This window comes from Rhipicephalus microplus, chromosome 5 (assembly GCF_043290135.1).
Source record: "Rhipicephalus microplus isolate Deutch F79 chromosome 5, USDA_Rmic, whole genome shotgun sequence".
In the NCBI taxonomy this organism is placed as follows: domain Eukaryota; kingdom Metazoa; phylum Arthropoda; class Arachnida; order Ixodida; family Ixodidae; genus Rhipicephalus; species Rhipicephalus microplus.
The window spans coordinates 70,002,406-70,074,129 of record NC_134704.1 but is presented as its reverse complement, the minus strand read 5'-3'; the positions used below and the strand labels follow the sequence as shown (position 1 = coordinate 70,074,129).

The window sequence follows — 71,724 nt, the reverse complement described above, 5'->3', positions numbered from 1 at the left end:
AAATGGTGTGGGGTCAAGTTGATTCAAAACCATCCGGAGCTGGCATCGCTGTGTGTCGTAGCAAGCGCAGCTGCACAGGACGTGTTCGATGGTCTCTTCAGCTCCGCAGTAGTCGCATGTAGGAGTGTCTGCCATACCAATGCGAAATGAGTATACCTTTGTAAATGCAACACCCAACCAAAGGCGGCATAACACTGTCGCATCGGAGCGGGAATGTTGTGATGGTAGCCACCCCGCTTATTCGGTGGCTATGCACAACTGGCTCGTGTCGGAGCGCAACAAAATCAATGCCCTAATCAGAAGAGTCTTCAAGCTGGCCCTTGGCATTCCCGTTCGAACGCACACGGAAGACCTCCTGAAGTTGGGAATCCACAACACGTTCGAAGAAATTGTCGAAGCCCAAGAGTTTGCACAGTTTGTCAGACTGTCTGGCACCACAACGGGTAGAGCCATACTCGGCATGCTGGGACGAAACCCCACGGTTGTCGGTCCTGACGCTGTGAAGCTGCCCAACGACGTAAGATCCAAGATCCAGATTGCGCGGATGCCGCGCAATATGCATCCGACCTACAACGAAGCACGAGACGAGCCAGGGGTAAATCTCTGCTCGCCAGTGCCCACTTGGACAAGGATGGAGCCTGCTTCGTCGATGCTGCTTCGTACATTCAAGAAGAAGCCTTCTCCTCAGTGGTCGTCGACTGTGATTGCAGAGTCATCAGCTGCGCTACCATCCGCACTTCTAGTTCCAGCGTTGCAGAGCAGGTTGCCATTGCTCTTGCATTGACGGACGGTGTACATGACACAATTTATTCAGACTCCAAGGCCGCTATCAAGGCCTTCCAGATGGGCATGGTGGCTCCCCAGGTCCTACAGATTATTCAAAAAGTCAAAGACCTCAAAAATCACTCATTGGTCTGGTTTCCTGCGCACCTTGGAACCATTGAGGGTGCCTCGCTCAATCCCAACGAGGAGGCGCACTCGGCTGCACGAGGTTTGACTGACCGTGTGCCGGGTAACGCGTCATCTCCTGGGCGACCTGAGCCTCTCTGCTCGTACAACGAGATATGCAAGCACCACTATCTGTCAAGAAGACTGCTGCCTCTACCACACTCCTCGCTATGCAGGGCCCAAGCTGTTACTCTCCGACTGCTACAAACAAACACTTACCCGAGCCCTGCGGCACTGCACACAATGTACCCTGAACGGTTTCCAAGCCCGGACTGCCCCCTGTGTGGTGGTTATGCGGACTTCGAGCATGTACTGTGGGGCTGCGCCTCTGCCGGTCCCCCTTTCACCCAAGAGGAAATGAAGCGACTCATTAAGGCCTAGGACCAGACCTCTCAAATCCTGGCCGTCCAGAGGGCCCGCGCGAGGGCCGTCAGGTTTAACCTGATGGTCCCCGAGTGGGCCTAGCCAGGTGACGCTGAGTTTACTCGCGTCTATTGTGGACCGAATAAAGTTGTTTCACCCACTCATGGTAGCTTTAGCTTGAGCGAAGGATCCAGTTCACAAAATTGACACCTTTGGGAGCTGGTAGACGACCAGAACGTGCGTGTGAGATCTCGAGCCAGCAGGTAAAGTTGTCTTGCTGCATCATTCCTTGATAGAGGAATCGGGACTACATGGGTTCCTTCATGGGCTGAGCGGGCTGCATCATCGGCTAATTGATATCCGGTAATACCGATATGTCCAGGCAGCCATTGATATATAATATCATGCCCTCGTGCTAGAGCTTCATGATGGCAATGTATTATTTCTTGTACCAATTGTTCATGACTCCTCCTACGCATGGCAGACTGAAAACTCTGAAGCGCTGCCTTCGAATCACAGAATATGACCCATTTTCCTGGACGTTCTTGAACGAGATATTGTAAAGCAGCCATTATAGCAGCAAGCTTTGATGCCGTAGATGTAGTCATATGCGACAACTTAAACTTCATTGTTATTGCTGCAGCCGGAATTACAGCGGCACCTGATGAGCTGCTGGACGAGACGGACCCATCAGTGTATATCTGCGTTCAGTCCAAGTACAACTCATGTAATAATAGCAGTGTTGCTTGCTTCAATGGGGGGGGGGTTAGAATAAGTGGGTAACGATTTTGAGTACTTCAATGCTACTCTGGAGAAATATCAGAGAAAGTAACGGCCAGAATTGTAGTAAAATACAGATATTATAGCCAAGGTGTTAACCTGTCTAAAAGGACCGGTATGCTACCCTACGCTGCGTTCAGGAATGCAAGAGTTTGAAAGATGGAGAGAGAGAGCACATGCCTATGAAGTTGCACTTCATAGTCGTCGCACCACTTTTAGGCTATAACCACCGGTGAAAGTTTGTCGTCCTTGTGAAGTTGAGAACGGCTTTCATCTCATTCACCCGCGATGACCTCTCAGGACGACATTCCAAAACCGTTTCCACCGTCATCGGACTGCGATCTAAGCGAGCTATCATGACTGCAAGTGATTTTGTCTGCGCATTGCATACACCGAGGGCTGTCGCAGAAGATGTGCTGTATCTCCTTGCTACCACAGTTGTCGCAGAAAGGGTTGCAAGTCATTTCGATACGTAATGATAATCTTGGTGAAAGCCACTCTTAGCCATAAACGGCAAAGTAGAGGGGTATCAATTAAGCGTAGTCCAGTGGGTGTCTGTAGACGTAAAGTATTCGGGCTTAATGGTGTTGGCTGTAATTCTCTCTTAGTAATTGCTCTTGCGGCCACTCAAAGTTGGTTGGCAGCATCGGTCCTTGATAGCAGTATTGTCTCAAGCCTGTTGCCTTGAAGCGCTGATCGAGCAGCAATGTCAGCGTGTTCATTGCCTATCACGCCACATAGGCTTGGCAGACACTGAAATGTGACGTGCATGGTGACCTTTCTCAAACGCACTATGGAGGAGATGCCAAACCTGAAAGTTCAGCTGCTCGTATATGGTCCGTGCCGCAGAGCTGATTGTTGATTGATTGGTATGCGAGGATTAACGCCCCAAAACCACCATATGATTATGAGAGACGCCGTAGACAACATTTCCGCCTCCATCGGAAATGCAGCCGGCGCAGCCGGGATTTGATGCCGCGATCTGCGGGTCTGCAGCTGAGTACCTTAAGAGCTGATTGTAAAGATTGCAGAGCTGCCTTTGAAACACTGAAGACTGACCATCGTTGAGGCTGTTCGCAGCTGACTACGTGAAGTGCAGTGCTAATAGCGGCAAGTTCTGCAACCATCGAGGACGTTCGGTGGTCTGTCTTGAAACTGACGGTATTATCTTTCGCTGGGACAACCACTGCTCCAGATGAACACTGTAGAGTGGTTGATCCATCAGTACAAACATGTACGTAACTGGTGTGCTTTTGATGCAACAGCATCGGGGATAGCTGTTTTAGCACTGGTGATGAGAGCTCAGTTTTCTTTTTAATTTCGGGTATGGTGAAGTTGACTTCAAGTCGAACGAAGTGCCACGGTGGTATCGCTGGCTTGGATGCGGGGTCGAAGCCAAATGGAAGGTGGTTGACATTGTTAGAAATCATTGCACAATATGACGCCCGTAGTATCCGTGAAGGCAGTGTTTTAAGGTGATGATAATGAGTCCGGGAAAAATGCCTTAGAAGGGCCCTCAAGGCTTCCACCGTCATGTGCGTATGTACTGTATGGTCCCATGCAATAGAAATAGTCGCTTCAGCCGGCGCGCGTTTCGGCATGCCAAGGCAGACTCTGAGAGCCCGAGTTTGTGCAGAATGCGAGTATTAATCTTGCAAGTATCAGTCAGTACGGGCAGAATATATCTCAAAAAAGAAAACGAGAAAGAGTGATTTCTACAGTTTCAGCAAGGAGTCTACCTACATGTTCCAGGTTTTGCCACATAGGAATTTGAACACCTAAAACATTGCTGCCAGACGCTGTTTCGTGTAATATACATGGATGCTATTTTCACGTCGACATAGGGTACGAGTGCTAAAACAGCTGTAACGTGACTGTCATAGAAATTTTATTAAAAGTATGCATCGTCTAAGAACAATCAATGTTTTCACTGAGTCGCGCAAAGCTCGGAACAGCTATTGGTCGGGGCTCGTCATTGCTCGTATACTTTCCGCCGACTGACAAGTCTAGTTTCAAGATGCGCGGCTTTTTCTTCAATAATGCGTGCTTTCTTAGGACGCCCCACGATTCTTTGAACGCAATCAGGCCCATGGTTGTGAAGGTTGCGAAGGTTGCGCACGATGTCTCCGTCGGTGGGCGCGGCATCTTGCTTGTTCTTTTTTAAGGACGATAGTCTTTCTTGGGGACTTTCGACGCAAAAATTTTTGTCTGTCTGTCTGTACATTTGTCTGTTTGTCTGCCCTTCATCATCATCATTATCATCATCAGCCTGACTACGTTTACTGCAGGACAAAGACCTCTCCCTTGTTCCGCCAGTTAACTCTGTCCTGTGCTTACTGCTGCCAATTTATACCTGCAAACTTCTTAATCTCATCTGCCCACCTAACCTTCTGTCTCCCCCTAACCCGCTTGCCTTCTCTGGGGAGCCAGTCAGTTACCCATAATGACCAGCGGTTATCCTGCCTACATGCTACATGCCCAGCCAATTTCCATTTCCTCTTCTTGATTTCAGCTATGATATCCTTGACCCCCGTTTGTTCCCTAATCCACTCTGCTCTCTTCTTGTCTCTTAAGGTTACATTTACCATTTTTCTTACCATTGCTTGCTGCGTCGTCCTCAACTTAAGCTGAACCCTCTTTGTAAGTCTCCAGGTTTTTGCACCGTAGCTAAGTACCGGCAAGATACAGCTGTTATATACCTTCCTCCTGAGGGATAGTGGCAATCTACCTGTCATAATTTGAGAGTGCTTGCTAAATGTGCTCCACCCCAATCTTATTCTTCTAGTTACTTCAATCTCGTGGTTCGGCTCCGCGGTTATTACCTGCCCTAAGTAGACATAATGTTTTACAACTTGAAGTGGAGTTTGTGTGCGTAGAAAAAGTGGTCAACTATTTAGAGCGCTTAGCACTCTACTATGGGAGAGCATAAAGCGGTCCCGTGGGTGTGAACAGATAGAAGCTTTAGTAAACTCTTAGCTTCGCAGATATGTTAAATTAATTAACCTGTGTTTAGAAAAAGTTGTTTACGATTTAGAGAACTAGGTGCTCTACTATGGGAGAGCGGTCTGGCGTACCTGAATCCAACTTGTTTAGAAGCCATTAACGTTACTCTAAACGACACCAAACGATACTCCAACTGGCGGACTTCATCTGCACCGCCCACAAATATTGCTCAAGTTTTAGTGTTCATATACTTCTGCATTTGTCAATTCTAAAGCAATTATTGCGCATATCTGAGGCACCATAACAACACGTCGATATTTTCTATCTGTGGCTTTATACTAGAGGAGGCACACATAAGTAATTCTAAGGACAGTAGCGTTTATCACGATGCGCTGAAATTGCAACACGATGCTCAAAAAAGCAAGTATTTCTGACGCTTTCCTAAGACGACACGGTGGCGGCACCTACCCGTCACCTTGCGTTATACGCCTTATCGCCTCCAAAACGGCCACGCACGCCGCGAGCTTATGTGCCATATAGCGCCAGATTGCGCTTATGTCTCACGTGTGACGTGACTCGATGCGCTCGTTCCCTTCCACTGCACGCTCGAGGCACTCTGATGGAGCGCCTCCAGAAAACCACTCACCGATTTTCTTGCGCAGAACATCCAAGAAATGTTTTGTTCACTCTCTTCAGACGCAAGACTATCGTCTTTCGACGACATTTGCAGTGAAACATGCAGATACGGGGCCATTTTTTTTCTGTTGTTCCTCTCTTTCTCTTACCTCTTCTCTCGCTTTCCTTGGTCTTTTTTTCTGTCACACTTCCTTTTTCTGCCTGTATTTATTTCTCTCTATTTCTCTCCTTCTCGTTCTTTCTGTGCTACGCTTTACTGACTCTGACACTTCTTTCCCTCCTCTTCATCACCACATCTCTCCTCTTCGAACTAACTTCACTGTCCCGTTCCCTGGCTATATTAAACTATATAAGGGTACTCTATGCTATGCTTGCATTCCCGGATAGCCGAATGGTTATGATGCTCACTTTCGGGTCATGGTGTTCGAATCCCGCATCTGGAAGAATTATGTTCGGAAAAGATATTCCTCTTTCTCTATGTGATTGTAAGAGTCTCTCTGTTCGCTTCTCCCTTTATTTTTTGTGTTCTCTCTCTCATTATTCGTTCTATCATCTATCATGGCTATCACAGGCTCCGTCGAAATGGTGAGTTGTGAGATTTGCCTGAATTCCTTGGTGCATACCCATTCATGATAACGATAGTTTTTTGGCAAGGCCGACACTTTACAGCTGTTGTGAACAGCTTCGCTGTTTAGAACACCCTATTTACAGTAAAGCTCCTATTTGAGCCGGTTGGTGCTGGTGCATACGAGAAAGAGCGTGAACTACAGGACATGAGAAAGATGGAGCAAGCTCTGACTTACAGTCAAAGCTTTATTCAAGCACAGGGGAGCATATATACACTCATGAATAATTGAAGAATGCAGGGCACAGGACATCGGATAAAGTAGCCGGCGTGTAAATAACCACATTAGAGAACACTGCAATCTAATAAAGAGTTGTATTGGTAGCCGCCTAGCCACGCGTATAGCTCCATATATGGTTTTCATGCTATATTTAATCAATGCAAATTACTAAGACCTATGTGTGAGACCTATAAAAAGGTGATATGTGCGTGAGTGTGCCTTTGATAGCGCTCCTCACCGACGAATCGGCATATCTTTTAGACGGATGATGGCTTTTCATTGTTCAGTTTGCCACATAAAATTCTTACATGATAACTTGTCACTGTTGTCCTCTGCTTCACATCTTTCTGCGGTCCCCTGAGTCTCTTGTATTCATAATAAATGTTCGGCTGTAAGTCCACGCTTGTTCTCCCGTGGTTCACGCTGTTTCTCGTTTCGATCAACCCTGTATGTGAAACGGTTTTGTGATTTCCTTCAGATTTGATATATACGAGTTGAAACGTGCTTCTTGACCGCTGATGCTTTGAAAACTCAGGGCTAACTATTGCGACAAAATCAAACTGGCACTATCTTTGCGTATCATTCAGATCCCAAGACACCCTTACATTTCTTACAGCCGGCTGGTATTCTAGTCGTAAGGGCGCATTTCCGCTTTGCCTCCGTCATAATCTGCATTTCCGCCAAGGCGCATCAACAAAGTTGACCGATCGCCGGTATACTCGTTGATTGACTTCAGTATCTCAGGCTCATGACGTTCCTTCGGGCATTGTCAAATTTATTCAGACAGCAACGACGTGCAGCTCGCGCATAAACACAGCCGGGCCAGTCGATTACATCGTCCGCACAGAATCACTCTCGACCCCTCGGTCATCCCCGGCAACCTCCGTTGAGGACGTGCGTCCAAACGTTGCAGCCTACGCATCGGGTCCGTTGCCCCGTTCCATCTCGCTTGCAGCGAGACAGATTCCGTTCTGGCGCGCGCCAACAAATAAAGAAGCGAAGGCATAGGGAAAAGGAATCAACTACGACGAACGTTCGAACGGATGGACAGTGAGCGCACAAGACTATATCCCATCTGCAGCAACAAGACACATGAAGTCAGCCGCCGTCCAAGATCCCCAGTCGGGCGACAGGGTGGGGGCGCCTCCGTTTGACGACGCCGCGGCGTCGATCTCAAGGTTTCACCATAAGATCTCAGCGGGGAGGAACAACGGGCGACGGCTGCCGACAGCGCGCGCTGCTTCGATCACTGACAGAATGCGCACGCGCGCGCACTACACACACACACAAGCGCACAGGCGTTACAGACTCGTGCGCAAGATAACGCGTGTGCTTCGACGCCCAAGAAGGGACGCACGACACAGGCGCTCGTGAACGCGCCCCCGTAGCGTTCTTTTCCGCGTCATCTTCGTTGCGCGTGACTTCAGACGCGCGCTTATATTTTGATCTAAAGCGCCGGTGAAAAGAAAGGTTGACGCAGTTTCAGTATAGTGGACTCTGCGCGAGACTGGAGCGAAGGCGATGCGTTTGAAATCGCCGAAGCTATGTTTGACGTCGACGATTCAACTGACAGGAACTTTGCAGCTGCGATGGGTTATGGCGAGTGATGAAAACGTTTCGTTCCTGAAAGCTCATAAGTGCTTCTCCGTGTCGAGCTTCCGCGTTCTTCAGTTTAAGTTTTGCCTAACAGCTCTCCCGAGGTTTCAGTGTGGTTGGGAGATTATGAGGTTTACTGATTCACTAATTATCTCACAATAGGATATTGACCCAGCCGTATCTCACTGAAAACGGGAGATGGCGGAAAATGCGCTCGTGTTACACCTGTAATCGTAGAAAAATAGCTTTAAAAATCAGACGAGTGCAAAAGGGCAAACGATCTCTGTCGAACGTACATCACTTTAGCGCTATTTTTTTATGATTATGAACAACCAGGTGGCCCGTATTACCGCCCTTGTGAACTTACATCTATGATTGATCTCAACCGGTTTCTCTGCGAATGAGTTCTTGATCAGTTACTACTCGCTTTATCACAGAACGCAAATATTCGCTTACAAACCATTGACGTGTCGTTAAAATACGGGCAAGGGTCGTGCTACGTACTGGTATAAAATGATTGTTTTAAGGCACTGGCGTGGAGTTGCGTATCTTTGTTTTGCGCAGCAGCAATTACCTACAGTGAACTGCCATCTTCGGGTACATGTGCAGCGGAGCACAAGGAGAGGACGAGAAAAGGGCGACATGTTTTTTTTTATTAAAGATGATTGCATACCAACTCGCCCAAATCACCACACTAGTACAGTGAACTGTTTGAGACAACAGGTTCTAACAGTCTTACTCTATTCGCAGATTGCCATCATATGCGGTGATTCATGCCTGCGTAGTCCATCTAAAAAATAAGCTAAATATCTTGCACAACAGTGGGACCCAGCATTTTTCCAAAATAACATTTTCAGAGCGAGTGAGTTGCAATTTGAAGGAGTACACGATTGTTTAATATTTTCAGGTTGTTACTTTTATAAGAAACATGGGGTCTAGAACTTTGCAAATAGTGCTGTGGTGCTTGGAAAGTTACCGAATAGATCTTTCATACCGCTACCTTAAAACAGCAATTTCAGTTTCGGGATCTGACGTCACGCGAGGATTGCAGCTCGTGACATACTAGCAACAACAGCTGGTTTGGTGTCAGTCGCACGTGGTTCACGTTAAACACAATATGTTGATTGCAAACATTATGTGAATTACCGTCCAGATACTCTGACAGCCATCTCTGCAATTTCGGCTGCTCCCAGGACGAAAATTTCTCAAACCCAGTGAACTGTGTTGACTTATCGTGATAATGTCCATTGCAGTGTGGCAGGCTTGACAATTCTGAGCGATGAGCTTTAAAATCATTATAAAATATTTTCTACATGTTGTCTGGTTGCGGTGTGTGCAGAACGATGATAGTGCATACCATAGAAACGAAACATTCTTCTTTGGGGTCTTCGAAATCATGTTAGTATTTTTTTAAGCAAGAATCGCAATCGGCACAACTCTATTTTATTTTTAACCGTTGCAAGCGAAGCTTAAAGTTAAGAAGAAAACGTTTACAATGTTCTCCCAGATATGCGGAGTGAAATGAGTGATTATGTGTGCACGTGCCAGAATATAGTCCGCCTGGCCGCGACGAGTCGTACCGTTTCACAAGCTTCAAAAAACTTGAAAGGTTGCTTGCACACATGACCTCTCTTTCTAAAAACAGTTTCGAGTAGCTTAGCGCCTATTTGCTAGCGAATTGTTGTGCACTATTCATCCACTCCATTTGCTTCCTAATATATTCATCAAATTTAACATCCTTGTTAGTATTTTACGTCATCTAGCTAAACATCTTGGTGTTGGTACTGGTCTGCACTTGTGAGAAGTGTAAGCTAACTGTTCTCAGACTTTTTTAGCATCTTTCTGTCAACTCGATATTTAAATCCGTGTCATATATGCGCGTTCTCTGCAAATTCTAGAACAACAAACTTTTGTTTTTCAAAACTACCTTCAACTACGTCTCACAATGCGAGTTCTCCTTTCTATAGGTGCAGTTACTACTATAGCGCAGCTAATAATAATAATAATAATAATAATAATAATAATAATAATAATAATAATAATAATAATAATAATAATAATAATAATAATAATAATAATAATATTATTATTATTATTATTATTATTATTATTATTATTATTATTATTATTATTGTTATTATTATTATTATTATTATTATTATTATTATTATTATTATTATTATTATTATTAAACTGTTGTGGTTTAGCCTTGTATGATGATCAATTGGATCTACAGAGAACTCACGGTTTACCAGATTTAACGTCCGGAGCAAGCTCCATCATCACCATTCGCTTCGGGGATATGGCGTCACTTTTTGCGCACCGAATAGCATAGGGGAACGTTTCGGGGCTCCAAATGCATTCGCAATGGGCCAGAGAAACGTTTGCTTTAACCATTATACAGCCTTTAGAGCAACAAAACAGACGTATGACAGCCACGCTTCTACAGCTGGCTCACTTTAAATACTGAATATGCTGAATAACTGGTGGATGAGGTAATCACCGCATGCGTCTTAATTGAAGGCAGACATTTCCCAACAAAAACATTGTTCGCGAAGTTTTACCTCTAATGAATGAGGTCGATTTGAACTAAAAGAACGAGAAGACCGACAAATGTATCGTACGGCGTCTTGGCGATTTGTAAAAGCACTAAACGTGCTGTTGCAAAAAAAGAAAAAAATCAAACCCGAAACTGCGAACACGTTCGCCCTTCGTTTCAACGTGTTACGTGTCCTGAACTTGTAAATGCAGACTTTAGAAAACGCTAAAAGAGCCTTCGCGAGTTCTCTCACTGCTATGCTCTGGGCCGGTTTTATGCCCTCCCATAGTAGAGTGCTGTGTACTCTGAATACTTAAACACTCTTTCTAAACCCCAGAATCTCATCACTTTCCGATATGGATTAAAAAAAAAACATGAATGTTAGCGCGCCTTCACTGGTCGTTCAAAATGGCATTTCTAATACCACAACAATTGCTGGGGTTTCGTGAACCACGACCTGATTACTAGGAGCGTCGTAGTGGGGGCTCCGTATTGTTAGGGTTCAAGAATATTAACGACCGCTTAAATCCAGGCACACGGGTCTCAAGCATTTTCACCTCCATCAAACATTTTCACCTCCATCCGCGGCCAGGATCAGAACCACGCCGTTCGGGTCAGTGGCCGAGCACGGCCATCACTGTACCGCCAAGGCGGCTCAAAGGCGAGTTCTAAAGAATATAGACCTTTAACCTGCCTGGAAACGTTTTACAATTGGCTGTTACCCGGTACGGCAACCATGCATGCCAATAGAAAAGTTAGTAGTATTATCTCACCGCGTGTTGTCCGACTACAAAGGGTTCGCGAGAATTTCAATTTTCGTCTGATTCTGTAGCAAAAAAATCTATTTCCGAGCATTCTACGAGCAGTAAAGTTGACGATGCTGCAGTTATGGTTCGGTTTTTTTTTGTTTTTTTTTATTGGTGACTTCATTGTCAGATTCATTGACACATACAGACGTCATCGCAGCCGGCAACTTACCGGCAACCGAGTTAAGCAATTTACGACCAAACCAGCTCTTTCAATTACAAAACCATAGGTTGTCTGCAAACTACTTACCGCTAGCGCATTGTTCGATTACCACAGGCGCTAACGTAAGCTGCTGCAAGTTGATGGCACGGTTGTCAGGAAGATCAACCAGACCAACGTGTAATTATAGTTACAGTGACTAGTTGTAATCTACAGTGGTGTATAGGTGCGAAATTTCTGCGAGGAAGTCTTGACTTTCCAAACGTTTTTATGGCGCTGGAACCTATTGTCAGTTTTTTTTTATGAGAACACACCGCAATCCGTTCTCACGCCACCAGAAGTTGAGAGGTGGCTCGAGAGGTATATAACTCCCATAAAACATAAAAAATCACACAATTATGAAGTAGTAGGTCAAGTTAGAAGTTGTCCAGCTTGTGATATCAGAGCATAAGTTAATTAACTGTCAGAATAATTAATGAAAACTGATCGAATGAGCTCATTGACCAAGTAAATTGTTTTTGTGTGAGACACTGAGAATATAGCGGCCCCTGGTGGAGCAGATCTCAAACACGGGCTTCTTTCTATGTAGCCTCTGGGATCCACTTCATCAGCGTGCGGCGCGTTGCCGGGGTTGATTGCGGAGGGCGCGCAGGGGAACAGATAGAGCGAGAGAGGCGAAGATTCATTATATATCCTCTATGAGGTCAAGGGCGACGGGCTCTGAGAGGCTAGCCTCCACCAGAGGCCCCTATCCTCAGGTGGTGTCCCGGCCTCAAATTCTGGCGGCATCTTCGACCAGAAAGATTACCATGCTCTGGTCATCGGGCATGCGTTGAGCTGCACAGCTGCCCATAGCTCGGCACTGGATTATCGTAAACGTGGGATTGGTGCTGTATAGGACAACATGGAGATTACTACAGACAGCACATTTCCCGCACTGTAGTGAACTAGAACAGTTCGCTGTGTTGCGACCGGGGTTTGCATGCACGGGAGACCCTGGATGAAGTTGTCGAAGCTGGAGGAAGTTGACTTATTAGAGAGGGGGTTTATTTACATTATGTACATGGCGAGAGCTCGTACATGGCGAGCTCTCAAATGTGGCGCTCCTCTACATGGCTCTCCTTCGAGTGAGCCGGGTGGCTCATTATAAAAGGTATGTTCTCCCCAGCTCCCCAGATCTCTAGATGTGGGAACGCGTGCAGATGGCACCGCCCTATCACGGATCACACATAACTGGCGGAGGTGAAGAGTATGCACGGCCCACGGGAACGTCAAATATTTAGGCGTGATCACTGCACTCTATTGTGGCACCAACGTGGCTCTTCCTCGTCGTGTGTGTGCCGCTGTGCCTGGGCAAGGGGTCTCCAGCTTACGGCAACATACATCAAAAGGGCCGCCACAACCAAGCTCAAAAGCGTCCGCTGCGCTGCTCATTCACTTAGCGGTGCGATTTGCGGCTGTCGCCGCTGTCCGTTTCAAGGAAGATGCTGCATTTGTCGTCGTCTCGTGAACGGCTCACGGTGTCGTGGCGGTACGATGCCTCTCCCTCTGGTCAGGAGCGACAATGCCTGGCGGACACAGGCCGCTAGCTGTTCGGGGAGGTGTTTGAGGACCAAAAGAACACCGCTTCCTCGTCAGCTCAGGCGCCAGTCGCAACAACTGTACCCCAAACACTCGCCGTGAAGTCGCATGTACCCGAACGTTTATACACCGCAATGCAAAGCGTGTGGAGTGGCACGTGCCAACATCGACAACATTACCTGGGCATGTGCCACAGTGACACACGAAGGAAGCCTACATGTGCGCGCCTCCGGAGCCGGCACGCACATGAAGGCTCCCTATAGACACACGCAGAGAGAACTGTAGCTCTATTCGTCGTGTTCAAATGAGCTCATTGACCGAGCAGACTGTTTTTCGTACAGCTATATGTCATCAAGATGGCACATACCCACTACACAACAGCCTTAGTTCACTCTAATGTCGGCAGTGAGCCCAAACTCCGCTTAAGGCTGAGAGCTAGAGCTATTGAAGACACTTCCACGGAATATTGAGGTAACGTAAAGAGTTTTTTTCTGGGGGGGGGGGGGGGGGGGGGAGAACACTCAGCAACACGAAAATGTGTCTGAATGCATTATAGTTAGACCAAGTGTCTCAACAAGTCCCTACTGTCGTCATGCAATTCTTTAAAGCACAAACAAGATTGCACATAATCTATCGGAATACCCAACCAATGTGTGACGCTGCACGTCAGCAGGCGCCGCCAAAGGTCCAAAACTCACGGTATTCTTTTCATGCGGCTAAAATGATACGAAGGCTAAAGCCATCTTTCTTTTGTTGTTCTTTATTTCTCATTCGACTACACTGATCCGATGCCCCAGAAAGATTTTCACGTATGGCATTGTTTTGCACTGCCTCATGCATAAGAGTCATTGCAAGCTTACTGCGCCTGACGTGACTCCCGTATCAAATCACCTATGACATGGTGGGCTGTTCCATCGTGGTGGACATGGTGAAGTTGACATTCTAGAGACGTCGTGGTGTCGTCACGAATTTCGGCCGCTCATAGCGTGAGCATTTCACGATGGTCTTTCGCATCGCTCGTGTTGACGCTGATGGTCTCTTTTGTGTGTTTCATGAGGTATCTACAGCCATGTAAGGACAACCTGTTGCCCGCAGAGGTGGGCAACAGCTTGTCTTTAGAGGGCTCTAGACGCTTCTAGGTGTGTCACCGAGTGGTTGGGTATTCCGGTATAATATGTGCAATCTCGTTTGTGCTATACCGGAAGAGGTTGCCCGATGAGGAAGACGATGGCGCGCTTCGCTAACTCATTGCTTACGGAAGAGGGGTGGTTATTTTGTACGTGACAGGCCGGAGAGCTTTTTAAGCCTGTTGGGCGTTTTCCAAAGTCGAACTTTTGTTGGCGCCACGCATGATCGTCACGAGCTTGGCGTTTCCACGTCCGGGTATGCGATATATGTCATCTTTCGAGACAGCTGCACTCAAAGAAACGGCGGCTTTTTCCGCGTCAGATCAGAGGTCGATCACCCGGACCACGCCTACTGGAACGCCTAAAGTTCGATGGCGATCAAAGTCAGCGTGACTGCGCTTGCATTGTCAACCGAACGTGATTGGCAGCATTGTGCGTTTGCCTTTTATTTATTTGTCAACTCTCAATCCCATGAGGTAGTGACCTCCCAGACCAAAACGTGCGTATACGTCGGCCTGGAACGGTCCTCGTAGTTGTTCATGGTTTGTGCGCTATCACACCATGTGACAAATATCTCGATAACTGGCATATGGCCTGTGAATGCATGCCAGATTGAGGCCCACATCACGTTAACACATATTTAGCGGATGTATAGGGATCGTCAACAACCTATGCGCATACATCGTTGTTCGTACAGTTCGGCATATTCGCTGCACCACTTACGGGGCCAGGAACGTGCTTTGCTTATTGAACGCAGGTACTTACTGGTCCAAATACGTGCCTCCACGACTCAGAGTGGTTCATTGGCGTAAGAACAAACGAGCTATCTCTCATTCGCTCTTGTGCCACTGAATGACTCTGAGTCCCCTCTCCTCGCTAGATAGCGATGAAAAGGGACCTCCGCTCCCCAAAACAACGAGAGAGAAGCGTAACTGCACTGATGCCCCGCTGTGCGTAAAGACGTTGCTTTGTCACGCGTACAGCGTTGAGGTGTATACCGGTAGTATAGCGGGTGACTGGTTTACTGGAGAATACCGCATCCACCCGCTACGCGGGTGAGGTCACTGGGTCGAAGGGTTGGCGCTGTTCGCGCGCCTAGGAAGGCGCAGGGGCCACCAACACGAGACGACGGGGGGCCGCATTATATGCACGCGAACGCGCATCGGAAATCTGTGAAATACGGCGTTCTTATTAGGTTGCGGCACCACCGCTGGAACAGTTCTTTTTTGCTCTTATGAACCACCTCACCAAAAGCATGCAGTGGCCCCGTATAGGATAGTCTGCATACGATTGTATACGTGTGGGAGCTCAAAAAGCTACTCGTATTTATCACTTACAGCTAGTCGGCGCCCCATATGACTGACGTCAAAACGCAAATTCTGCAAAGAAACTTGCGGGCTTTTTCCTATCTTGGGCCGCAACCACCATTCGCGAATTTAAGCTTGCCGAAACCTATAGCTTTGGCAGGGAAGGAAAAGTATAGTATGCCGGAGCATACAGCCGCGGAGATGAAGTTAATGAGATGGCACGGGCATGTGTGATGAATGCAATCTAGGCATGCTTCGACGCAAGGTTCCCGACTCTATTGCGGAACAATCCGGGTCGCTAGTTTCGTATACAATCCACGGCAGCAGCGACGCCGGCGGAGCAATGACCCAGTGCGGTGTCACTGTGTCGAGCGCGTTTAGTGCTTGCCGCACTCGCCCACCTCTACGGGGTCGAAGGGCACCGGAGCGCTTAACATGGCGTTCCCAGAATGCCAGCAGCATACGTGCGCAACGCATGGCACTTTCAGTGCGATTGCACTGCATGCGATGGTGATAGCCAAATTCTTTATTCTGATTCGACCGATCATGGGCATGAGCAAAACGTGCGCACGCGTTCTTATAATTCGTCTACAATCAGTTTTGGCGCATCCCATGCGGAATAATTGAACTATCGCCAACTAAAGTCTCATAACAGTCAAGTATCTGCCCCCTCTCAAAAGAGATCCGTCAGCAATACGGTTTGACAGGGGCCCAACGTAATGAATGAAATGCATCGAGGGAGGATACAGAACGCCCAGAAAGTTGTAGACAGGCATATAAAATGAATGCCGTCGCCACCGATTTGGTCATTCTTAGACTGTTCATAACGATAGTGAACGACATTAAGTGTTGTAACCTTTTTGCGATACCATACACCGTTGCATATCAATGAATATCGAAGGTATTAATGTTTGAACAAAATGCGAACAGTCCCGTGTACTGTAATTGTTTGTTGAGACAGTTTCCCCAAAAAAGCAGTGCCCGTCGGATTCCGAAAAAAAGAGGGGAAGAAGGGTTAGCTCTAGGGTTGCTGGTGTGCTTAGAAAAACGGTGTAATTATTTCGAGTGTGTTTAGAGAAATGTATTCTCCCGAATACTGAACATCAATCACAAGCCAACATAACATCGCAACGAAACAGAACATGTACAGAGACACCAAAAATAGTTACAAAAAGATATGTTTACGTGATTGTGTTCAGAAAAACTGTTTATCAATTTAGAGTACTCGCTACTCTACAATGCGAGAGCTTAAAGCCATCCCGTGGGCCTCACTCACACTAGATGAGGCCGCATCGACTAAAATTAGGGCGTAGGAAGTTTACTGGTCCCAAGGCCAGAACCAACAAGGCAGCGTTATCACCTTTTCGAATGTGTGTTTATAAAAAGTGGGTAATGATTTAGAGTACTAAGTACTCTGCTATGGAAGAGCATAAAGGCGTCCCGTAGGCCTCACACTTAAAGAAGCCCTGTTGACAAAAATTACGCCGTCAATCTAGAAATAAACCCCGGGGGTTGGCATCACTGCTTGCCAGCACCAGACGAAAACTATTGTGCGTATAGAAAAAGTGGTTAACGATTTTGTGTACTTCGCACTCAACTATGAAAGAGCAGCGAGCCGTCCGTTTATAGAAGTTTATTCACAGACAGTGGGCATAAATTTTTTTTGTACAGTACAATTCAACATGCACAAACACTCAAAATTGCTACAAAAAAGATTTCTATACACATGTACAATACATGATAAATAAAAGGCACAAATAAAACATGAATATGTACATTTTACGTGCTCACATGACATTTCTGCCGATACTGAACAGACATTAGCCTACCAAAGCCAGGCAGGCTGAAAGACAAGTTTTACGCATCTCCCAGAGACGAACACAAAAGGCCAGGACCAGTGCCGAAAGAATTCCTCGTCACCGAGAAAGAGGAGTTACTCCGACAGACCGGATAGCAGCTGTGTGTACAGTCGCTCCAAGATCGGGAAGAGGGTGCGACGGCGACGCCCTGCTGCAACCACCTCGCTGCGATTGCGCCAAAGACAGTAAGCACCAGTAGCAATGAGAAGACAGGCAAGGCGGCCTAGAAAGCAGCGCCCAGGTGAAACGAAGTGGTTTCTTCGAGACTGCAAAATCCAGCATGCACGACCCTTCAGAAAACACGAGCGATAACGCATTGCCTCAGAACACGCCGATTTCTTTCCCTTCGGGAGCAGATCGCGCATGTTCCTGACTGGACCATTATCCGCTTTTCAAGACGATTAGGGTTATAGGAAGTACACCCTAACCTAGCCCCCACATGAAGTCAAGGAGGTGGCCAGGGAGAAAAGATGCCGTCAGTACGTTCCAAGAAAACTACTGCATCGAGTGCGCTGGGCCGGAGGAACTGAAAGGAGCAACAAAGCAGCTGTTTTGTTAATAATAGGACTGTCCAAAACATCAAACCCAGGACAGGTTGACTGGACATGGCGATAAAATGCGAAAGCTGTTGCATAAAATGCAGTTGAACTTACTGATTGTGGGCCTCTGTTCAGATGTACTTTAGGTAATAAATGCCGAGGGTAAGTGCCTAGAAAATAATATTCGAGAGTTTGCATGCGGGATTCCTCTTCTTTTACGAGGCGCAACAAGAGCCGCGGTGCCAGTAGCCGCGAGCGTATGGAAATTGAAAGGAAAGCAAAGCCTTCCTGCGAACGCTGTTGCCCTAACGCCACACGGCAGTTCAACTCAGTGCCACCGGACCAAAAGAAGGAACACAAAGCAGACTGCAATGATCTGATGATACGTGAAGGTGGTTGACAAAGATACCAAGTACGACTGAAAAACACTGGCTGCGCAAGGTATCTGCGCTAAAGAAGCGGAAGGTTGAAATATCCTGCGTATTGGATTGTTGTTTTACTTCGTCAAAAGCGTTTGACCAAACGGATTCATAAATACCATAGTGATTGTATAAAATACCTAAAATACGAAGGGAAACAGTTGAATAAATAGGGGAAATGGAGCAGAATTTTTAGTTTGGAGAGCCAATGAACAAATACTTGGATTTGGAGAAATTCAGTGCTGCACCTGAAATGTCACCATACTGAATGAATAAACGCAGGCTGTGTGAAAAACTATCCTTATTTGAAAGGTACACAGTTATGTCATCAGTGAAAGCTGTTACTTTCGCTACGCTGCTGCCAGGAAGCGCAAGTCCTCGAACGCGCAAATCCGTGTTTAGAGCACACAAAAATGCCTCAAGGCTGAGCACAAATCGCACAGGAGACAATGGACATCCCTGACGAGCCCACGTGTGATGGAAAAAGCAGAACTGTCCAATCTACCCAGAACTAAATGCTTTTTATATACACGAGTAGATATTTCTAATTAATTCCACAAAAGAACCAGCAAAGCCATAAGCTTTGAGCACATGAAAGGTATACGTGTGCTCCGTCGGTCAAATGCTTTCTCTTGGTTCAAGGACAAAATGAGACCAAGCGCAGACCATGACAAAGTATAGGATAGGATATCACGAATGGTAAAGGTCAAGCTGTGCATTTCTCGTACAAGCACAGATGAAGCCTGATGATTACCCACCAGGGTGTTCAATAAATCCCTCGAACCATGAACGATTACTGTCCCAAATACCTTATATAGTCAGCGTTAAGGAGCGTAATCGGCCTCCAATCTTCAGGACTAACTGAGGGAGCGTCACCTTTTGGAATAAGTACAATGCGGCAATCTCGAAAACTGAATGAAAAAACACAGCTTTTGAAACATTTCCGGATAATCGCGGAAAAAACAGTGGCAATTTCATTACAAAATGTCAAGTAAGACGCAGCTGGAAAACCATGGCCAGGCCTGGTAATTCCACGTTTCACATAATGCAGTGCCACCTTTACCTCTTCGGCCGACGGAGGAATGTGCACACAATCAGCAGCTTGTTGAGGAACACGGGGCAAACCTCTAAGCATTGGCGCTGTTATATCCCAGTTTGTCCGCATGGTCGAACATGACATCACTTCAAAATGCACCAAGAAAACAGATCGATCGCGCATGGTAAGCGGCTGTGAAGGTGGTATTTGTGCCGTCGTAGAGATAGATGGCTGTGATTTCCCAAAAAACGAATGTCTCGCGTATTCGGTCATTCCATTGACGCAGGCGGCGCCATGCAGCCGGGCTCCAAAGCTGAGACACGGTGATAATCTGCGACGCAGTTTGGTCTCTCAGTAGTAATGAGCCAATGAGCGCGTCTTAACGCTCTGCGACGCTGACGTGCACGCTCGCGACCAACGCCTCTCGCGACACCACCGTCTCGTCCGTCATTTTAGCGTATCGTTGCGCCACCTATAGGCGCTGGAATGGTTGACTAGCTGCGAGGACCACAGGATGTGAACAGGGGTTATGTCTACAACGCCACGCAGCCACAGCCTGAGACGGAGTAGCAATCACGCTCTTGAAGCGTTCGCCCAGTTCACATTGCCAAGCTCGCATTAGGGGAAATGGTGTTTCGGCTCATAAGGCGATGCGTAATTTTGTTTCAGTATCGGTCAGCTGCTCAGAAACGTGACGACGAAGCGAACGTCCTTCAACTGAGCAGTGCAGACGCAACTGCGTTTTAAGCGCATCTCAGTCATCTGGACTAGACGCAGTGAGTTATACACGTATTGCATGGGACAAAGCTTACCGTGAGAGCGTGTCCTGGAGGATGCGAACATCGAGGCGTCGTGGTATTTCCGAAAAAAAAATAAAATTTCGAGCTCTAAGATGATTGGACGATGATCAGAGATGTACACAAGAGAAGGTGGGAAAAGCGGAACACGTAAGTCAGATACAAACGCCTCTAAAGCACGTGAAATATAAGCCTGCTTAAGTCTGCTGGCAGATGATCCGCGACGCCATGTCCAAAAAAAATTATTTCCGTGCACGACATTGCGCGCATCCAGCAATGAAAAGTGCCGGAGAAGGTGTCGCAGCTCGCGCGAATTCCAAACAGACCGACCCCAGCCAGGACCTTGTACATCACTTCACTTATTTAGCACACAGTTGAAATCTCCAATTAAAATTACGTGACGACCATCGAGAAAACACCCACATCCAAATTTCTAAAAAATTATTAGAGTGTACAGCTTGTGCAGGTGCATACACACATAGTATACTTATTGGGAAAGAAAAGTAGCTACAAGTTAGAGCCAGAATTCTACCGACACCGTCATAAAAATCATGGTGACCCCTCAACAGAGCCTGGTTATGCCTACTCCCATCAAGCGAGTTGTAGCAAAAGAAAAATAGCATTCTAGGTTAAACTTTCATTTGAAAGCGCCGTACGTCCGATAGAAAAAAGAAATTCATTTCCTGCAGGCACAAAACATCGTAACTTGCAGCACGGGATACGCTGATTACCCCGGCCTGCTTAACCGGACTCCGAAAATCTTGTACATTCAGTGAAATAATGATTAGTAAAGTAGCCATCATAAGCAGTAGACTAACCTGGTTGCTCGACAATCCACAGTTCTAACAGATGCTCGAGCGGGTGCCCCGCGAGCGGCTCAGTCATTTCTTGCAAACAGGTGACCCACCGGAGACACAGGGTTTCCGGGGCCGCGTTCAAGTCCGCAGGGGACTTCTGTCTCCGCTTGGTGCCTCAGAGTCACTCCTTGAAATCCGGCGGCGTTTGGTGCCGGGACCCTTCAGCGACGACGGTACAATCACCTCTAAACTGTCCCGGCTGATATCCTTTGGGTTGCTGTCATCGTCTAAACGCAGGGCCGTCTCACCCATTTTGCTGTTTGAGTCCTTGTAGATGGAGGCATCGTCATCTTGCGTTAGGAGGACTACCACAGGAGTGGTCCGGCGTGTGGTGGTCGTCTGGTAGCAGGTCCATATCGGTGACGCGTTCGTCGAGAGGCGCCTTTTCGTTCGAGGGCTCCACGTGCGGTTCCCTAAGAACCACCACTGGTCACGGGCCACTAGATGAATCCTCCAAGACTGCCTGGTCTGGGCTCGCCGGAGACACTGTTGGCGTTTGGTGCGGCGTCTGGCCCGGCGTGGCAATTTTCCAAGCTTGGTCCTGGCAGATGTCTAAGGCCACGGTGTAAGATATTACATCTGTAAGACCTTACACCATGCCCGGGGCTGAAGTCGAGAAACCTTCGCCCTTGTTCTGCGTTCCTGGCTGAAGAGGAGGGAAATCTTTGGATGCTGCCTCAGAGTACGATTGTCTGATGCTGCAGGACTCAGTGGCATGTAGCTCGCCACAGCGGTGGAACGGCAGTAAACAGTTCTTCCCATAACGACCCTAGACACCACGGTGTCTCCACATAAGTAATTTGTGCAGTTCTAACACAGTGACCTCTCTCACCGCATAGACGGCACACTCGCTGTATTCCTTTGTAGTCGCAGATCACACGGTGGCCAGCGACTTTAAAGTAGTTGGGTACAGGTGACAGTGACTTCATTTCCATGCGGACGTATCGTGTTCCTGTGGTCACGGTTGGGTACGATCCCATGAGTTTTCTGGTCATGTGCAATACCTTCCCGCAGAGGGACAATGCTTGGGCGAGGACTTCGCTGGTGACGCGACACGGCAGGAACAGGATGGTTGCTTGGGTGACTTGGGGTACCATGCAGAGTTACGATGGCGACGCACTCTCCTTGGATGGTGAGGTGTGACACGTCGGCGATTTGTGCCAGGGCGGTCTCACTGTTGAAGTAACTTAGTAGCTCCGGCCTCCAAAAGTGTTGAACACAGTATACGTCTTTGGGACTTGCCCTCTCAGGACCGACGTCATCGAGGGTTAACGCCTTCTTCGGTGTCTGGCTTGCCATGATGGGTGCCCACCAGCCCAACGACGCCCTCAAGCGTACTGCTTAGCCCATCACCAACCTTCTGGTTGTGCATGGATGTTTAAGAGAATTTTATTTCCAGATATATCTTAAATAGCTTATGTGCACACAGAAAGGTAGACGATGATAATCATGCGTGTGTACAGTGCAGGCTGTTATATACAGCGAAATAATTTATTTGCGTATGCAGTGATGTACAATGCAAAAAAATGTACAACAAGGACAGGACATTCACGAACATCGAGATGATGAAACGTGCCCCGCCACGGTGGTCTAGTGGCTAAGGTACTCGGCTGCTGACCCGCAGGTCGCTGGTTCAAATCCGGGCTGCGGCGGCTGCATTTCCGATGGAGGCGGAAATGTTGTAGGCCAATGTGCTCAGATTAGGGTGCACGTTAAAGAACCCCAGGTGGTCGAAATCTCCGGAGCCTTCCACTACGGTGTCTCTCATATTAATATGGTGGTTTTGGGACGTTAAACCACACATATCAATCAATCAATAATAAAACCTATATAAACAGTAAGACTATATGCACAAACTAGCGGATCGTTCACAGTGTAAGGTGATGTTTTTGCATCCACCTGTGAGGACAGTGTGCTCTCGTACTGAAGAGCAATGTTTCACAAAAAAGACATGTAACAAAAGGAGAATTTATACAACGAACATTTATAACTACGCCTAGCGTAGATATTACCACATTTGTAATGTCTAGTCTTAACCACAGATCTTTCGCTGGTTGTCCTCATCAGATGTCTGTCCGTACATACTTATGGAGTCGTTCGTTTCATAACAAGATCCTAAAGAGTATCCTATATTTTTCTGCTATGCTCGGTTGTTAGCAGAGCAACTTCAATTGTCAGAAGTAACCGATACGTTTCGGCGTTTCAGTAAACAAATAGTGCGCATTTTCACGTTTACAATGGTTGTTTGTCCATAGTTGATGCTACGGCTTTGTTTATAATGAACAATGAATTCGATGGCCCTAAATAATCTGCGCGATAGCAAGAATGAACATGAAGAGGAACTTGGGCAGCAACATAGCTTCGATCGCTCGATTATATACATTTTCTGAAAAGCTAAGGCTGATCGAATCTTGCGATAGACATCAGGCACACATTCGTTCGTTTTATTAGTTAAACTTGGAGCTTACCAAGACAAAACGAAGACAATAGAGAGAGCTTGTTGTACGTTGTAACCTAAAAATTTACCACGGCCAAACACTACAACAGGATACAAATAAATATAAAAAAGATAATAAAAAAGTCCAAGCTTGTTATGGGTCTATACAATCTAAGTTAGCGGGACACTAAAGTCAATTAACAATTTACGTCGGAATGAAAGTTCAATGTACGAACGTCTAAAATGACAATATTATAAACAGCAGTGCCCTACCTACGGAGAAATTAAGTTAAATTTACAAGAAAATATACGCCGCAGTAGGAAAATCTCAAAATGATCCCGATGACATCACCCGAACCGCCTACAATTGTTCACTAGTAATCGATCTAGCTGCACTAAATAAATAACTTTCCATGCATCAAGAGACGTAATTTATTGCTGCTCGTTCGTTTCTGTGTTATTCATGGAAAAAGGCACCGCCGGACGTTACAATTGGGAATGACGCGAGTGGTTCAAAAATTCAATTTTCGATAGGTGAAACTATGCAGGTCATGCCATCTAGCGGGGCCCAGTTGATTGATGTACGCCTGCAATTTCGAAGGCCACGCCTGAAAATTGCTCAATGGCCGTTATTGCTTCTGTAGCTCCCGCTACTTTCTCTATGCCGCTACTATAGTGTCGGCGGCCACGCAGTAAATGCGGGCAACGTTGTGCACGTCAGCAGTGACGTCTGACGTTTCGTCGAAGCGGGTAAATTGAGCGCGCTAACCTGAGGCGTACCACTAAAGCGCAGTTGCCATGGATTTCAAAATAAGCCCTTCTTTGGCACAAAAGCAACACTATACAATGTTTCTGGACCACTATTTACGCAATCTACGTCGACTTAATAGTTGCCTTTCGTGTCCCTTCAACAGTGGAGCCAGCAAGTATGCGCCGCAGTGGAGATTTCAGAACAAGATCATTCTTGGTCTTTCTTCATCTCCTTCTTATTCTGACTCCATTATTCTTTATCTTTCTCTACATTGCCTCATCTCCTCTCTAAACTTCGCAAAACTCCCCCTCACCTTCAGTTTTATAATAAGTCCCCTGCTACCCTATACTTTACACGTTTATGTTAATGTTAACCCTATACCACTTCCTCCTTTCCCTTTTGCTCACCTTCACTTTACTTTGTCAATCTCTTGTTATTCTTTACTTTTCATGGTTTTGCTAAGCTAGGAGCTGCTCGAGACAAGTCTACTCTGCATTTTACCCTCTCCAATCATTTCTACCTACCTTTTAGTTCCCTTCCCCGCTATACTATACCATGCAAATCTCTATGCGAGACACATGCGAGACACATACTCGCTTTCTGCCCGGCACGCCCACAGAGTTTTGTGCTTTCATTAACGGGCTTATCTCCAGTTTAAACAGCTCCCTCTTAAACTGAGAGAGTGGTACATAAACAAAAAGAGGGCGATAAGGGACTTCAACTGTACGTCACATCATACGCAGAGCGCGGGCATGAATGTCGAGATGCGAGTTCTGTGGTTGATGAAAATCCCGCAGAATGTTGTGTTCCTAGTGCCTACAAAACTACGCACGACCATTCGCAAACGATAGATCACTCAGTGTTGTTCGAGACGGATTGCTTCGCTGAAATTCACTCAGAAGCCCGCAGCGAGAGCTGCGTGAATTTGCGGATTAAATGCGTAAATGTACGAGAGTTTCACACTGCGTTTACCGGAAGAAAGACGGAAAGGAGCTGGACGGAGGGCCGTGTCGGCGAAGACTTGCGTCACGTTAGGGCATCCGATGTGTCTCAAACTGAGGACCACAGGTCTACGGCAGAGAGCTTCGGTCCCATATACAAAGATTAATGTGTTTAGAAAAATTGTTTAACGATTTAGAGTACTTAGTACTCTACTATGGGAGAGCAGAAAGCCGTCCCGCGGACCAGTTCACGACAATTAAACGCCACGGTAATAGGGTACGACCCGATATGAACACCTTCGGAGCAATGTAAGACTGGTCGAGTTGGTTAAGGTTCACATTTATTGTAACCTCATTTTGAACGACAGCCAATTTTCGTGGTATACCTTTTTTTGTTGTTTAGCGCCACTGAAAGCTTTCTCGTCAAAGGGAAATCGCGAAATGGTAACACTGAAAACGCCCAAAAAAAAACATTTATAATCAAACTATTTGCTCTGCGAAGTATGAAGTCGTACACACGTAGTGGGAGGTGAGCGCTAGAGCGGTTCGTGTTTGTACGTGCTGGTTTGCCGCGCATGCGCTTTGGCTCGACAACTTCCACAACATTTGCCGCGAAGGCAGTTCCGCTTTTCCGCGTGCTACTCTTTTGCCTCGTATGTTGCACAGACTAGAGCAGCGTTGTAAACATTATACGCACTCAATACTTGTTATGGCACGTGAATGCATCATGAGATTAGGTACAGCAAACTGAACGAGTGCAGCTTCAAAACTCTGATTGATTGATTGATATGTGGTGTTTAACGTCCCAAAACCACCATATGATTATGAGAGGCGCTGTAGTAGAGGGCTCCGGAAAGTTCGACCAGCCGGGGTTCTTTACCGTGCGCTCAAATCTGAGCACACGGTCCTACAACATTTCCGCCTCCATTGGAAATGCAGCCGCCGCAGCCGGGATCCGAACCCGCAACCTGCGGATCAGCAGCCGAGTACCTTAGCCACTAGACCACCACGGCGGGGCAGCTTCAAAACTCTTCCAGTGCCTGACATACCCTTCTTTTTTTTTTCTTTTACATGTGGCGTGAAAGCATTAATCACACTCAGACCGTGAAAAGAATGCTACAGTCTGTTACTTCAATTCACGGTCTTTTCATTTCCGCCAGGATATAATCACGCTTTCTATCCAGCTCTCGTTCCGTTTTAAGAAGAGCAAATGACGCTAAACAAGAAAGGCCGCAGCGCATCAGCGCCTTGTTCCGTGGTTTTCTTTGTTTTGTGATACGTTTTTAGCGTTGCATTAAACGTGGACCTTGACCAGCTCACCCAGTACAACATCCTTTAGCATTTTATTTTTTTGTTCAGTGGTTGTTTTGCTTGTCGAGATGGAGAAAAAGTTAATAGAAGCCAGTGAAGTCCTTATCTTCACCAGGCTAAGGCCAGCATCCCTAGTCCAGAACGTTAATAGTTGAAGCCGCCGCCCGAGCCCACTGGAACGTAAACACTTCCAGTGCTGCTAAGCAAGTCCCTTTTTGCCACCTACATAGTTATTTACTTCTTTATTTACAAGATACTGAAGACCCAGTAAGGGTCCAAGCCAGAGGGACAGAGAAGTACAATTCAATCAGATATTAACGAAAATGAAAAAAACAATAATGTCAGACAAATAACACAATTCATTAACAGGATGAAAAAAATATATTGCAGAAATGAACACATTGAAGCAAGAATTCTAAAATAATTTGAAAGCACAACATTCTTATAAATTTCAAATATTGTTTTAGCAGAATAACAAAAGATGCGCAAAGATCAAAGACATATTTAACAACTAATAACTTTATTAGCGTCAGTGCTGCATAAACTAGCTACGGATAATTTGTCCCAATCAGCAATACTACGGGAAAAAAGAGTATTTGAAAAGGTTTGTTTTAGAGAGATATGGCGTCAAAGATTTAGCATGAATACGTCTCGTTCGTCGAGCTGCAAGTGGCTTCAAGAAAAGATCTCGGCTAATGAAAAAATGACAGTTGTTTTAAAGCAAAAAAAATAATTTATTTTTATAAACTTTCGTTATTGCAGTGTCTAAATGTTAGTAGCTAGCATAACACTGGTTGAGGAACCAGCCAAGCAATATATATATTTATTATATATATATATATATATATATATATATATATATATATATATATATATATATATATATATATATATATATATCTATATATATATATATATATATATATATATATCTTGAAAAAAATAATTGGACTGCTTTACGTTGGAAATGCAACATTGACTAAAGCGTCAATGTTTCATTTGGTATAAGGGTCCACCATATTACATGCATACTATAATTTAGGACAGATGAAAGAGTAATATGCTGTTAAGCGAGTGATAGGGGGAGCCTGTTTTAATTTATGTCTTAGGAAACATAGCTTCCGGAAAGCTGCCTTGCAAATGTTGGAAACGTTGTTGTCACACCAAGGTACTTGTATTCACGAACTTCTATAGAAACAATTCTGTATGAAATTCTGTATAATGTTTGAATTTTTTTCGTAACTTTCGTAAAAACCGATTTGTTCGCATTTAGTTCTATATGCCACTTGGTACACCGAAGCTATGTTTTGAAGGTTAAAATAAGACGCAGTCGTCTGCGAACAGCCGAATCTGCACGGGTGATTTAATTACATCTACGATGCCATTTATGTAAATTATAAATAATAAGGGTACCAAAACGCTGACCTGTGGGACGTCTGAGGTTACTAGAAGCTCACCTTAAAAATTATTGTCAATTTCAACGATTTGTTCACGGTAAGTCAAGTAAGCAGTAATCCAATCAATGAGGTACGATGGTAGCTGAGTCAATTTAGGCTTTTCGACTGTTGAGGGTACGAAAAAAATCGAAAGTCTTTCTAATATCTAGAAAACTTACATCGATTTGTCCAGACTTAACAAGCACACTTGTGAACTCGTAAATAATTTGGAGTGATTCGGTAACAGTTGACAGGTCTTAACGAAAGCCGTGCTGGTGGTCCGACAAAAGACTCTTATCAGCAAGAAATTTATTAATTTCTTTTGCAATAACATGTTTTAGTAACAAGACGAGGTTAGAGAAATCAGACTATAATTAGTCAAAAGTGTAGCATCATCCTTTTTAGGCATAGGTACTACACGTGCCTTAAGTCAGTCACTAAGAAGGATTGCAGAAGACGATGATGCTTGAAAAATAACTACACGAAATTCAGATAATTTTTTCTGTATATCTGTGAATGAAAGCATTCGGAATACACTCCGATCCAGGGGCTGATTAAGTTTTCAACTTAAACAGCAAAGAGACTATACCAGGTTTTGAAATCATATCAGTTGGTGAAACAGCAAGTGAATGGTTCAAACATGGCGGGACAGATTGACAGGATAAAAACGCTATTAAAATACTTGTTACGCTATGAAAAATAGGCTCTGCGACTCTTCCGTTCGTGTGAGCAAGGGTTTTGAGAAGTCATGCGAGCAGTCGAGCGTGGTCAAATTCGCATACTACGTATTCTTTTTTTTTTAATATGTAACGATCGCTGACGAAATAAACCGAGAGCAACAACCGCAATAAGCAAAAATTGTGACTTTCCGGCCCTGATATTCGTAACATCTGTATATATTAACAGCGTGGAAATACGTATCTGAAGAGGATGAACAGAGGATGAATTATTAATTACCGCAGGCAACCGGGGAAAAGAAGAGTTTCTCACGTACGTGTTGGCACCCAGCGATAAGCGAGGAACTCCTTTAGGAAAAAGAGTCGATGACGCGAACTGAAACCTTACCTTCCGTCCGCTGGAAGCCTCCCCCCACCTCCTTCTTCGCCACCCGAAATAGCCAGCCACGCACTAAAAGAGGCGCAAATCTAATCGTAGCAGGATATAAAGCTCAATCCTGTACGAACACGGCCGAATAGGAGAAAACAATCACGGCCGATCATGGAAGGCGTACCACACAGCCGCATAAAAACCGAAAAATACTTCTCACGAGTGCGGCACGTGCCGCGCCGATTTCCTCGCTTTCGGTACAGCTACCGAACTGCGCTTGCGCGCGGGAAGAATATTCTTAGCGCACGCCACCACGACAAACTTCGCACACCGCTCGATCGCTTAATTCAAGCAGAATGCCACGCACGCGAATGCGAACAAAAGCAATAACAAAAGACTCACGTAAACCTGATACGCTCGGATAGATCGATGCGTGCCCGCGGTTCCATCCTTCCGAGATTTCCGTTTCTGTCGTCATTTTTTTTTCTTCGTCTTCCCTCTTTCAGGATCAGATGAGTGACCCTATCGGAGAGACCCGATAGTAGAGGTCGGTCGGCGCGCATTCACACGAGCGGCATTAGCGGAACGCTAATATATTGTGGCTGGTTCGTAGGCAAGCCGAGGAAGAGGAATTGCGCGGCGTCGCCTTTGAACCTGATATTCAATTACAGCCGCACTGAAGACTGTCGGCTAATGCTACTCCCATCCCCCTCTCTTTCTCTCTCCTTCCTCCTCTTGGTAGCAGAAAAAGCAGCGATGGATGAAGTAGAATGAGAGGACGTGTCTCAAATCTTCCTTCCAGCAACTTATTTGCTTTGAACATGAAGGTACTGCAGGGAAACGAGAAGGAGCACGAAGGTTTGAAACTCTTCATCGCAGTTTTACTGTTTAGTCTGTGACCGACTATCGCTACCGAAAAACAACGCACGCCAGCCCAGAACTGATCACACAAAAAGTAACAAGAGGAAACACTGACTACTATGTGAAGGCAATTTCTTCCATTCCTAGGAGCCTGTGTGTATGTGCAGGGATACCAGGAACAGAACAATATAGTCTATCTTGACAGGCAGGATATGTCTGAGATGGTGCCTGCCCTGTGTATGCTGCGGTGTGCAGCCAGATACTCAAGCCAGAAGGCGCAGCGCTGCCGTTATTTTCTTCTGGAAGAGCCTTGCGATTTTTTCTTCTCTTAGTCTGTAGTTGCTACGTGGAACGATGTCTAAATGAAAGCCGATGAAGATATGCAGTGCTGTTCCACGAGCGTACAGCAAGAACGATTTATATGACATCCATGTTACCCACAGTTCATGGCTGATAGATTCGTCCCTCTGTTCAAGCAGCTGAATACGCTTTAGCCGGCTGTCTTTTACCAAGGGCACGCGAAGTTTCGACGCAATGTGTCCAGTTCAGACACACGAGCTGAGCATCTCGGACACTGATATTCATAAGATCGAACTCGACGTGTACGGGACGGCCCGGCTCGAAGTCTTCATGAAGGGATACTTTCTCCGCCCGATAAAGAATAAAGGGGAGAAAGATGGCATCTAAAAGGCGGCGGCGGGGGGGGGGGGGGTAAAATTGTATTCATTTGCTGTCGAATTCGGTGGAGAAGCTCTGGGTACAGTCAGAAGTTCTTGGATCACGGAGGTGTGCATATCTGTGTGTGAGGGGGGGGGGGGGGGGGGGGGGGGCTTAGTACGGGGCTCTGCCTGCCATATGTTGGCAGAACATGTGCAGCTCACTCAGGCTCACTGGATGAAATATATTTTGTTCATTCGGTTCTCTCGATTTTTTTTTCACCTGTACTCACTCGGTCTCAAACTCGCCAAAACTTTACTTATCCGGACTCACTCAGACTCAGCCTGATGGCTCGATATGAGTCAATGCTCTCTAAAACCAATATCCCACGTAATTTGTGCTCTTCTTGGTGCATGCCGTTTGACATGATATTTTTGAAAACAAGTTCTGAGTATTTACAAACCAGTAAGACCATGTTTTTTGGAAGAGATGTCAGCGTAAGATGTAATCATCAAGAAACTCCCAGCAAGAGTTGGTGGGGGAAGGGGGTTGGGGGGACAGGTCAAGGTGCTCCTCTTCGTGATTCACGCCTCTAATTAAGAAATATGTAATGGTGTATGAACGACGCTGTTTTGTAATACATGGGAATAGACAAGAGTATAAACGTTATTCAAAGGAAGACTGATGCAGATGGGACCGTGGGTCGGCAAAAGAAAGTGGAACCCTTTCACCGAAACTAATATCGACAAGCTAGAAAAAGTACAAAAAAGGTCATTCGTTTTATTTATAACAGCTTCGGGCGCACTTCAATTACGAAACATTCAACTCGAGCTAATCTACCAACACTAACAGAAAGAAACCGCTTATCTAGACTAAAATTTCTATATCAACTAGTAAAGGGACATTACAAGACAGACATTTCTGAAGTTCTTTCATTTTCGTGCGGATATGCAACTTGACAAAGGCACGAGCGCACAATAACATCCTATGCAACCCGTAACAACTGCTTCAAATATTCATTCTTTCCACGAACTATAAACGACTGGAACAAACTAACCAACACTGAAGTTTTATAGCCATCTTTAACATTGTTTTCTTCTAGCCTCAATAACAGTGTTTAAAATAGCAGGCCAATTAAGCTCTATCCCCATAAACGTTTGAATTTTTGTACATTTTGAGTTGCTTTGTGCATAATTTTGTTCCTGTGTGTTTTTATCTTCCTATTTTGAAAACTCGTTCGTCTGCATATTGAGCATTCATGTAATTCCTGTAACCCACTCTGCGAAAATCCCTAGTAGAGCTTGCAGTATTCATAAATAACTCACTCAGACTCGCTCAAGAAATATATTTTGTGCTTTGCACTCACTCAGACTCAGCAGTATTTTCCTGAGCCGAACTCGCTCGGACTCACACTCACGAAAAAACTACTCAGCTGTACTCACTCAGATTCAGACTCACGGCTTGATCTGAGTTTTGAGTAAGTCGACTCATGAGTAAGTTCACCAGCCTATGATGCCTGCAACATCCACTCTGCGTGTCCAGTCCGTTAGGCTCAGCTGATCATCCAGGTCTTCGCTGTACAACAATAATTCTTTCAGCTCATGGTGCGAAAATGAAGGTGGCAAGGAGAGCCGTATTATTCATCCCTGATCAAACACACCTGGCGGGTGCTGCGATTTCAAGCTTAGAAATGATAACTCAGAACTTGGCAGGAAAAACTGTACAACCCAAATGCAATGTCACCCTCGTTTTAAAGCCAATTAACATCCACGGGCTATACGCCAGAGTGGATAAACGATAAACGTCGCATTTAACGCTGTGATGTGGGCTAGTTGTTTTCTGTCACTTGCACTCGTATTTGTCGGGCAGAAAAGAAAAAAAAAAAATCTGGAGACATAGAAGGAACACATAAACAGGACGGGCGCTAGACATCAGCTCAATTTTTATTCAAAAACAAAAAAAACAACAACCGGAGATGAGCGCATGCGCACAGCCACACTCTTATGTGCTTTGTTATGTCTGTAACGTCAGGGGTTACGCCCCAGTATGCGTAAGATTTGTTTTTTTTTTCCTTTTTGGCGCTACAAGTGTTAATGCAAGAGGCCGCATTTAGTGCGTTCACGCAAAAATGAGTATGTATACACCTCTAATCTGTTGAAGCAGCTCTCTTTTCCATGAAAGCGCATGTTTGCGCATTCGCAGGCACTCTATATACGCGTCAAGCCGGGTAAGATACGATCAGCAACGAGCCTATGAGAACGACCGCAGAATTTCGTTCGCCTCGCGTAAGATGTCTTCGATTATAGGGTCCGGCTCGAGCACACCCTGCGCTTGTCGTAATCTTCGAACATCGATTGAAATTGGGCGCAAGCACTTGCGCTATAATCCTTCGACTTTCAGTATCGTCGTGTGAGCGTGAGAAGTGCTATGAAGTTCGATGTATAGGGCGTGTTTGCTCGTTATCACACGCCGCGTAACTTCCTCACGGAAAACGTTTCTTTTTTTTTTTTAATTTGAAACTTGCGCTTCAATTTCCTCCTCGTGTACTAAGTGGTATAACATGCTCTCGGTTATCACTTTGAAGGAGAACAGCCGGTGGAAATGAAGACATCTATAGAGTGGCCCGGAAACTCCACAGTACGTTTTACAAATGTGGTTTTTTGTGGGATTTGTGTCTTGATAGGTAAACCTAGAAGTTATCCGAAGTATGTTGGTCGGTCTGCGATAGTAATTGCAGTCCCGGCAATCTCAGAAGAAAAAAAGTAGGGGCCGTGTAAACGCTGTTAAAACGACGATCGCAGGTTCCTATGTAGTTAGTGAAGCCTATTTTATTAGTTTGATGGCAGTCCTCAATGCCTGGTCAACAAGCGTCGTTGCCTATGAACAAATAGGAGATCACTTAGCGATCACCAGCATGCTGTTTGCGAGGTTAGTAAATAATTACGAATGAACCAATGGTACGAATTTGTACATACGACATTTAATCATTTTCTTTAATTGGACTCGCTTACAGAGCTTTTTACCTATAGGTGTGGTTCCTGCTAGTTCTCTTTACCTGCATAATGGTTTTCATAGTAAAAATTATTAGTAATCACGAAACACGACAATATTGACGCGCAGATGAAAATTCTCAAACCTAATTCAACTACTGCAAAATTTACAAAAAAAAAGAAAGAAAAAGATGGTGATACCCTTAGACTTCGCCTTTAAACGTTGAACGCGATGGCGATATCCTGGCGCTAGTGCGTACTGAGTTCAAACTGGCTTGTGTCAGGGAAGCTTTGGCATACAAAATCACGTGCAGTCGTGCGCGTCATATCCTTCCTGATCTGCTAAGCACCCATTACGTGGGCTCAATTGAGAGAAAAGGCGCCGTAACGTGTGGGCCTTTCGTAGTGGGTAGTGATGGAGCATGCATAGAGGACGCCTGTAGTTGGGAAGTATGCAAGTTGCTTTCATTGATTGATATGTGGGGTTTAACGTCCCAAAACCACTATATGATTATGAGAGACGCCGTAGTGGAGGGCTCCGGAAATTTCGACCACCTGGGGTTCTTTAACGTGCCCCCAAATCTGAGCACACTGCAAGTTGCTTTCAGTGCAGTTAGGAGCACAGGAAGCTATTTTCACTGCGTTTCCAAGCTGACACGTGTGGCAGAACACTCGATTGCTACGCAAACGAACCGGGTTAATGTCCCCGCTCCAACCCAGGATTTTTTTTATTCAATTTACATCGTTTTCAATTTTTCGGCCACAGATAAGATGATGATTTTCCTCTCAGAAGCAATGACGCCGCCGCCGACACCGATGCCGACACTGAAATTTTGCAAAACGAGCACTTTAACGCTATATATATCGCGTTAGAAGGGGGATATTCACGTACTTAATTTCAATACTGACTTAACTCCAGTTGACAGCAATATTTTCGTGCTATAAATGTTAACACACGCGGAACATCCACGCTTCACAGAAGAGCTCATCAAAGTTATCCCACAAGAGATTATGACATTTGCGCGAGGAAACCGTAACTGTTCCAGCTGCAGAACAAAAGCATACATGGCCTCTATAGAATATGCATGGGTGCGCCGAGAACGCATAGCATTGAAACAATTGATACTCCTGCCGCATTAAAATGTGCGCAAGCTTCAATTTTTGAGTTTACACGAAAGGTTACTCGCAACAACTCAGGATAAAGTTTGTGCGAGAGCCCAAACACGTACACACGCATGCACAAAGGCGCGAAAACGAAAGCGTGAGCAAAAAGATCGATCGCCTCAGGATGTGCGGTTCTCGCGTGCAGGACTATAACGAGGCACGCACCGGCTGCTTTGGCACGAGCGTTTCACGCACTCTGCCGGGAGCCGGTTCGTACGAAGATGCGCTCGCTTGATCGTGAGCCCGTGCGAGCAGTAGTAATTGCTGGAGCCGTCCGACCGGTATGGTTATCGGAGTAGCACCGGCGATTTTAGTCGCGTGCCTTGCCGCGAGCGTGAGGCCATCGCGAGGAAGAAGAGACCGACGTTCCGCGATCCTGATTGGGGGCAATCAATTTAACGAGCTTCGGGGCTCCCAACACACTCCGCAAGTGCGTGCATTCTGCTGGGATTTTTTTTTTTCTTCCTTTTCGTGAGACTTTGCCGTCTATACAACGGCGCTACCTTTTTTTTTTCTTGTTTCGTTTTCTTTTTCCCGGTAGCTTCTGTTTCTGTTCCTTAAGTGAGCGACGTGAATCGGTCTAATTACACCCGGAATGTTGCCTCGCTTAAGCGAAAACGCCGGCTGGACTCATTTGTGAATCGTGAAATTAGTCCCGGTAATTGAGACAAACGAAGCAGCTTTAACGTGAAAGTGAATGTGGATGACCATCGACGTGAAAAGGAAAAGTTTACGCCAGTTGACACACGGCTAAGCATGTTAAGCTATGTTTGATATGTGGGGTTTAACGACCCAAAACCACCATATGCATATGAGAGTGGCCGTAGTGGAAAGCTGCAAAAATTTTTGACCACCTGGGGTTCTTTAACGTGCACCCAAATCTGAGCACATAGGCCTACAGCATTTTCGCCTCCACCGAAAATGCAGCCGTCGCAGCCGGGATTTGATCCCGTGACCTGCGGGTGAGCACCCGAGTTATAGCCACTATACCACTGTGGCGGGTTAAGGATGTTAAACTCTAGAGCGAAATAAATGGAACGTAAGGAAGACCATCCAAAACATGAGTTTTCAGCGCCTATGTTTCTCCATTCGTTCGATATGTGTCCTGGTAAGTCAACTTACCTAACGTGAAGATATTTTTCTTTATTAATGATATTCACAGGTCACGTAAGCAAGCGAAGAAGCCGGTCAGTGCTAGTTGGGGCCCTGTGTCGGTATACGAAATGGAATGCGAAGTTGTGTTCGTCAACATTTACAGAATCGCGGACTATTTTGTACCACGATCGCAGGCGTCGCTGACGCGCATAATCTGAAAACTAGAAAAAAAAACGCCAGTCCTGCGCGGAAGGCGCAGCACAGTCAAAGTAAAAGCTAAAAGAGCTGCACTTTAGTTAACGTGCACGCTGCGATCCCCATTAGCAGCCATTGGCATGTACATTGAGCACTATCGGACAAGAAAGGGATGCTACATTATACTCGCTGGGTGTAACCTCCTTAGCTTTAGAAAGGTTTAGCGAGCGTTGAGCCGCAGTGCCATGAATACAATGAACTTGTATATACCATGAATGAACTCAAGGTGGTTAAAAATGAGAAGTAGATACGAAGCGCAAGCCGTAAGAAAGTAAAAGCCGAATTCTCCTGTCTCTCATTTCTCATTAGCAGCCATTGGCATGTAAATTGAGCCCTATCTGACAGGGAAAGGTTGCTACGTTATACTCGCTGGGCGTAACCTCCTTGTTTTTCGAAAGGTTTAGCGAGCGTTTGGTCGCAGTGCCATGAATACAGTGAACTAGAATATACCACGAACTCGAGGTGGTTAAAGGTGGGAAGTGGACCCAAAGCGCAGGCCGTAAGAAAGTGTGCGTGTGCCACCTCTCGTTTAGTCCTTGGAATGTCCGCTGGATGGTGGTGCTTCTATATGGGGAATATATGATAAAAAGATGCGAGATGGTGGGACTTGGAGTGTTGAATAGATGAACGAACGGACACACAAACAGATGCATGGATGGACGCATGAACGGACGCAGGGGCGGATGCATGAAAGAACGCAGGGACGGGCGCACAAACAGACGCATGGACGGTCACACAGACGGACGCACGGACGGACGAATGCTTCGCCCCACTCTCCATCATTCACTCCGTGGATATGCTGCCATTTTTTTCTGTTCCAAAGCTCGGGGATGTCTTTGCTGTTACAATCTGTTTTGTTTTCTGAGTTTTATGTGGGAAGATATTGTGTTTTGCATTAAGGGCAACAGCTTGTGTTGCCTGTCGTCTGCCTGGACCGAGAACATTGCGCACTGTGATATTTGTACAGACGGCGTCTGGCTGTGATAAATAAATATGCATTATTCCATTCACGATATTCATTATTTCTTGATACCTTGATAAGTTCCCCCGCCACGGTGGCTCAGTGGCTAAGGCGTTGCGCTGCTGAGCACTAGGGCGCGGTTTCGATACCCGGCTGCGGCGGCCGCATTTCTGATGGAGGCGAAAAGCAAAAACGCCCGTGTGTACGAGATTTCGGCACACAATAAAGATTCCCAGGTAGTCAAACTTAAGGCTGGTGCACACCGGCGACTAGTCGCGGTCGCGCGACCATTTGCGACTGGTCGCAACCAGTCGCGAACGGTCGCAAGCGGTCGCAAAGCGACTGTTTGGGCCAGTCGCTTCCTGACCGATTTTTTGGTCGCGCGACTGCAGTCGCAAAACAGTTTAACCAATCAGCGAAGACCAGAAGTGACGTCAGCCTTTGTTTACATCCGGTCTCCTTGTATGTTTTTTTTTTCTCGTTGCGCTGCCGTGAGGTACGAACGACACATACGTTCCTCCATGGATTCTTCCTCGCATCAGGCGAATGCCACCACGGCCAGCTTTGGGTACTCGGCCGAGCTCCTCATCGACGCGACTAAAATGTACCCATATCTGTATGACAAGCGGCACCCTTCTTTTAAAGATCGGACAAAGAAGGACCGGGCTTGGGCAGATCGAAGCATGTTCGGCATGTCGAGTAAGTACCGAGATTTTTTGTTTGAGTAGCTATATAAGCAAAAACAGGTGTGTACTGCATGGCTGGCGTTGCCAATGAATGAACAATCAAAATGTTGGTATTTGTACTGCAAGGTTACATGGTTAGTTTGCATGAGATGTATTGACTGTGATGTATGCGAGCGCAGTTGTGTGCATGTTTGTTCTCGCGACTTCCCGAGTTTAACATCGAAATCGACGTGACAGAACATTGTATAGCTGATAATAAAGCTCAGACGTTCGAAATACTGCTCGCAGTTGCCAACTCACTTGCGCATGCTCCTTGCTGTGTTTGTACGTCATCGTCTGGCCAAGAGAATGTGTGCTTTTGTGAACGTGCGGCATTTGCAATGCATAATATCTAGTGCGCGGTGAGGGAGGGGGGGGGGGGGGGTTACGCTTTAATTTTGCCTATGCATTGCAGTTGTGCTGCTTTAAAAAAGAATGCAAAGTAGCTTCTGCTTTGAGCGCATTTTGTGCACTCCACAGAGGAGCGTGTAATTAAAACATAAAAAACATGTTTAGCAGCACTCTCAAATGTCCGGATTTGGGAGTCAGACATGCTGTTGATGCCAAATGACATGCAATCATGAAAAAAAAAATGGTAGTGTTCTAGTAGCTGGGCGAACACTGAAAGAAAGCACAGATGGGGGAATTTATTCCTCTGTAATGTGGCCCAAATCTAATCCTCATTTCTTCACAACTGTACCTTTCTTCTCCTGTGTTTTTGTCTATTGGTGCCTTTATATTTTATTCCCCGAGGTTATATCTCTCCGCTGTCAACTGTGCCTCGTTTTTGTATGTTTTCTTTGTTCCTATATTTTAAAGTCAATTTTTCATGTCTGCTTCTATGTGTTGGTATGTTTTCATGTTTTGGTCCCTTTATTTTCTTATATTTTCCTTCCTCTCGCTCTCTCTATGTTACACTTTGAGTCATATACTATGTTTGTTGCATTTCTTTCTCTCGAAAATTGTCATCTTGCTCTAGTTAGTTTCATTCTTCTTTTCAAGTTATTTAACATGTTTGCTTTTGTTTGACAACAATCGCTCCCGCTGTACACGACAGTTGCGCTTGGCCGATACCAATGGTATATACTCACCTGTGGAGTTTTGCGCAATGCAGTAATGCTTAGAAAGCTTCACTGTGAAGGTGATAAAGACATCATGTGCTGGTTCATGAAATAGACTTTTTGCAAGTGAACTTCAATTTCCGACAGTATAAACAGCCTCTTTGTTACAATAGCTTGGCAGACATGCTTACCTTCAAGAAACAGTGTACATAACTCTTTGCGCAACTAATCATTGCGTCAGCTGTGATGTCGTGCACATGTAGGTGGACGGTCCAAAACACTAGGTGGGTAGCATTTCTGGAACCCTCGGCTGCAGGTTCCCTCAATCATGTCGTGGTTTTGCAATGTTTAAGCCCCTACCAATAGTTAAGTTTAAATGGCATGCGATTCATTTTGTTGCCCAATATTCAGATTTCTAGGGTGCTGCAGCCGAAATGATCTGGGCAAAGAAAATAAAGACCGCTCACAATTGTGCTGAAATAAAGTAGAAAATTTATCAGCGATACAGTATGCACAATACATTCTTACAGCAAGGGTTTTGTTTTCAGGTGTCCTTGTTGAGAAACGATTTAAGAACCTGCGTGATATCTTCAAAAAGAAACAACACGACGTACGTGAAAAAACAAAGAAGTGGAGCCGGAGCAGCCGACATTCCAACAATGAAATGGCCCCATTTTGAGGCCATGCTTGAATTATTGGAAGGAGAGTCTGAGCCTGTGGCGTAAGTTCAATATTAGCTGACTATTGACTACTAAACAAAAAAAGTTGATTTAATTCACATGACTGTTATACATACACATAAATACTCCCATATCAATACACATAAGTACACTGCACATAAACATAGAAGTCCAAAGAGGTAATTCACAGTGGGCATGCATGTGATCATGAACATGATGGCAATGGGCTGTTTTGATGTCGAATAACTGTGGCTACAGCTACGAAGAATAACTCAGTGCATCATTCTTTCTGGATACTGTGCAACATGAGTGCCATTGACCAAAGGTAATGAATAATGCTTACCGTCCATTGAACAGAAAATGAAATGTTTTGGTTAGCATAGCACATTGCATCAGCACAACGCAAAAAATATAGCATGCCGTACAAGTGGCACGTGGACAGCTTCACAAAACAGAATATTGAAGACAGAACAGTAAGAATGAGAGAATTGAGTGTACTTCTGTGTCATTCTCGGCTCTCATTCACCAAAAGAAGGAAGGCTTAATACAAAATCTAAAAATCTAAAGAGATCGCTTATTGCATGTGTCATGAGGCTTTTCATAGACAAGCATTGCACATATTCATTACAAGAATGCAGCATAAGTACTTATATTGTAGCAAAACAGTGAAAATGCTCTAAAGATGCACACAATAGCACTGACAGAATCACATATTGCATGTTCTCTTGCAGCAGCCACATCACAGCAGAAGAGGCTAACGAGAGGTGAGCATGCACAAAAATTTTCGGTACCATGTGCATGCACTTGAAGCTGTACACGCATGGACTTGAACCTAGAAACATTATTTTTTATTACTAGGTGATTGTACTTTGCAAAATAATCAAAAATACAAGCGTGCTTGAAAGGTGGTGCTCAGGTCGTTAGCCTGCCCAAACCACTGCATTTTTTTCAATACATTCAGCACTCAACACTGAACAGAAGCACACCGGAATACATGAGGGCACAGGCATTGTTTCTGTGTGAATGTGGTTATTTTACAATGTCGTATATTTCTGAAAAAGCAAAGTATTCATCAGCGACAGGCTGCAATTACTTTTACTTCATCTCCGTGACAATATCTCTTGTTCTCATTTAGATGTGCAGCCTACATAGCATTTTATTAATATAATAGGCACAATAAACTTCTGCATGCACACCTTCCATACAGCAGTGCTCAATCAAGAGGTAACGCAAGTGTAAAATAAACCTCGTGTTGAGTGAAATCATAATGGCATTTTCACTCCCAAAGAATGCCTAAAACTGTTCATGTACTAGCGGCATCATCAAATACATAGAAAGAAATTTTCATCACTGCAGATCACCGCCTCGGCCAAGACATGCAGCGGAACTGGAACGTACCCCTGATACGGCTGAGAAGACTCGTGTCGACACCTGCAGCAATGAGTAAAACCTTTATGAATCCACCTAAGTAATGACAAATGAAGGGCATGCATAGATAGCCAATCTATTAAATCTTAAAAACATGTTTTGTAACCTTCTTCATGTTCTAGCACATTTGGAGAATGTGCCTAATGTTTTCACACCAGATTCTGCTACATGCAATTGCAACACTTTATAAGTTGTATAATAATACTGCCTCCTTCTGCGGTGATGCTTCAGCAACCACCTCAAGAGAGCAGCCACCATCAAAACGGTGTGTAAACAAAAAAATTATTTTAGGTACTCCTGGCAAGAGATCACAACCACAACTTTTCGAAAAGGATCTCTTTCTGTACATTTAAGCAATATGTATAATTCACTGCAGGTCACGCTCGTCAAGACGACAACGGACCTGCGAGGGCGCTAGGTGAGATATACCGCTAACTCTTAGAGGATGAACTTGCAGATTTTTTTCTAACAATCCTGCGCATGCTACAAAATACAAAACTTTATAAGGTTAACGCTCGGTCAAGTTGGTACACAGACATAGTAACAAAAAAGAGTATGAGAACGACAAGATAGAAACAGAAGAAACAGGACAGAGCACTGACTTTAAACTGATGTTTTTATTGTGGGCACATTTATACTAAGGCAGACAGAACCCATGTAACTACCGTAATATTTAGACGTTAATATCAGAACATCAGCACCCTGTCCCAAAACACGAGTGTCCGTTTCAAAGGTCAAAAGCCCATTTATTTCTCACAGAGAAGTAGACGCCCTATTGACACATTTATCTTTTAAGTGTGCTATTTAATTTGCTTCAGTTGCTCTATATTTTTTTCTTTCTTAGTGCCAAAAACCACAAACATTAGCTGAAAGTCAGTGCTCTGTCTTGTTCTGTTTCTACTTTGTCGTTCTCACACTGTTTTTTTTTTTTGCTAAATGGTGCTTTATGAAGTAACAATGCAACCTTAAAGCATTTGCATGAATCGCAATTCACACTTGCTTTGCAGCAATGCAGGAGAGGGCACAAGCCATGAAGCTGTGGCGCAAGCGTGCATGGAGCACCTTGAACACATCAGAGCGAACAAGGGGGTCATCAAAAAAGACAACATTGGTTTCTTCGCTCTACGTACCGATGCACGCCTCAGAGAGCTACCAGTGCACATTGCACCAGATGTAATGCATGCAGTAGAACTTATGCTGTATGAAGCAGAGGCAAAATTGCGTCAGAGCAGTGAAGCAAATTGAAGTGTTTATATATATAAAGTCAATGACACCCACCTTTTTTATCTTGTGTTCACTTTTCTAGTCCTAACTTAAAGGGGTCATGACTGGTCACTCAACAATTGACGGTTGTCAGCAAAAAACAAAACTACAGAGTAAAATGTGCTAGTACACGTGTGAAAAGGGGCCTTAAGAGATCATTTTAGTCAAAAATATGCCGTAGAAGTGCTCGGCTCCTAAAACTATACCTACCACAAGTGACCGCCATTTTGTCATGGCGTGCGAGACGTCACAAGCCGAAGGAGCAGTGGCAAATGGTATACGCATTGCACATTCACAGGACCCATTTTGACATCCGAAATTATTTGCTGCAAGTACCAGCGCTACATTGCTGACACAGTAGCCATGTTTCGACCCCTGGAAGTCATTTAGCTTTAGTGGAGAGTTCAACAATGCGAAAAAAATTTGATTGCAAACGCAGTTGATGACAAAACACGACCGTCTGCCACAATGCACACTGTGCAGCAGCTTGTCGAGCAAGCGGTTCGTGATGTCATAGATAGTGAGTGCGTCAGTATTGCCCAACTGTCAGGCGACTAGCTCGTTTATAAAAATATGCGATTAAAAATTAGCAGCTTGACCAAATCGCTCTAATTTCACCAGCTTGTATGTGAACATACAAGAATCAGCTCATACAACACACATTATGGTTGAAAATTGGGTGTCATGACCCCTTTAAGGCAACTTATTTCTGTGATAATTGTAGCGATAACCGTGCAATAACTCAAATATTTTAACATGAATTATTTATTTTTGTGTTTCCATGGTTATATTTGGACATGACAGTTTTTCCTGTAATGTATCTGTTGTGTCACGGGTGATTTTTTTCTTGTTTGTTTAGCTTAAGAAGATGCTATGTATCTGTTGTGTCACGGGTGATTTTTTTCTTGTTTGTTTAGCTTAAGAAGATGCTATGTACATAAGTTCTGTAAGCAATAAAATGCATTTACAACCCACCTTCACCTTGTACGCCTCAAGTGCTGTTCACCACTTTGTCCTGCCAAGGCACCTGACCGTCTGTGACGAAGTAGTGCGCCAATTTATCTCGCACTTCCTTGGCATACCTACAACGCATAAGTGCCATGTGAAATTTCTGTCGGCACAGCCATGATGGAAGACACACACTGTAAAAGGAGCATGCTGAGCTTGAAAATCTCACGCATAGTTGCATTTCAGTGTCGTAGTCATGACGCTACATTGCCAAAGTGTTCCTCATTTTTATGTATTAATGAGCGCTACCTCTGCTGTCTATTTTCTACGACATCATCACAGCTTCTGATAGAATGCATATTTGCTGACTAAATTTAGAAATTTCGATATGTCAAGTTTCATGGCAGCCAAGATCAGTAACTGCTCGCATTTGGACAAAACCATTGTACACTTTTGAGAGAACGATTGCCCTGTACAGTTAAACCAAATTAGGGCTGGTGCACACCGGCGACTAGGAGCGGTCGCGCGACCATTTGCGACTGGTCGCGAACGGTCGCACTGCTTGTGCACTCTGCAAGCTGTCGTATATGCAGTGAATATTTCTGTGCCTACACATTTTAGCGAATCATAAGCATGCATCAACCTTTTCATGGAAGAGCGTACGTGCTCATATCACTCAGGTTGAAGAAGGGCAACCTAAACGTACCTGTAGCAATTTCCTTAGCATGGATTTCTGAAAAGCTGTAAATTCAAGGAGAACCTATTTCGCAAGACGTACATCACTCAAGTCTATTGTTCAAATTGCTTTCACACTGTTGTATTTGTCGCATACTGGGAAGCAGCCCCCGCTTCGGGGGAGCGTTAATTGAAAGACTCCGCGGCGAAGAGGGGGAGGAGGGGCAACTCGGAGGGACTCGTTTTCGGGTGGTTCGCGTGACGGGCAATGCGAAAGGAGCGAAGGGCGTCCTTGACATCTGTTTTTACCTACAAGCCCAGCCGTGAAGGGAAAAGGGGGGTGAGGGCCACAATGACCCTTCTCGAACACGCGGAAAGCGTTTTGTCCATCTGTCCTTGAAGACCGTCGCACGTGCGGGGTGCGGAGGAAACTCTTTGACAATACTTGTACTTCTCTGTTTGCTTTTCCTTTTTTTCTTCCCCTCTCTACGACAGCGGTACATAGCGAACGAATAAACCAGTCTTCGTGATGCGTTCAAACTGAAAGGACGTGTTTTTTTCTCTGTCGTCGTCTCACTAGAAAGAGTCTGCCTCCCTGCTATTCCGCTACAACATTTTTTGGTGCCGAAACCCGGGAATTAGGGACCCAAAGATGGACATCGACAGGATGAAGCGCAAAAGGGCCGTGGTGCGAACGTCAACAACAAAGCTGCTCAATGACATCGCTACCATGGAGGACGACGCGTCACTCGGTGAGCTTGAAGAAAAGATCAACCTTCTCACCCTTAAGGAAGACTCACTCAAAGAGCTAGATCGGGAAATTGAGATTGGCGTAGAAGATGATGCATTAGAAGAGGAAATTGCATGCTCCGAGAACTACAAAGAAAAGATCAACGTAGCAAGGACTAAAGTACAGCTCATGCTACGTGAGCTTAGCTGCACTAACGCCGCATCAGTGAGCGCTTCGCTAGATCGCACCTCAAGTTCCTCAGATCAAAGAGAATCTAGCCGTAACATCCCGCAAGTAACCCCCACAGTAAAGCTGCCAAAACTAGAGATAGCAAAGTTCAACGGCGAGCTTCGACAGTGGCAAGGCTTTTGGAGTCAGTTCGACACGACAATAAACGCTAACCACCACCTGTCAAACGTGGACAAGTTCAAGTACCTGAACAGTTACTTAACAGGAAAAGCAGCGGCTGCCGTTGCGGGTCTTGATTTGTCCGACGGAAACTACGAAGTTGCTCTCTCGCTGTTAAAGGAAAGGTTCGGTCGTAAAGAAGCCATAATCGAGGATCACATGTCCAGACTGCTCAATATCAAGTCAGTGCGTGACTCGCGGAACCTCAGCCAACTTCGGAGCCTCGTTGACGAAGTAGAGAGAGGTGTACGGAGCCTCACTTCTCTTGGCGTCGGTGTCAGCACGTACGGAGCTCTGCTCCTGACAGTAGTAAAGAAGGCGGTGCCTGCGGACCTTCATCTCGAATACTGTCGACGAAAGGGCGCTACTACAGGAGGCAGTGAACTGGAGGCATTTGCGCATTTTTTGAGAGTCGAGGTAGAGGCACGGGAGATTATACAGCGGGCCGAAACACCAAGGGGCATGTGTGTAGAATCGTCTGTCGAAAACCGTAACAGCACCTTTAAAGCGGCGAGAATGTCTTCAGCCGCTGCACTGCATACCATGACCAAGGAGAGAAAAGGGTGTCTGTTTTGTTCGTCAGGGTGCCACGAAAGCGGTGACTGCGATGCAGAGATGTCGGCAGCTGATAAAAGAGAAATGCTGAAGCGTGAGAATAGATGTTTCCGCTGCACAGTAAAGGGGCACACGTCAAGAGAGTGCCGTAAGGCCAAATGGCTCAGGTGTGCCAACTGTAGCGGAAAACACCTCACGGCTATGTGTGATCCTGATTTCAGAGAATACCGTGGCAGTGGTGAACAGAATGCATCCTCTCCACCAGCGACAGGACAAGCCACAGTGCTAAAGTCTTCTCTAGGCTCAGAGGAGAAATTTATGTGCATGGAGGGGCATCAGTTTCTTCTGCAAACAGCACGAGCTTGGACAGTGGGACCGCACAAAAGTACGCTTGTCAGGCTTCTCCTAGATGGTGGCAGTCAAAGGACGTTCATCCATCGCAAGTTGTCTGAAAGACTGCAGTTGAACGTGCTTGGGGAAGAGGAACTTAAAATCTATGCCTTCGGCGACAAGTCCGCTATAACCCGCACTAAAGCGCGTCTGGTCGAGCTGTGGCTGCAAAGCCAGTACGACGGGAAAAGGGCGCGAGTGGAGGCCCTCGAAGTTCCCTGCATCTGCGCAGATATAATGGCTGCGCCTTTAAAGTCAGTTCTTCTGGAACTTTCGAAATTTGGCTTGCCAGTCGCGGACGTCGCGCAGGGTGACGGAAGTGAAAACATTGATCTTCTGATCGGCGCTGATCATTATTGGGAAATTGTCACGGGATCCACTAAGCGCCTAACCTCCAAGCTGATGGCAGTAGAAACTGCATTTGGGTGGACAGTCCAGGGCCAGGTAGGCGCAAAAAGGTCACCAGGAGTCTGTCCCTCTGTTGCTGGCGTAATGCGAGTAGCAGTGAGCGAACAAACTAACAAAGAAATATCAGCGCAGTTGAGGTCATTCTGGGAGCTCGAACACATTGGTATCAAGGAACACGAACCAGCTCGCCACCAAGACGCAATCCAACAGCACTACAAAGAAACCGTCAAATTTGAGCATGGGCGGTACACAGTGTCTTTCCCCTGGAAGCCTATGGTTGATGAGCTCGACGACAACTACGAGTGCGCCGCGAAGCGTCTTAGAGCCAACACGACGCGCCTTTTGAAGGGAGATTCCTTGATCGTGGAATATGACGCCTGCATCCGAGAATACATCGAAAAGGGCTATGCAGAGCCAGCCAACAAGCATTGCAGCGCTTCGGAAGGTCCGGTGTATTACATGCCACATCAAGCAGTTGTTCGACAAGAAAGCCTGACAACAAAAGTGAGGGTGGTGTTCGACGCATCATCAAGTGCCAAAGATCGCCTCTCACTGAATGATGTTTTGGAAAGTGGTCCAAAACTTAATCCAGAGCTCATTGATTTGTTGATCAACTTCCGCACTTACAACATCGGCATCGTCGCGGATATTGAAAAGGCATTCCTTCAAATATCTCTGTCAGAGGGTGACCGGAACGCTGTGCGGTTTCTCTGGTATGCTGCCACTCCGAAGAAAGGTGAAGAACTTCCAGCGGTGGCGGCCTACCGGATGACGCGCGTTCCGTTCGGTGTTACATCCAGCCCATTCCTATTAGCCGCAACATTACGACACCATCTTGAAGGACTCCCAGAGCAGTATGCTGAGACTGCGAACATCCTGCGCAGCCATCTCTATGTTGACGACCTTGTGACAGGGGTCGACACCCTCGAACAGGGTAAAGTGCTATGCCAGGAATCAAGCGATATATTATCTCAAGCAGGAATGCGGCTCCACAAGTGGATGTCTAACGACCACGATTTAGTCAACTTCATAGAGGATGGGAACGTGGCGAAGAGGAATGCAAATGCCGAACTTCCTGCAGCCACCAAGGTATTGGGAGTAGGTTGGAATGCTCATACAGATAACTTCGAGTACAATCTGACCTCACTTCTTGAATTCCTCACCACCAGAGCCGACAGCAAGAGATTCGTATTGCAAGTCTCAGCCAGAATTTTCGACCCCTTTGGGTTTATCGCTCCTACAACACTGTACGTAAAGACAATGTTCCAAAGGTTGTGGGAGTTGGGAGCGGGTTGGGACGACCCCTTGCCAGAATTGATGCAAGCGGAGTGGAAGTGCTGGTGTGAAGAGCTTCAATGCATCAAGGCGGTGTCCATTCCGAGGATCATCGCAAGGGATTTCCGAGATGAAAAGACAGAGAAGGTGTTGCACATTTTCTGCGATGCCAGCCCAAAGGCCTACGGTGCTGTCGGATACGTTGCATGCAAGTCTGCTCAAGGAATAATCAATATCAGCCTAATTATGGCCAAATCAAGAGTTGCCCCTTTGAAGCGCCTCTCGTTACCCCGACTAGAGCTGATGGGGGCCCTCATTGGTGCTCGACTGTGCCACTACGTTGCCAAGGCCTTGAACCTCCAGAATGCTGCTGCCATCCTTTGGACCGATTCCACAGTGGCTATGCACTGGATTAAAGGAAACGCTGCCAGATGGAAGCCCTTCGTGGCAAACCGAGTATCAGAGGTTCAGGCGCTGACTGATCCCGAGGATTGGAGGCACTGCCCAGGACTAGACAACCCCGCTGACCTAATCACTCGCGGTATCCTCCCATCAGCCTTGTTAGAAAGCGAATTGTGGTGGAGAGGACCACACTGGCTTCACAAGGATAAGACGCATTGGCCAACGACCGGTGAGCAGAGCCCAGGGGCAGTAGAATGTCACCTGGAAGAGCGAAAAGTGACGGTGATGCCCGTAATATCATCGCCGTTCGAGGCAGTGCTGAAAGTAGAGGAGTTCAGCTCATGCAGCAGAGTCGTGCGCTTAACTGCGTGGGTCCGCCGCTTTGTCAACAATTGCCGCCGCGGGAAAGGAAGGAAAGGTGGTCCGCTACGAGCTGAAGAGGTGATCGATGCTGAGAGGTACTGGTTGACAACAACTCAAGGAGAAGCATTCAGTGACGACATTTCCAACTTGAAAGCCCAAAGACCACTGCACAAAGGCTCTCCTGTTCTGCCACTCAGTCCGTACCTTGACGGGGAAGGTCTCATGCGAGTTGGTGGACGCTTGCAATTCACCGACAACCACGAAGAGACTAAACATCCCATCATTCTACCTAGCACTCATCCCTTCACGCTACTGCTCATAAGGAAAGAGCACGTGAGAATGCTACACTCAGGGGTGCGCGACACCTTGGCGTCATTGCGAGAGTCGTATTGGATCATCCGAGGGCGCCAGGCCGTAAAAAAGGTTATCAAGCAGTGCCTCATCTGTCGCAAACAAAGTTGCCCTCAAGCCACGGAACCAGTGGCACCACTTCCAGCTGACAGAGTAACAGAAGGAAATCCGTTCGACACTGTCGGCATCGATTTCGCAGGACCTTTGATTTGTCAAGAGTCGCGCGGTGCCCGAAAATGTTACATCGCAATTTTAACCTGCGCTGTGACACGTGCCGTCCATCTTGAGCTCGTTAGCGACATGTCGACTACAGCCTTTCTCCTGGCTTTCAAGCGCTTCGTGGCTCGCAGGGGAATCTGCTCGACTATTTATTCGGACAACGCGCTAACCTTCAAGAGAGCAGCAAAAGATCTGAATGCAATGTTCACGCTACTAAAATCAGAGGAAATGCAGTCATACTTCGCCGGAAACCAGATCAGGTGGAAGTTTATTGTTGAAAGGGCAGCTTGGTGGGGCGGATTCTGGGAACGGTTGGTGCGATCGGTGAAGGTAGCGTTGCGCAAGGTGTTAGGTCGGAGCAGTTTAAGCTTTGAAGAACTCACAACTGTCTTGTACGAAGTCGAGGCCGTAATAAACTCACGCCCATTGACTTTCACCTACGATGATGCTCAAGAGCCAGAACCACTGTCGCCGGCGCACTTCCTCGTCGGAAGAAAGCTGACAACCCTTCCTCCACACCACCTGCCAGCCGAAATTCCGGGCGGTGACGCGCATATCTCACGACGCTGGAAGTACCGGTCTGCCATGGCTGAAGGATTCTGGAGACGGTGGCGGAGAGAGTACTTATTGGAGCTTCGATCGGCGCATCTGTCCCGGCCAACGACATCGAGTGACCTAAAGATAGACGATTTAGTTCTTTTAAAGGAAGATCATCTCAAACGACACATGTGGAAGATCGCCAGAATCAAGGAAACGTTCAAGGGCAGGGACGGCAGGGTGCGGGCCTGCAGTTTGAAACTAAGCGGGGGAACGGTGGTGAAACGACCAATACAGCTGCTTTATCCGCTAGAAGTCGACCGACAATGAGCTCAAGAGTTCGCTCATCCGGGGGAGGTTGTTGTATTTGTCGCATACTGGGAAGCAGCCCCCGCTTCGGGGGAGCGTTAATTGAAAGACTCCGCGGCGAAGAGGGGGAGGAGGGGCAACTCGGAGGGACTCGTTTTCGGGTGGTTCGCGTGACGGGCAATGCGAAAGGAGCGAAGGGCGTCCTTGACATCTGTTTTTACCTACAAGCCCAGCCGTGAAGGGAAAAGGGGGGTGAGGGCCACAATGACCCTTCTCGAACACGCGGAAAGCGTTTTGTCCATCTGTCCTTGAAGACCGTCGCACGTGCGGGGTGCGGAGGAAACTCTTTGACAATACTTGTACTTCTCTGTTTGCTTTTCCTTTTTTTCTTCCCCTCTCTACGACAGCGGTACATAGCGAACGAATAAACCAGTCTTCGTGATGCGTTCAAACTGAAAGGACGTGTTTTTTTCTCTGTCGTCGTCTCACTAGAAAGAGTCTGCCTCCCTGCTATTCCGCTACAACACACACAATGTGCTACCGTCCACAATACGTTTTGCCACTGCGCTACTGTCCACAGTGTATTGGGTCACTGTCATTTTAACAGAACATACGTATAATTGTAGCAAGGTGCAGGGGTTAAACGCTGCCTATGTTTGTGAGAAATTTCGCATGTGTACTTGTGCAAACACCCACCGTCGTGCATGCAGATACATAAAGGGTGGTTGGTTGAACCTCCTCCCTCCCCGATGCTGAAAAATATTTTTGGCATGAATACTCTTTGAGTGCCTCGAACAGCACATCAATTTGTCCTAACAATTTGTGCATAATTGTACTTGCAAAGCTTAGGATTGTCTTTCACTTATTTTATAACATCATTAAAAATTGCGTTCTATATAGTACCTGTGCATCAGGATAACAGAAAACGGGAACTGACACGTCCACAATGTAATGTCATTGTGTAGCGCAGAATCCCATTTTCTGGGATCTTACAAGCGGAAACCACGTACTAATTACGCAATAAGCCACAACAGATGGTTTTGAAATATTCACCACCTGAGATTCTTAACGTACGTGCGCAACAAACGCGCCAACTTAAGTGCATTTCGCTTCCACCTAAAGGCGATCGATGCGGCCGTAATCAAACCCGTCACCTACGCGTAAACTGCCGGCCGCAGTAACGACTGCATCATCGAGCCCGCATACGTCATAAATGCAATTCATTCTATCCGCCCAAGCAAAACTTCCTTACAAGCGAAGCGCAGCCGCAAGCCACAGCATATTAATCTTCAAACCACACGCTCTTACCTAATGGTCATGGCCAGACAGTCGTGCGCCGAAATTGTAGGCCGGTGGTTTGTGTCCTGCTTGGATATTGCGGGGCGCAGCAGTTCGAGCACAGTATCGAACGTTGGTGGCGGCATTCGCATGAAGCTAACCACCAAAAATAGAATGAGATAACATGTTATGCACTATCTTATAAGCACGTAAAACAACCATAAACTTACTCTCGGAAATACTCCTCGTCGTGCGAGCGCAAGTCGGGAAGCAGACGCCCTGTGTGGACAGCCACTTCTCGCGAGCGAAGGGACGGTGAAGGCTTTTGTGCTGCCAGCGCTGACACGTTGGCTGAGCACATCAGCACCGCCACAACCTCTCCTTCATCACGCGACTCGAAGTCTATGATGCTGCCGGGAGAACGCACACACACACAGCCGTCAAAAACAAACGCATCGCGCTCAGCGGACTCCGTATCTGATCAGCTGATCGTCGCCAGTCGCCCAAGTTCTCGTTGATAACGAGATCTGTACGTGACTCTCCGGGTTTGCGACTTCCGGTCGCTCGCATGAAGCCTTGCCGGTGTGAACGTCGCTCGCAATTTGGTCGCCAGTCGCAAATGGTCGCGCGACCGCGGCTAGTCGCTGGTGTGCACCAACCTTTAATCCTGAGCCCTCCCCTACGGCGCGCTTCATCGCCTGCGTTGCGTCGGCACGTTAAACCATACAATCAATCGATACCTTGATAAATCGTGCGGACATGAGGCACGTTTACTTTGACCCGACCAGGGCGCGTTGAGTCGAAATAAACAGGTTTTCTGGACTCGCCCTCCCCATGTATAAGCGGACGCGTCGGGGCGGAGAGTCGTCGCGGCGAGTCCCGTCGACACGGAGACAGGGGGTAGGTTCACCGAACTCGCAGCGCTCAGAAAGGGCATGTATAACCGGTCGCGCTGAGTTGACGGCTCGTGACCTCTCCCGCCCGTCGCGGTCTCCGCTTCCCCATCACTCTGACGTTGCTCTTTCTCTGTCGGCCGGTACGCGCACGCTAGGCACGATGACATCCTCGCGGGCTCCACGCACCATGTGGACAGATCATGAAATAACGACGTTGCTAGCTTTAGTCAACGAGAAAAAACTGAGTGATTTGCTCCAATCCTGCAAGGAAATATAAAAAAATAGCAAATTACTTTCATTCTTAAGCATAAACGAGGCACAATAGAAATAGAGCTGTAAAATTGCGTCAAAATGGTATGCGGCCGTATGAATTTTTACGTAAGCCGATAGAAATTTTACTCAAAAATGTATATTGCATTCCAATTGAAATTACAAGCCCTCAGATTAAAAATTCATCGTGTAAGGATCTCACTGTCCAGTCCAAAAGCCACAGAAATCAGATCAGCCCAACAAAGTGAGCGTATGAGGCAAGAGGAACACGGTGCACTTAATTGTGGTGGAACTGTACACTTTGTTCCAGCAATTGTTGAGGGTCGGTAGTCATTTTCATTTAAAAACTGCTTATTGTTTTCAATTTAAAATTTTCAACGAGGTTCAGGGCGCCGCTTAATTCGTATTAGCGACAAGCCACAACTATTGCAAAAAGTGACTCGCGTGTAGGGCTTCAAAGGATTTTCCACAGCATCAGGTACACAAATGAAAGGCGTTACAAACCATGAATCACGGCGAATTCCTGGAGAGACCAGCCAGGGGTGAAGAGGGGACGGTGCGTCAGGCTGCGGATACGCCTGCGGCGAGCGCTGTGCCGCAACGGAACCACTGCTGCCATCGCGTTGTGCAGTGTTAGCCAAGACAGCAACGCAACCATAAAGTAAAGCTGGTGCAAACTGAGAAAAAATACCAAGACAGCCATCGCGGTGGCGGAGCGACAACTGCGTAAACAACCGCAGCCCACAGCGGCGAGAGCGCAGGCTTGGAGGAGCGGAAACCGGTACCGGCTTTCGGCTCGCCTCGACGCAAAGCATCGCTGCGATCACCGCTCACCTCAACTCGTCCGTGCGAGTTCATATAAACTCGGGCGCGTCGAGGTAACCTGAACCCGCCACTCAACTCAGCCCGCCCCCGTCGCGTCCATGTACACGGGCCTATGGTGTCAAGGCACCTCGCCTGAGTCAGTAGGCGTGAAGGGCGCGCGCGGCTGGCGCAGCCACCTAGCGAAGGGCGGCCGGCGCGATGTGACGTCGTCGACGTCACGTCACGTGACGCGCAGGCCTGAAAAGCTTCCGGGGTTGATGGCACGGCAGGACTCGTCGAAGGTGGTGGTGGTAGTGATTAGAATGAAGAGGAAAAAGGCACCTAATTTCTGTCTGCCTTCAGGCGACACGGCGCAGTGCCTTATAGGGGTGGGGGGAAGGAGGGATAAAAAGAATAGAAGGAAAGTAGAAGCAGAAGAAGACAGCCAACGAGAGGAAAAAAGAAGGAGATAGGAAAGTGGGGATCCGGTCGAAGCAGTCCAAGGGCGGGGTGCCACAATGCGAGAGCTACACGGCGTCAGGAGACCGCGGAGGGCGAACCAGTCGGCGGGAGCTACGCTGAAGTCGGAGATCGCGAGGGCACAACCGTCCAGCTTGAAATCCTGCGAGCGAATCGTCGAAGGGGAGCGCCGGAGAAGGAGTCGAGTCCGGCCGTGTGGACGGTTAAATACCTTCCGCGCGCGATTCCAGAAAATTCTCTTCATGTCGTCGGCGCGATGCGCAGCGAAGGCTGGGGGAAAGGGCGAGACGGTTCGAAGGCCTTCTGCGACGGATGACGCAACCCGGCTTCACCACGCCCCTTTCCATCTAGAACACTCGAGGACTGGCTCGGGCGCCGATGAGAGGAGGTTCGTCGGCGAACCTATACGCTTCCGAGGGAAGAGGGTCACCGCCCGGGGAGTCTTCGGGGAGCCGCCGGAAGCCGCCCGGGGAGTCTGGTTTTCTCTTTTTTTTATCGTTGACCTCGCGGCATTTTTCCCGCGCTTTATCGCGAGAATTTGGCGGCGCGCCCTTTTTTAGCGCTCGTTTTGTGACAGAGGGTGAAGTTTACCCGCGCAGCGCATTCGCGCGTTCGAGTACCATCCGATACCTCATCGTATGAGCCACTCGCGTGAAGCACATAACAATAGCGGGAACACAGCACGGAACAGCGCGTGCAGGAACAAAGAAAAGACGAAGTCTGAAAAAGCGCGTGCTCATCGTCATTGTCCACAGCCGGTTAAGGGAACGCTGGTGTTCCAGGGTGCAACTGCTGCAGGAACCATTGTCACTCTGAGGAATGCACTCGCCAAGAGGAATGCACTCGCCAAGAGTCGGGCCGACTGACCAGCCCGGAAGTCCTTTGTACCCAGCCACCTTCCGCAACATGACTCCATATGAAGACGCATATCTGGACCATGACATGGCTTACCCTATCCCAGAGCCTACACCGCATGATCCATTCATGGATACCGCCAACATGCTGCCAGAAAACGTACCATTGTCTGAACAGGTGAGCGACAACTCCCCGCCGCTCACAGATCACGCCACTTCGGTGGATGGATGCAATCGCGAAGACGGTAACGACACTTCGCCATTTGCCAAGCTGCTGCCTTCCACCGATATTCTCGCCGATAAAGACGACAACGAAGGTAGCAGCGCTGGCAACGTGGTCATCATGTCCGATGCGGTGCAGCGGGATATTAAGGAACCAGAGAGGCCCTTGTCTGCCTACGCGCTTTACTTCCGCGACACCCATGCTAGCATCCAACTCCAGAACCCCAACGCCAGCTTCACCGAGATGTCCCAGATGGTGGCCTCCATATGGAAGGAACTCGAACCGGAGCACAAGCTCGTGTACAAGAGGAAGGCTAAAGTTGCCAAGAAGGAATACCGCAGGGCCATCGCGGAGCACAGATCCAGGCTCAGCATGAACAGCTCTTCCGATCAACTGGACATTAGTCGAAGGAGCGGCTACATGAGTTCACCACCAGGTGCGATGAGCGTGCCACCGAGAGGCAGCATGTCTCTTCTGCAGAACAGCAACCCGCTGCTGAGCTCGGCGATGGATGGCAACTCGCCACGTGATTACATGGACGTGGCGTCACCTGAGGACGTTCTCACTACCCAGCAGCAGCAGCAGCAGAGGCAGCAGCCTCCCATGGCACTGAACTCGATGTTCCAGAAGCCAAAGCAGACGTCCGTGACTCCGACTCACCGCTGTCCACAACAAATGGGGATAAATTCTCTTCGACCTTCGGCACCTTGCAGTGCGAGTGACCGCAAGCCGGAGATGTCGGCTTCACTTGGCAACCAGACTTCCGGCTGTGGTACAGGTGTGCAAAACCAGCAGGGGGAGATGCCAGTTATTACGTTCACTCGATGCCGCCGAAGTGGGTGCACCAATCCGCCCGTTCCTTCGCTCGAGTGGGACGTAGAGTACTGCAGCAGTGAGTGTGTCATCCTGCACTGCAAGAATGTATTCTCGAGCTGGGCAGCGCAGCGACAAACTGCTGACCGCCTCCCTCCACAGTGAGACACGTCAACTTCGACGCTGTGGCACGTTGTCCAAAGTCGTGCCTAATTGGTTGCTCTGTGTCGATACCACGCTCCTGCTTTCCTCCTCTGCTGCCCCCACCATATGCCCACTTCTTGTTTTTCTTTTCCTCCAGAACATCCCTTCCACGTTTTTTGTTTTTCTTTAAAAGGCTAAGCTGTGCACTCTAACGCTGTGCAATAAAGTTTTGTGATGGCTCCCCAGTGTTTCTCTAAGTCAACATTTCAACTTTTTAGTACACTTTGTGGTTATAAGATGGAGAAGAAGAGAAAAATGAGCCCCGTAACTGTCTGCATCAGCGTGCGACACCTCAACACTAGCTCACAAGGGATGGGGGTGAGGAGGGATTAAAAGGATAGAATTAAAGATATATATAGGGAGAGAGATGCGGTAAGACAGCGAGCGACGACATAAGAGAGATAGGAGAGATAGGAAAGATGGAAACACGGTCGCAGCAGTCCGAGGACGGGGCACCACTTGCGAGAGCTCTTGTCGGCGACGGGAGGTGGCGTAGGACCAACCCAGTCGGCTAGAGATGCGCTGTCGTCGGAGATCGCGAGGGCAGAACCGGCGGGCACGGAATCCAGCGAGCGAGTCTCTTACTGCTGCGCCGCTGGTTTTCCAGGTGAAGTTGAGGAGGTGCTCGAGCACCCGTCGACGATGATTGTTACTATAGGTATTCAAAACATAAAGCGCATTCCCAGCAATGATTGCGCCGATAATCACGTGATTATACTAGCTCGTTAAGATTTCAGGAACGAAACTTTGCAACCATCATCTTGTGAAGTAGCAATGCACCCACTACGCGCCTGTAAGCAAATGCGCGCTCAAGCCGATGTATATTTCTCTGTAGTAAGCTTCCTCGTGTTAGATTGGCAAGTCCCGGCTCATTTGACCACGCACGTATTCGTGAAGTGGTGCTTACTGGGTGAGTTGTTCATGCATTATCGTAGATATCAGCACGAAAAACGCACGCAAGGACCACACGTAAACAGCAGTGTCTACATGTCATCCATGTGGTGTCCGCATCGAGGGATCGCTCGTGCGCCTGTGCGTGCGGCGAGGAAAGAAGACGATGAGGACGCTGAGGCACGCTCTAAAGAGGCGTTGGCATGAGGAGGGGGGCGTGTGAGTGAATAAAAGGAAGGTGCACGCGGTGTGAGGATGGGTGCTCTTGGATGGCCGCACGCGAGCGTCCTACCTCAACCCCGCGAGGCACAAGTCTAAACTGCGGGCGTCACGTAGCCGCCAACTACCTCCGTCTCCTGCGCTTCGCAACTGCAAGCATCTAGCTCCCTTGCGAATTCCCAGGGACATCCGCCAACCTGCCGGAGGCTGCCCTCTCACCGCTCAGCACGTTATCTCGTCACCATGCCTTAGCGTGTACGCATCTTTGAACGTGATGCACAGTCAAGTGGGTGAGGTGAACCTGCGGCAACTTAGACCACACGACTTTTGTATGAGGTCAGAGTTGCTAATTGGCTGCTGTGTGCTGCCTTGGTGTATACTTCCTTTTAGTGTGTCTATGTGTGGTTCTTGTGTTCGTAAAGTGTTTCCAATCCTGCAAACAGCCTCGTAGATTGATGGGGTCGTCCACGCTCCCAACCTCTATATTCCATGAACTACGATTTCGTATGACAGTTCTTCGCTGTCTCCGTTGGTCGCACTGATTTATACGATGGTACGTATTCTTTGTGTATTCTCAGAGTCTAGCGAGTCTAGCCTGCTGTTGCGGCGAGCAACGTGAACGTTGCACTCTCCAGGCGGATGTCATACGCGACACTGATAGAGCGCCTCCACACCAGACACATCATCGGTGACGCCATGGTTCTTTAATGATACCAGTTACGAACCTGCGTTCGTAAACCCGCACAAGACAATACATACTATTTAGTGAAACCCCTTAGATTATCGCCCCACCTGGGAGCGAAGATACAAAACTAGATCGCCGCAGTGTCACCTTCGCGCGCGCTCATCGCTAGCGGCTCAAGACTGCACGCGGCACTGTAGCTTCATAGCGAGCGTTTGTTACTTTGTTTTTTTTTTTGGTAAACAGGTGATGTTGCAATCAGCAGATACTTCTCCTCCTGATTTCGGCCAATAGCATGTCCGGAACTCGATACACTTGGCCGATTTGGAGTTTCACAACACGTATAATTAAAGAACTCTGTGTGACCTTCGATCAGGCCCAGCGAGCCGCTGTGGTCAGCGGGGACTTAAACGACAGCCACAGTAGCAGTAATCCATCTATTTCCATTCATTAGCGTTCATACCTTCTTGTTATTGCCGTGGGTGCTTATGATGGTGATTGTGAAAAATTATGGCTGAGCTCAGTTACAATGGCAAGCCCAGTTACATTTAAACTATTCACAAGTTACTTATCGAAATGATGTAGCACCTGGTGTGATTCTACTATTGTGCCGAACGCTGTTCCATCTGGCAACGGGATTCCTTGCCGTACACGACACCAGTAAAAAGTTTTTTTTTTCCTGTGAAGGATAGACACTGGTGTGAATCTGCGGTAAAACATCTGACTGCCACGCTGAATGCCTGCGTTGGATTTCTGTTCGAACTCTGAAAGTTATAACTAACTACTATAGCAGCCGATGTGGCCTAAGTCAACAATGCTTTGGCGTATGAAACTCCACCGTGGCAGCGACTGAAGCCATCTTGGTGTTGTGGGTCGCTTTAACGCAAACGCAGTAGAGCAAGACACGCAAGAAGGTGTGAGTAGTTTGCTGATCCCTGTTAAGATAGCGCTTGTGCCACAGCCACCTTCCCGGTTAGGGTACGCAATTCCTGCTTGCGTGTCTTTTGAGCCACGATGGCCGGTCGCTTAAGCACGCTTTCACTTGCACATAGAGCGTACGACGCCTGGATTGATGTTATCGCACCTGCGAGTTTATATAGAACCTCACGGCGACGCCGATGGCAGAAATGTGCCGGGGGTGTGCATTCAATCACTTTCACAATAAAAATTTTGTTTAACAATGTAGCATGGGTAGAGCTCAGTAGAAGCGAGTAGGAATTAGGGAAGATAAACACGAGCCCTTTTTTTTTTCTTTACATGTGCAACCTTCGTGTTCTCGATCATTTGTTCTCTGCAGTGAACGATCACTTATATGGCGGCTATTTTTGGTCGCAACGTTTTACCGAGTGACAGAGAGAATGTCATCACTGGCACACCTTAATATTGACGCAAGACAGACGGAGTATTCAAACTACGCGCGCTAGTTCGCGCGCCCCCCAAGAGACCAGCGGCCCGATGATGAGACAAGAAAAGGCCGTGACGGTGCGCGCCTCCTCAGCACGGGATTTTGACAAAAACAAGTGGGGCACCGCTCGAGGGCTCGAAGTGGTGCACCGCTCTAGTGACGAAACTTTGAGGAAGAAGAGGTAATTTCTTTATTTAAGTGTACTCAGACCTTGGTTGGACGAGCGTTCACTCAATTAAATAGTTGCTACAGCTCGCAACAGTGCAGTTTCATAGAGCATCAATGCCCGGGTAACTCAAGCAAAAACTCAGTCGTCGCCAACGTGAGCTCGTCCCTCAGCAATGTCGAGTGCGTTCTAATAAATGACGGAAACGAGAAGACATCTTTTCACGGGCCACATTACCGCGGTATACCGTATACCGTACAGAGATCGGTGGCACGCGCACGCCAGCATTCCAAACCTCCTTGGCATTACCCAAGCAGTTGTATGAGACTGGTGCGTTTCGGTGTGAGCGTGCCGTAACGAACGAGGAGCACGCGGTGCCGGCACGCGGAAGAAACGCGGCAGCGCATAAAGTAGGCGAAGTGCCGCCGCTGACACGTCGGCCGGAAACGTGGTCCACCTTGTCGTGTGCTCGAACGACATCACGCAATACCTGCCTCGGAATACGTAAAAAAAATGCAAAAAACCTGACCATTCATTCGGTCAGACATTCGATCACTCATGTTCTGGTATGTTCCGGTCGACGGAAAATTATATGTATATATAAATATATATATATATATATATATATATATATATATATATATATATATATATATATATATATATATATATATATATATATATATATACATACATATTCTGACCTATCGCGCACTCATTTACGTATAGTGTTATAGTTCGAGGATGCCTGACACACAACCGCAGGGTTGAGGAAGTAACCAAGGTGACTCGGGTTGCGTTACTTTGACGTGACGCGAAGCCATCATTGATTCCATGTTCATTTTACCGAGATGGGAAAGGCCGCACTCGCCAAACTAAGCCGAATCAGCAGCGAAAAAAGGCGACAGAAAACAATGAACGTTGAACACGCAGAATCAGTAAAGAAAAAAAAAGAGAGGCCAGCCTCTCCGTTCAGGCATGCGCCGGCTTCCGAAGAAATACGTGCGAACTTGTTCCGTGCCCCATCCAAAGCCGGGACGCTTATAAACACGTTTTGTGAAAGGGAAACTGGGACCTGCATATCTCACCGGAAATCAACGGATATCCCTATAGGCATATCATTTTCAGCATTGTACGGCAATTCCTGCGTGTGTAGTACGAGAGATAACAAGCGGTGAAGGTGGCGTGGTTCGGCGAGACAAGGGGATCCGTATTGCACCGTTGCACCATTTCGGTCCATCGCAGCGAACGCTATACGACTCGTGTCAGCTAATGTCCAAGTCGGCGACAGGTGGCTGCATGCTTTGGTGATAAGGAGAAGGCGCGGATCGACTCTCTCCGTGAGCGCTGGCAACACTTTCATAGAGCTTTCATTAGGCCGAGTTCCAGCGATGTGTTACCACAGGTGGACAGTTCATGCTTGCTCAAGGTTTTTAAAGACTCCTTCTTGGGGACCTTCGACGGAAAAAGAATTTATCTGTCTGTCTGTCTGTCTGTCTGTCTGTCTGTCTGTCTGTCTGTCTGTCTGTCTGTCTGTCTGTACATTTCTCTGTTTGTCCGCCCTAACAATACCTCAAAAGGCACCAAACGACCAACCCTATCCGCAGCGCTCACCAATATTGCTCACGATTCAGTGTTCATAGCTGTGGGATTGTCAATTAAAAAGCAATTATTGCGCATATCTGAGGTGCCATGAAAACACGTCTATGTTTTGTATGTCTGCCTTTATACTAGAAGAGGCACAGACAAATGAGGAATGTAGCGTTTATCGCGCTGCGATGACAGTGCAACGTGATGCTCAAGAAGGTGTTTCTAACGCTTTGCTACGACATCACGGTGGTTGCACCTGCCCGTCGCTTTCCATTCTACACCTTATCACCTCCGAGACTGGTGCGCATCTTTCTCCTGCACGCCTTCGTTTTCGAAGACAACTGCCAGATGGCTGTTGTGTCTAACGCGCCTTAGAGTTACTGCGGCTGTATTCCAATTCTTCGACAGCACGTAGGCAGTCTACGCAGACTGCTTAGAAGACGGCAGCGAGCACATGCTGTCCGAGAATTGGAACACGTTTAGACAGCTTTCACGCGACGATGCGCCACCTCACGTCGAGAAGAAAAAGCGAAAAGAAACAAATGTAACAGTAGTAATTTCTGGCTTGTTTCGTGTTGAAATAAAAAACAAATAATGTTTACTCACTTTGAGCGTGTGGGAAAGCGTCTGCTTGTGTGCAAACGGCCATTCTGGCGAGATTTGATTTATCTGTGCGATTCGCTTAGCCGCCATCTTGTTTAGACAGCAAAGTAGCCGGCATCGTATTTGTCTACGACGCGGTCTTCTCTGAGCTGTCTACTTTGCCGGCTACGTGAGAATTGGAATGGGACTTAAGATGGCCGCCGTCCATTTAGCTGTCTAGTTAGCCGTATACGGTGAGTATTGGAACACAACCTGTGTATGCTACCTTTAGGTAGCGGAGTTGCGCCACTGTTTTCCGGGCACCGCTCGCTCTGCCTGCAGGAGTTCAGTGCCCCTATTCACCGAGCGCCATCACGTGGTCATAGTGGTTCAACTGCACTGTGGAGAAGCCAACGCTACGATGATTCCGGGCAGATGAAGCTTGTTTTACATCGGCTGTTGTTGTTCTCGCCGCACTTCTTCGGTACTGTAGTCATGTTGGTCGAGAGAAATGTGGTATCAAGTGCATTTGGTGGTAAATTGTACTACTTACAGCCCATGTGATTAGACGTGGGTGTTGATAGAGAAAATAGTTCAGTGAGGAAGGAATAAATGTTTGACTTCTTTTTATTAATCCATGGCACTGCAAACTTGCTAAATTTTTATTACCCACAGATGCAGTGATTACGTTATACATGCAGAGTTGGTCAGCGTGTGTCGGCTGCATGCGTCCCAATTGGTCTGACTAGTATACACTACAAATATAGGAACAATATGTTATACTAGGCTTATTCGAATCGGCAAGGTGTCTCAGCTAGCGCGTAAATTACGTGAATTCAATGCAGCTTTCAAGCCTTAAGCGGAAGGAATGTTGGGTGCGACAGAGCTGTTGAACAACGATTCGCATAAGCTGTCGTTAGCCGCGATTGTAATACGAGCGTAATAGAGAGCCTCACGTAATATTGGCATCGCACGGATACTCTCGATCGCTATCCAGCTTGATTCAGTTGAAGGCAATAAAACTACTCCTGGCTCCCTCACACAGTTAACGAACGAGTCCAACAGAATTAAAAAAAAAATTAACCCTAACTGGTTCGATCGCGATCAAAAGTGCAAAAATAATTTCATGTTAATAAATTGGAAAAACAGCTGAAAACAAGACGAAGCTAGTGTAACCAACCATCTGAATGGTTAACGAGCCGACGCACTCTGTTTTATTATTACATACCAAGAACGTAAGCATCAAATCAAGGCTTCTAGGCGTGACCGGAGCAACCGAGTTTTAATCATACCTTTAAAAAAATAGAAAGAAAGCGAAAAAATAAAGCCACGCTAATGCCATAGCCTCTCAATAGTGAGGGACAATGTAGCACTCTGAAGCGCGAGCGTTGCTCCTACGTGAGTGCGAGTGGCTTTCCCGCAAGACATCTGACCTCAAGATGGCGTACCTTGGCGCAACTCTGCTACCTGAAGGTAGCATATACAGTAACTGTAACGTGCCTCGATGCGCTCGTTCGCCTCCGCTACACGCTCGAGTCACTCTAACGCAGCGCCTCTAGAATACCATTCCCCGATTTTCTTGCGCAGAACAGCAAATAAACGTTTTGTTCACTGTCTCCAGGCGCAAGAATATCGTCTTTTGACTACATTTGCGGTGTAACATGCAGATTTGGAACCATTTTTTTTTTTCGTTTGGCTAGAGCTCCCACAGCCATATATCTCCTTTGCGAAGGGATATACGGCTCTGGCGCGCCTTGACAGGCCGGCACGGAATAGCCTTGACTGAACTGCACGGAATCGATGAGGTGCGGCAAATAGGCGTGTTCTCCCCTCTTCGCGTACCTCTTGTGCGCTTCTTTCTCTTCAGCCGTACGAGCTCGTTGTCGAGCAAAGTTACACCAGCTGTCACTTCGTCCAGCTTCTTTCGTGGTGACGTACGTCACTCACGCCCTTTTGCCTGCAGGCGAGGGCGTAACAAGTGTGTAATGAATTCTGCGACGCCAGTGTGGAGTGGTCCTTTTTCGTGCATCTCCGCTAGTAAGCGGAACGCGAAAGAACGTGTTCTCGGGTTACCGAATGGCGCTTTGAATGAACCGCGCCAGCGTCCAGTCTCGTTCGGTCTTTTCGTTCATCTCCGCGCTTTTGACGCGAGTCGTGTCCCTCGGTCTAATTTGGGTGCATGACTGATAAGCGAATAAATGTTTTCCAGATGAGGAGGTAGGAATGGGTCGCTTCTTCGCACTACTACTTCAGAGTTAGGCAACGGACGAGGGTCCATAAAAAAAGCCGTCAGTGCTTGTTAGGACGGACGCTTACGGAAGCAAGAATGTTTTTTTTTTCAGCAAAAAGAATATATAACGCATTTTAATTGGCGGAAATAATCTGCCTAGGTCAGAAAATACGAAAGTAGACGATCTCGCGTGAGCATGGTGTGTCGTCCAACTGTCAATCGTAATATACTTCAAGTTTCCTTGACGCTGTTGCATTTGCAACTAGGTGCCTTTGTCAGCACCAGTTCTGGCAGACTATGTGGACTCTCTTGTCGTGCGTGTAAGTTACCACCACGGTCTGGGCTCTTCCTGTTTGGGGCTTAGCTCTTGGAAGATGTTTTTATCGGTGTCGCTTTACTTGTTTCCGTTATCGGAAGCCTCACAAATAGTGCTGTCTCTATAAGCATTAGGCGTTTTACTTCGTCGTTTGATGGCGCGCGTGTCCTGTGTTGGCAGTTACCTCGTTCAATATACTTCTCAGTATTCAGCTTTATTATTAAAGTTAAAGACTTCTGTGTCCTACAAGTTTACGAGCGCGTTGTCGTAGAAACGCACATAAACAATCCAAAGGAGTAAAAAAAAAAGCAAAGAGATTCTGCAGATCTCATATCTAGCGGGATTCATTTTCATATGAAGGACCACACATATCGACAGCATTTGCAGTATTAGCTGGTAACTAATGTCCCAAGGTAACGCTAGCGCCAGTGGCGTACCAACTTTTTTGCAAGTTGGGGGGGGGGGGAGGGAAGGCACATACCTTCCTCGCCGGCTTAGGATGTGAAATAAAAGTGGTAATAAAAGTGAAATGTGATAATGAAAGAAATAATGCAAGTCTAAGATTTTAAAGCAAACTTTATTAAAAGAAAAAAATTACATATCATTCTTCTGCTACCTCGAAGCTAACTGCCTTGCCCGGCGACTCCGGCCTGACTCCACGGTTGAGAGGGGCTTTCTTCAGCCCACGGGGGGGCACACTACTGCAGGAAGCGTGACGGCAGAATTCCGTGTATTCACTCGCTGAAAACGCGTGAGCTCGGACGTATCGAGTTTCAACTACGCGCTGCACAGTACCGAAAAGCCATAAACACTGCCCTAAGGAGGGTTCGGACACAAAAGGACTCACACGCACATGGAGAGGCAGTGCTCCGACACTGACAACACGTTGTCCGAGGAGGAGTGAATAATACGGAGGGAGGGTAATCACGGTGGGGGGGGGGGGGGGGGGGTCGCGTGGAGTCTCCTCTAGAGCCCTACTAACACGAAGCCGCTACTAGGCGCAGTGTATTTCGCAATAAAGTGGAGGTTCCTTCCGGTCGACCTCGCGACCACCATCGTTCCGGACTTGAGGCCAGGGCCCCCGAAGGTTGAGGAGAAAAAGGTGCGGCGCCTGACGCGCGATTTAAGCCGCCGCGACACTTTTACCGCGTTGTTCGTTCACGTGCTTTGCGCGACTCGCTCTGTGTTTGTCGTCCGCTCCAGATTCGCTGGCCCGCTCCGGCCTCATCGCTCGCATGGCCGGGACAGAGTCGAGGGCCGTGGTGACCAGGAATCGTTACGCCGTGAGCTACGCGACGCTTCTTTCCACTTCTCCGAAGTGGCGCACTTGGTTCGACAGGGGTACCTGAAGGAAAAGGGGGATATGATGATGCTCCTTCATTCACGGATGGCTCATTTACCCCTTGCCACGCATCTGCTGGTGTGCACGCTCGGAAATTCACCCGGCTTTTCAACTCCAGTAGGGCGTCCGGCGTCTTGACCTACAATCGCAAGGAGCTAAACCAACGAGAAAGAGTCTCACCTCGAGAGTTCAGAAAATCTATTCAGAGCAGTGAACACACAAAATACTATCGTTGATACCATTCAGAATTACAAATTTAGAGCACTATCATTTACTGAGTATATTAACATCTAAGATAAATAACTTAAGCCCATTGAAGGAAATTAGAAAGTCAAGCCTGTTCTTTATTCTCCTTTTATCTCTCTCTTCTTTTTTTCTCTCTGTTCGCCGCTTTGTCTCTCTACCCCAGTACAGGGTAACAAACTGGGCGTGCGTCTGGTTAACCTGCCTGCCTTACCTTGCTTCTCTCCTCCTCTCTCGACTGGTGCTGTATCAAACGCCTACTTGAATGTGGGAAAAATGTGACAGTCGATTTACAACTTTCCGATACCATCATTTTTCGGGAAGTTCAATTAAAACTACCGTGAAATGCCGAGCAAGCGCCCCAACCTGAGCCAGCATTCCCTTCAATTTTTGGGAGATCTGGTAGGATTATCCTTCACCATAGGGGAGGCAGGATAGGTGCTTCCTCAGTATTTTACAGCGAGGTCGATATTCGTACTCGCGGACTATGTGCGAAATTTCACCGTGATGTATTTGTGCTCGTGCACGTGAATATTACACGATACGATGTTTACGAAAATCTCGTGCTCCAAACGAGACGTCACCAAACATTTTGTCAGTGAAACAGAGCGAGCTCTGGGTAACACCTTGGACAAAGCAGGAAGCTCTGGGTGAAACCTTGGAAGAAGTCTTGGCACCTCACGAGGTGAAAGGGGGGGGAGCGAGAGTCAGCTCAAGTAAAAACAAAATCAAAGAAAAACGAGCAACTGGCTGTTAGGCAACAACGCAAACGACTCAGGAATGTTGACAACGACCACAGTAAAAATCAAAACCTAGCGCGGTTGCGACAAGGGCAAACACACGCACAAGACAAGGAGATATCACGACTGACACGATACAAACGTAACAAGAACCATAATGAAGGAGGAAGGAGTTAAACGTCGAGTAAAAAAGAAATACATAAACGTGTGACTACATGGCACACGTCCTGGACCCTGAATTTGGCGCGTGCCTTACTTGTACTTCAACCTCACGTTACTCGTACATGACACGTCTTTCTGATCGCTTGTTTCTTGCGCTTTATTTCAGCCACGTTCCCTCGCGAAAGTGGTATAGTGGCTGATCTAATTAGCTTTGCGCGTGGTCGCGATGGCCGTTATCACTGCGGCAACTACCCTCTTAGGTTCGCCAAATTTTCAAGCTATGTACCAACAGGCCTACTTCCAGACTCAACTTACCCCCTGTACCCACCCCAGTGGTCAGGAGGTAACGGTCATATAGTTTTCTAATATACACTAGAGGGAACTCTGTCGCTAGTGTTTATGGGAGATAATAGACGCTAGTCTTCGTGAAACGTCAATAGTGAATACAGAGCTGCCTATCCAATTTTATAAACATTACGTATATACATCTTTGATACAGCCATTCAGTCGGGTTAACGTCAATTGTGATTAGGTACCGTGGGCTGAAGTTGATTTATATAGCAGTTTCCAGGGACAGCATCCTCGCGAGCATCAGCCTTTCTTTTAAAGCCGCAAGTAATTCGTCGCCCCCAAGTACAAAGACTAGGCAAATGTGTGTACTACCCATAATTCTTAAGATCGCTGAACGATAGCAGCGACAGAGTCCCCTCTAGTTAATTTTAGGAAACTCTATGGCAACGGTGCCTGACTGCTGACCAGCAGGCCGCGGGATCGAGTTCCGGTCGTGGCTGCCTCACTTTCAGTGGAAGCAAATTGCTATACAGGCCCATGTGCTTAAGTTTAGGGGCACGGTAAAGAATAACAAGTGATCAATGTTTAACAAGCACTCCGCTATGCCGCGTCTCATATAAACACATCGTGGTTTTAGGACTTATAACCTCAAGAATAATTATATGAACTACCAAGTCTGGTTTACAAAGTTTTCTTCATCTCGGTGTGGTATGCAACCTCTAAGAAAGGGCTTCATTTTGGTCCATAATAGCTTGCAGCGCACACTGAAAGCCGGATAAAGAAGAGGAGACACGCGAAGACAGCGCTTGTCTTCGAGTGTCGCCTCTTCTTTGTCTGTCAGTCAGTGTGCGCTGTGAGCTATTATGTACACTGTAAGCAAAAACTATCCGAGTTTGGGGTTTTTGCGGCTCATGACCTCTGAAAACTCTCTTGCGTTTAAAATTACTACCTCGTGTAGGAGTAAAAGATGGTACATGACATAGTTTTACCACCACCTCTCAGGCAAGTAGTAAAAGGATGTCAAAATCCAGTTTTACCACTTAGGGAGTTTTCAGTCACGTGATTTTTAACCTGCGTTTCAGAGTTTATTACCACGTGACTGCAAGCTGCAGCTGCTTCGGTGGCTTTTGCCCCATTGTGACGCTCTCCTGAAGGTACGCGAGGACCACAGTTTTTTTTTTTTTTGGCATCGCCGTGCCTCGGGACTGACATCGAGTCAACGCACTTTCACTGGAACTGGGGGCAGCATAAGCACAACAAGCGTGAACAGCATTCTGTGAACGAAAAAGAAAAAAAGACGGAGGGGGGGGGATCTCAAAAGAAGAAAAAAGAAAGAAAGAAAACCTGCTCAGGAAACTTGTCCTGCATATTTTCGCAAATTGTTGGCTTTTGCTCGGCGTTGGCCTTGGAGACAGACGGTGCAAGAAGCTGGGTATCTGTGTGTCTGGTTGGGCTGATGGATCTCACGTGTTTCCTACATCGTCAAACGACCGTGCGCTTCCGAGCGCCTCCGAACCTGCACGTCGCGGATATCTCGCTTCCGAGCCGAATCGCGAATATCTGCCAGTGGTAACAAAATCAATCTGGTGTCATCGTCCGTGCTTGCCTACTGGAGAAGCAATAAGCAAAATGCTTCACTCTCCGTCGGCACCGAGCCGCGGCCGCCAGTGACCAGTGGGAGTGTGTCGCCGGGGCAGGTGAAAGAAGAATCGCATATGTTTTGTTCCACAGTAGGCGATGTCTGCATGAGTAAAGTGCTGCCCGAATTGCCCACCTCATGCACCAACTGCTCTCAAACATGTAGCGCAAAGCCTATACGAGGCAGACGGGACCAACAAACGGCTGCCGGTGAGCACGAAGAAAACCCGGACGGTGGTATTTACACCGCCCCGTCCCCGTAAGATAGTGGCCACGTGTTCATTTGTGTCTGGAACGACGACGAAATTCGCACAGGATTTGTGTTCTGTGATCGCCAGCTGTGTTTCATCGGATAGCCGTGCTCCTCAAAAAGGCCTAGTGCGCCGTCGGTAAGAAGCTTGTGTGCAGGCGTGCACCGCTCCTCTACGCCCGTTGTGATGAATACGTGCTGCTACTGTGTTTGTGCACCGTCGCTCAATGAAAATCATTGAGCTACCATAGTTTGTGCGTACTTAGGTATATTTTATGGACTTGTGCATCAGCAGTGCTAACACGCGTGGGGCCATGAGCCCGGTGTGCCAAGTAATTATTGGATACTCAAAAAGATGAGATTGGGTAGATTTACAATAAAAGGTCGGTGTGACATTTAGTGTCCTGCAGCCCACCTTAAGTTTACGCTTGCACCTTCAACTGTTCTTGTTTATCGATTCAGAAAAAGAGCTCTCTTACTGGTCCTACAGGGCCGGTCAAAAAGTCGTGCCTATATATATACCGGACTGTTAAAGTGTAGTTGAGCAACGCATGCAGTCTGTTCTAGTGGTGTATTATTCTGCATTTGTTGTGTGTGCGTGTTTGTCTGTATGTGAATCTATGTGTCACCAATTCTGCCGTTCAATAAATTCAATCAGTTCTGCTATTCAATAAATTTGTCGTCTCTGGGCGAATGCACCCGTCAATTTTTATTTTTTTACCACCAGAAATAACTCCCAGTAATAGACTCAAAAACCTTGTGAAGGTAGTAAAAATTTACTCCCTCTATACTCGCTGAAAACCTCACTGGGGTAAATATTTACTACTCTCCCTACGTTCAAAAACTCAGTTAGCACGAGAGTAAATTTTTACCTCGGTAGTAAGTGGTAAAAAAAAACCCAGGAAAGGTAGTGCGCTAGAGGACAAATGGTTTACCCAGTTTTTGAGGTTATTTTAGGCCATTTTCGTTTAGTGTGTACCTTCAACTAGCCTGGTCAAAAACCTTGGTCCAGTTCCCTTCGGTATAGCTCCACTGCTCTGCTCATTGAGGAACGGAGGCACGCCATCATCGCAAATGAAAAGTAGAAGCAAAAAGGCACTACTGACCACAGCGGTGAGAAGTGGTAAAGTAAGCAGCTCACGAAGCGTCGAACGACAACATTTCGTTTTGAAGTGTCGAAGCCAATCCCGGTGCGAAGGGCACGCAAGTAACTGCCCATTCTGTCGCAAGGTGGCTTGTTTTGCAAGCCCTTCCGCTCGTCTCTCAATGAGACTCTTTAACCTCGTGTAGTAGTGTACACGCGCCAGTAGCGGCGAGCAGAGTGGACAATGGTCAGTGCGTCTTCTCGCACACCGCACGTGCCCATCTGATGGCCGAGAGAGCACGCGCCGAGCGTGCGGGCGCGTTCCAGAAAACCGCCCACGTCGGTTCGACGACGTCAGCCGGCCGGCAGGGTCAACGACGTGATGGACGTCCGAGGAAACCTCATTTCACGTCCCGTTGAGCGCGCCGGTGCCACCACGGTGGTGGTCAGTCGGTGGGATGCTACGCGCCGGACGCATGGCGATGAGGCGTCCACTGTTGCTGAAGGCCTGCGCAATCGATGATCGAGCGGCAATGGACTTCTTTCGGGCGTTCCGCGGACTCCTGAAAAGCCACTGGCCCGTTTGTTGCGCACCGGGGAACTCGATACCGCCGGTCTTGTTGCCGGGAAGAAAGAGGGGGAGTGTGATGTGTGGTGCGCGTTTAAAGTGCGCGCCTTTGGAAAGTGCGCGTCACAAAAACAGAAGAGAACAGAGTGCACGCGCGGTGCTGCCTAGACAACGACGAAGACGACGACAGTGAAGATGTCGCGTGCATGAGGACGCGTGGCATCCCGTGAACAAAATAAAAGATAAGGTAACCAATGATCATAGACCACGGAGATTTCAAGGCCCAATGGCTGGGTACCACGAAAGTACAGAATCTCCAATCAGAACGAGACAAGTGGGCCAGAGCTGAAGCAGGAGCCTGAGGAGACCAGAGCAAGGGGAATTCGAAGAAGACGGGGCAAGCGGAAGGTCGTCACCAGACCGGGCGCTGAAGATGGGCCGTCGGGCGTAGGACCCGAGCCTGCAGGTCTTCAACCGGCCGGGGCCTCCTGCCGTCGTGTTCCCGCTCCAAAGGACCGTGGCCATCCGGTCCTGAACTCCTTTCCAGGGCCTGCGGACTTTGGTTCCGGCAGGCGAGCTACAGCCGTTGGGTTCCGGGCCCGAGCTGTGCGCCCAGCTGCTTGACTAGGTCGACCCTGGTTCTCTGACGCGTCACCACCAGCCTGCGTTCTCTCGTCACAGACGGGTCCACACTCCTAAAGCCAGAGCCACCACGTTCCGGCCTGGTTTCTCGACGTGTCGTCAGCAGCCAGCGTTCCTTCATCCCCGTCCTGCCCGCGTCCTGAAGCCGGAATCACCGCGTTCCGGTTTGCTCATCGTCGGCGGAATTCAGCGTGTGGGTGAGACCGAACAGATATCTTGCGCTACTCCCATCACTCAGCCCCTTTCGAACGTTAGGTTTAGTTACTGACTTTGAACGTTCTTGTTGGGTGTTTACAGATGTGTTTCGTCATGTCCAGTCAACTGTTTATTAAGTGTTTTGTTTTGTGAGGAATCTTTGTCTTTTTACTTTTCAATTAAACTTTTTGTGTGTTTCTTGGAAACCGAACGGCTTTGTCCTTATTAACAAAACTCTCTGAGGCTCAGCCCGGGAGAAAAACAAATCAGCAACAAAGAACCTGCATCACAAATTGGCGTCCGCAGCGACAGGACAAAGTCGTTTGTTTTTCCAGTAGATTTTTTTGACGCGGTTAACACGATGACGAACACGTGGGAGTTAATTGAGTTGGCGGATAAAATGGGACTGACGGGAGCGGAGTTTAGAGTATGGTACGAGGAGCGGATGGAGAGGGAGCGTGAGCAACGGGCTGCGGAACGAGAAGCTCGAAAGGAACAGTTGGAACGGGAGACGCAGGCCAAGAAGGAGCAGCTTGAGCTCGAGACGCGCGAAAAAGAAAAACAGCTCGAACTGGAGACACGCGCAAAGAAGCAGCAGCTCCAATTAGAGAGGGTGGACTTCGAGCGGCGACTCGAGCTTGCCCTGGCAAGAACGGGGAAGCTGGGGATACAGAGGAGTGAACGAGTGGCTGAGGTGTGCTCTGACAGCAGTTACGTCACGAGCGATTTGAATTTATATCAGGCTGACCCTGTACCACCTCATGACCTTTCGCTAGAGAGTGAAACTAGGCAAGCGTATGACAGGGAGGTGGGTAGTGAAGAAACTAAAAGGCTCGAGGAGCTTATTGAAGCACGGGAATGCTTCGTGAGCATGGAACAAGAACGTTCCATTCAA

The 71,724-nt window shown here is 47.2% G+C and overlaps 3 protein-coding genes across 4 annotated transcripts; 2 read left to right on the top strand and 1 right to left on the bottom strand.

The window, feature by feature from the left end:
* The first annotated feature begins 37,291 nt into the window (after positions 1-37,291).
* On the top strand, positions 37,292-42,829 carry LOC142817826 (uncharacterized). The gene is made up of 6 exons (XM_075895652.1): positions 37,292-37,743; positions 39,379-39,551; positions 40,242-40,274; positions 40,867-40,953; positions 41,315-41,356; positions 41,946-42,829. Exons 1-6 carry the CDS (start codon positions 37,591-37,593, stop codon positions 42,181-42,183), a joined length of 726 nt encoding a protein of 241 aa, XP_075751767.1. The 5' UTR covers positions 37,292-37,590; the 3' UTR covers positions 42,184-42,829.
* LOC142817827 (uncharacterized) lies at positions 39,300-51,654 on the bottom strand. 2 transcript variants are annotated; one of them, XM_075895653.1, is made up of 4 exons: positions 51,280-51,649; positions 51,080-51,205; positions 43,177-43,283; positions 39,300-40,941 (listed from the first exon to the last, which is right to left on the bottom strand). In XM_075895653.1, exons 1-3 carry the CDS (start codon positions 51,408-51,410, stop codon positions 43,193-43,195), a joined length of 348 nt encoding a protein of 115 aa, XP_075751768.1. In that variant the 5' UTR covers positions 51,411-51,649; the 3' UTR covers positions 39,300-40,941; positions 43,177-43,192. The 2 variants fall into 2 exon arrangements, 1 of the variants encoding a protein (XP_075751768.1); XR_012895379.1 differs by lacking the exon at positions 39,300-40,941 and adding an exon at positions 42,726-43,080 and having other exon boundaries at positions 43,139-43,283; positions 51,280-51,654.
* A 2,409-nt stretch (positions 51,655-54,063) lies between these two features.
* Positions 54,064-55,773, top strand: LOC142817288 (TOX high mobility group box family member 4-B-like). The gene has a single exon (XM_075894343.1). The coding sequence runs from the start codon at positions 54,319-54,321 to the stop codon at positions 55,552-55,554; it is 1,236 nt and encodes a 411-aa protein (XP_075750458.1). The 5' UTR covers positions 54,064-54,318; the 3' UTR covers positions 55,555-55,773.
* Positions 55,774-71,724: the final 15,951 nt, after the last annotated feature.

Bases quoted from the DNA above. Each gene is read 5' to 3' on its own strand.
- LOC142817288 (XM_075894343.1), top strand. From the start codon at position 54,319: ATGCACTCGCCAAGAGGAATGCACTCGCCAAGAGTCGGGCCGACTGAC.
- LOC142817826 (XM_075895652.1), top strand. From the start codon at position 37,591: ATGCCACCACGGCCAGCTTTGGGTACTCGGCCGAGCTCCTCATCGACG. The intron at 39,552-40,241 runs GTAAGTTCAATA...GTTCTCTTGCAG, and splicing joins GGAGAGTCTGAGCCTGTGGC to CAGCCACATCACAGCAGAAG. The intron at 41,357-41,945 runs GTGAGATATACC...CTTGCTTTGCAG, and splicing joins CGGACCTGCGAGGGCGCTAG to CAATGCAGGAGAGGGCACAA.
- LOC142817827 (XM_075895653.1), bottom strand. From the start codon at position 51,410: ATGTGCTCAGCCAACGTGTCAGCGCTGGCAGCACAAAAGCCTTCACCG. The intron at 51,206-51,279 runs GTAAGTTTATGG...TTTGGTGGTTAG, and splicing joins GACGAGGAGTATTTCCGAGA to CTTCATGCGAATGCCGCCAC. The intron at 43,284-51,079 runs GTAAGAGCGTGT...TATGCGTTGTAG, and splicing joins TGTCTGGCCATGACCATTAG to GTATGCCAAGGAAGTGCGAG.